The sequence below is a fragment of the Hydra vulgaris genome, chromosome 08, assembly GCF_038396675.1.
Source record: "Hydra vulgaris chromosome 08, alternate assembly HydraT2T_AEP".
NCBI classification, from domain to species: domain Eukaryota; kingdom Metazoa; phylum Cnidaria; class Hydrozoa; order Anthoathecata; family Hydridae; genus Hydra; species Hydra vulgaris.
The window spans coordinates 34364034-34436122 of record NC_088927.1 but is presented as its reverse complement, the minus strand read 5'-3'; the positions used below and the strand labels follow the sequence as shown (position 1 = coordinate 34436122).

General features: G+C 27.8%; 2 protein-coding genes across 5 annotated transcripts in view; both read left to right on the top strand.

The window, feature by feature from the left end:
• LOC100208432 (nudC domain-containing protein 3) overlaps positions 1-8263 on the top strand; it is a 19579-nt gene extending 11316 nt beyond the window's left edge. The window contains exons 5-6 of the mRNA XM_065803508.1: positions 3817-4106; positions 7965-8263. Of these exons, the coding sequence (XP_065659580.1) occupies positions 3817-4106; positions 7965-8078 (404 nt within the window). The 3' untranslated portion in view covers positions 8079-8263. The remainder of the gene's footprint in view (positions 1-3816; positions 4107-7964) is intronic.
• Positions 8264-27447: 19184 nt separating this feature from the next.
• LOC100199832 (ras-associating and dilute domain-containing protein) lies at positions 27448-67283 on the top strand. Of its 4 annotated transcripts, none has more exons than XM_065803504.1 (15): positions 27448-27846; positions 36554-36688; positions 46663-46840; positions 52067-54010; positions 54140-54264; positions 55154-55188; positions 55306-55549; positions 58606-59025; positions 61927-62074; positions 62227-62370; positions 65275-65375; positions 65499-65849; positions 65945-66010; positions 66106-66179; positions 66781-67283. In XM_065803504.1, the coding sequence occupies exons 2-15, from the start codon at positions 36557-36559 to the stop codon at positions 66878-66880; spliced, it is 4062 nt and encodes a 1353-aa protein (XP_065659576.1). In that variant the 5' UTR covers positions 27448-27846; positions 36554-36556; the 3' UTR covers positions 66881-67283. The 4 variants fall into 4 exon arrangements, with proteins under 4 accessions (XP_065659576.1, XP_065659578.1, XP_065659577.1 ...); XM_065803506.1 differs by having other exon boundaries at positions 27448-28424; XM_065803505.1 differs by lacking the exon at positions 27448-27846 and having other exon boundaries at positions 36542-36688.
• Positions 67284-72089: the final 4806 nt, after the last annotated feature.

Sequence of the window (72089 nt, the reverse complement as noted above, 5' to 3'; positions counted from 1 at the left end):
GAAAAAAAAAAATCATCATCTTAAATTACAAAAGCATTGTTTTACATATTTTTAAATGACTTTTAAAAAAAAAAGGAATAAAAAAAAAATTGTTGGCTAACTATTTTTAGCTAACTATTTTTATTTTGGTTAATAGCTAATTATTTAGTTAACCAACACCTAGTTCTACACAGTAGTAGTTATATTATTTAGTTAACCAACACCTAGTTCTACACAATAGTAGCTATATTATTTAGTTAACCAACACCTAGTTCTGCACAATAGTAGCTATATTATTTAGTTAACCAACACCTAGTTCAACACAATAGTAGCTATATTATTTAGTTAATCAACGTCTTGTTCTACACAATAGTAGCTATATTATTTAGTTAATCAACACCTAGTTCTACACAATAGTAGCTATATTATTTAGTTAATCAACACCTAGCACTAAACAATAGTAGCTATATTATTCCCATAAATCTCCACCTTATTAATAAGCCTTCATTAAAGAGAGGCAGATTGTGTTTCCAAGGCACTATGTTAAAAAAGACATACAGCAAATTATTTGTTTTCAAAGTTATTATTGTTAACTAGCCGAGATCGGACCTGTAAAAATACGGGTTATTTGTAAGTCTATTCCAAATCAAACTTTTCTATACTTTTATATACCCTAGCTTTCCAGATCCGTAAAATATGGGTCTTTACTAAACCTACAATTTCAATAAATATCTATTCCACACCGATTATTTCTAAACCTATTCCTTAATTACTTCAATATTTTTTAGTAAAATAATTTATTTTGAAAAAAAAACTTTAAGACCAAAAAACTTAACACGCGCACCTTTCCGCATACGTAGAGCTTATAAGAGACTTATAATTAGGTTTGTTTTTCTGCTAAAGGCATTTCGTTGATAGCTCAGTGGTTAAGTGTGCTGTCATCAGTGTTGTTTTGAGGGGTTTAAGACTTCCTCTTAGTGTAATAAATTTTGAAATTTTTTTAATCTTGCTTATATATTTGTACTAAAAAAATATATATATAACAAAAAAGATTTCTAAAATTTAAAATAAAACTTTTAAGTTTTCTCATTTTATAGATATATTATTTTCTCATTTTATAGATATGCAATTATTCCATATAATGCCTGCAAACTTAACATATGCTAAAGATGTTTAACAAATAAACATGTTAACAGTATTATTACTACTGTAGTAACAAATAAACATGTTAGCAGTAGGGTCAAATCATTATATTTCAACCAATCGCCTGTGGGGCACCATCTCACTAAGGTGAGGGGGGAGGGGGTTTGGGGTAGCATCAATCAAAGGGATAAGGGGACAACCAACTTTTAGTAATATAGTTAACCTTTGTTAATTCACTTTTAAAACCATTACATTGTATATTTTCTGGAAAATCTGGCACACATTTTTGATAGTCACTATCAAAATTTGATTCTTATGGTAAAAGCATAACAAAATGCAATAAAGATCTAATGGCCTTAACTTTATATTCATTAGAAAATGAATCATGTATGTTTCATGCTAGAAAATGAATGCTTGTATCTTTGTAAGTTGATTGCCCACCTTCCCCCTTTGATTGATGCTACCCCAAACACCCTCCCCCCTCACCTTAGTGAGAGTGGGGGGGGGGAAGGGTTCTTACCATATACAGACCACTGATTACCTATAATAAAATAGAATTTAAAGAAATAATGGTTTTATTTTGAAATTAATTTAGATATTTAGATATTAAGTATCTAAATATCTAAATTAATTTAGAGACCTTTATTTGAACCATAACGAAGGTCTCTAAAAAGTTACTGCCCCCTTTATTTGTGCCCCTATCTACTATAAACTCCAGATCAAAAAGAGGACAACCAACCATACCTTTCATTTTATTAAGAAATGACTTATAATTAGTTGTACCCTTAACATAGGCCAGTTGGCAGATTAGAAGGGCACTGGTTTCTAGTAACACATTCAACCGTTGATAATAGAAAAATAGGGTTACTTAAAAATGCTGGCATTTTTAATGTGGATTCGACAAGTTTATAATGTTTGCATTTTCAGATAGTTGGGTCTAATGGTCTTATATGCTGTTAATCTTCCATCAAAACAAAGTGTTAGAAAAATTTACAAGCATCTCAAAATGGCTGAAAAATGGACTTTTTAGGCGAGTGGACATTTTGCTTTTAGATATATTTAAGTTCTAAACTGCAACAAGCTGCCTAAATTTTGCCCATTTATTGCAGACAGTAGTAGCTAATCAGAAAACTTATCTGTAAAAACTTGTGGATGAATAGAATAATGCTACAGTTAGTTTCAATTTGGCATATTTTAGCATTTTTAGGATTTTTTCCAAAGTTTAGGAGGTCATAATTTTTTTCTAAATTAACACAAGTTAATAAAAACCACTTTTTTAAAGAGAGAACTATCCAGAAAATAGTTCTAGAAAAAATGAGACACTTGTTGAAAACGAGAATAAAGTTATACAGCTCTAAAGTAGTCTGTTTTGACCATTTGTAAATCGAGGGGGGCCACTGTGTCATGTTTCTAAGGCTATAATTTCTGAACCGTTGTACTTGGAAGTCTGAAATTTCAAATTTAACCTATCTACATAATGCACATAACAATATGTAAAAATTAGGAAAATCAGAGATGGTGCCCCACAGGCGATTGGTTGAAACATAATGGTTTGACCCAGTAGTATTACTACTGTAGTAACAAATAAACATGTTAACAGTAGTATTACTACTGTAGTAACAAATAAACATGTTAACAGTAGTATTACTACTGTAGTAACGGATAAACATGTTAACAGTAGTATTACTACTGTAGTAACAAATAAACATGTTAACAGTAGTATTACTATTGTAGTAACAAATAAACATGTTAACAGTAGTATTACTACTGTAGTAACGTATAAACATGTTAGCAGTAGAAACTTTATTAAAATTATTTACTACTATAAGTGAACAAAAGGTTAAAATAAAACTTTAATACAGACAAAATTAAATTAAATATATAAAAATAATATTCTAAAGATGTAAAAACATATTATTTATAATATGCTTTTAATCTAAAGTAATAAAAAATTGAGACAATGTCAGTTTTAAAAAATTGAGACGAGAGAAATTGAGAGAAATTGATGTCAATTTTAAAAACATAAATACTCACATACCTTTCAAAAGATTTTAGAAAGACTTTAAACAAAGAAATGTAGAGAAACAATCTTTTTCGACTACTTTCAGCGAAATTTTTCATATTTCTTATTATTTTTTCTTATTGAAAATAAAGAGAAATTTTAAATATACACACATTTATGTATATAAATTTGTCAACAAATAACAGTCTTATTTTACTTAGTTTTTCATGTTAATTGCATAATTAAAATTGCAACTTAAACTTAAATTAAATTGTTAACTTACTTAAATCAGTATCAGTTTGACTGTCTAAAAATGTTTATTGTTATTAACTATTCTAATAACAAAAAATAACAATAAAGTGAATTAAAGTTACTAAATAGCACTTCAGCTCTTTCCAATGGCTCTAAAAAATAAAATAAAATTTGCTTAGCTAGCTAGTTAGTTGTTAAGAATCTAAACAAAGTAAATAACGAAGAACAAAAAAAAATGTATTTATTAAAATTACATATACACAAACGAAATATATTTATTTTATTATATTTTTAAGTTTCCGAATATTTTTTATGACTTCACTTTTTACCTGGCTTTACCATAAACATGTTTTTTAATATTTAAATTGCAATGCTAAAAATTTGAAAGGAAAGGGTTGGACATTCTTTATTTGCTTAGGTTTCTTAAATTTTTTCAATAGAGAGTGGGTTTAATAATCCAATACTTATTGATGGTGAATTGACCAATCGCATTAAGGTTGAAGATTCAATGTGGAGTCTTGAGCCTGGTAAGCACATACTTATAAATCTTGAGAAATGTCAGCATAAATGGTGGACATCAGTAATTGTGGGTGCTAAAGAAATTGATAAACAAAGCATTGATACCACGCAAAATGTACATGATTTTGATGAACAAACCCAGTCTGATATTCGCAAAGTGATGTATGATCAGCAACAAAAATTAATGGGGAAACCAACAAGCGAGGAACAGGTTGTCATATATATATATATATATATATATATATATATATATATATATATATACATATATATATATATATATATACATATATATATATATATATATATATATATATATATAAACACACACACACACACACACACACACACACACACACACACACACACAAACATACATACAGCCCTCGGAATTAAGGTCGGCATTCAGCAATTCTGACCTAAAAGTGTGTGAGCTCAGCAAATTTGTGTCAACCTTGTTTCTATGTTATTATGGTGAAACCTTTGTGTGAAAAATTTTGTGCCAACCATAAATAGTTTAAATCAGTATTTTATTGCTGTACACATATGTATGTGTGTGTGTGTGTATATATGTGTATATATATATATATATATATATATATATATATATATATATATATATATATATATATATATATATATATATATATATATATATATATATATATATATATATATATATTCCACGGCGGAAAATAAAAATGTAGTCGAATTTTATTCTCTTTTTCGTCAACTTTTAGCAAATGAATATTGATGAAGACAGATGAAAGTTTATTTAAAATATACCTTTAATACTAAAATAATAAATTTAAATCCTTTTTATGCCTCCGAAAGTTACGGTTTTTCTCATTGTTGCATGATGAAAAAGATATTGTAAAATGTTATTTTAACCATGAATTTATTTGCATAATCGGAATTAATTTAGCGTGAAAATGAAGCTAACATGTTCAAATTGTTGTTGGTCAAATTTAATACTTTATAAAATATATATATTTTAAGGAAATAACGAAAGAACTATTGCAATTTTCATGTAATATAAGTTAAGAAAAACATGATAAAGTTTTGTTTTTTCTAAAATTTAGTTAAAAAACTTAATTTTTTTAATAATATATGCAAAAGAATATTAAATGTTATGTTTTTACACTTAAAGTTTTGAATAACGGTGCTTAGTTAAAGCACATTTTTATTTTAAATTTGTGTAACGTAAGTTAAAACTGTGTAGTTTTAACTTACGTTACATTTACTAAAGATCTTGCGCTTTTTCGTTAAGTTTTTGTTTGCAAAATGAATTACGTCATTAAGTAATTCGCGTTGGTATGACAATATTCTGAAATTTTTTTATATTAGGAGAATTGTAACAAATATGCATAAACGTAAGGAGTGTAAGTAAAAACTTCGACAAACCAAAGATTTTCTTATTTAAATGACTCAAATAAGTATTAATAAAGTTGTAATACTAAAATAATTTTTTAAAGTTGCTCCTGGTCTTGTGGAAAACTGTTTTCGATTTGATAACTTTCATAAATGTTATGAAAAATTACTCAGGAAGAGTGCCACCAGTGTTTTAAAATTTCTTTTGTTAATTATTTTTAATAAGTTCAACTCGCTTGTTATGTAGCTAACTCTGAATTATAGATATAAAATATCCACAATAAATATTGCTTGGTAACGTAAGTTAAATACATAGTATTAAAAAAACAAGTTTATTTTCCTTAGCGGGTCATCTCTGATAAAATTTTATATATTTTTTAAATTGGCATAGAATTCTTAACATCTTGTAAAAGTTTCTAATACAAACTGCTTTACTGATTCGTAAAAATCTGATCTAAAAGTTAAAGCAATTTTATTACCTTGTTTACCGTGTAACGTAAGCCTTTTCAGTAATAAGTTATAAGTTCGCCCATTTTTGGCCACACTCAAAATTTTTTAGCCTATTTTATTCTTTAGACTAACAGCTTTCATACAAAATAGCTTAATTTAAAGTTTAAATAGGCATATATTTGAATAAGTTGTTGCGCGTGTAACGTAAGTTAAGAATGGAATGCCTCATATATATATATATATATATATATATATATATATATATATATATATATATATATATATATATATATATATATATATATATATATATATATATATATATATATACATTTATATATATATATATATATATATATATATATGTATATATATATATATATATATATATATATATATATATATATATATATATATATATATATATATATATATATATATATATATATATATATATATATATATATATAGGCAATTACATTTTTAACTTACTGTAACTTTCAGAAGCATAAAAATGACCTAAATTAATTAATTTTAATATTAATGGTATATTTTAAATTAAGTTTTATGTGTCTACATCAATATTCAAAGTTGACGAAAAAGAGAATGAAATTTGACTACTTTTTCATTTTCCGCTGTGGAATTGCCCATATATATATATATATATATATATATATATATATATATATATATATATATATATATATATATATATATATATATATATATATATATATATTTATATTTATACTCTAAGCGATGTTCAAATTTTACAAAAAATTTATCTGCAATATGTATGCAAGCTTAAAAGATGTGTAATCATGAGTGATTTTAAGATATAATTTTGAATTTTTAAAGAAACTACTTTTTCACCTTGCTACACCCATCCAAAATTTTCGCAAATTTGAAACTTTTTACAAGATGTAAATTTTCTGGAGATCTAAGATACATGAAGACATGTATAAGACTTGTTTATTCGCTATGTCTTGATTAAACTTGAAAAAAATTGGTACCCTAGCTTTACTGGATCACCTTGCTACATCTTGATTTTTGAAACAGTGATAATAGCGAGTGGGAGGGGGCGGTTTTTATTTTTTATTTTTTTGTGAAAATTTAGGAAATTTTTTTTTTCTAATTTTTTTAAATGAAATATAAAATATAAAAATTTATTTAAATTCTGTTTTTGTCTGGCGTCCTCGTCCTTTCATAAAACTGACAATGATTATTGTAAAACTTCAGCTCAATCAATTAATGTAAAACCTCTTCTTTACTGGCATTTCGGAATATATAAAACAAATTTGTTTAACTTTATCAAAACAGGTAGGGATGGGAATAGACATTTCCCCCTCCTTAACCCCTTACACTTTTTCCTTCTACTTTTTTACTGTTCTTTAAAAGCAAAGCAAGTAACATAGTTTAAGGTTTTTTCATTGTTGAATGCCTTGTTTTAAGACTTTAGATACTCAACCGCATCCCTTTATCTAATTCAATAGGACAAGACAGTTATAAATTGTCCTTAATTTCCTCAAAGTTTCTACATTTGTAAACAATACTTACCATTTCACCATTTTATAGTTGCTTTGATCGTATACATGTCTGCATGTATCTAAGATCTCCAGAAAATTTACATCTTGTAAAAAGTTTCAAGTTTGCGAAAATTTTGGATGGGTGTAGCAAGGTGAAAATTCTTTTTTGAAAATTCATATCTTGAAATCACTCATGATTACACATCTTTTAAGCTTGCATACATATTGCAAATAAATTTTTTGTAAAATTTGAACACCCTTTATATGTATGTATGTATGTATATATATATATATATATATATATATATATATATATATATATATATATATATATATATATATATATATATATTATTATTATTATTATTATTATTATTTTTGAAATTTTTATAAAATTTCACTTCTTTTGAGACCCAACATGATATGCCTTTAAAAGAATTTTTTTAATAAAATATTAGGGACCCGTCTGATGTTTAAGGGTCTTGAGTGACCCCGAAAATATTTTTTTATTAACAAAATTTTTAAATTTCGTATTAATTTATTATATAGAACACCATTAGAGAGTACCATCAGACATTTTCAAAAAAATGTTGTTTTATGAGTCTCCCTAACATACATGCATACATACATACATACATACATACATACATACATACATACATACATACATACATACATACATACATACATATATATATATATATATAAGAATTTCTGTTTAGAAAACTCACGATTTGCTGAAAAAAGCTTGGGATGCAGAAGGTTCTCCTTTTAAAGGAACACCATTTGATCCATCTGTTGTAAATATAAATGGCTCTTCAAGTTTTCATAATTAACTTCTTTCAAAATTTCGTCGTGCTATGCAATCGTTAATCAGTTCTATTGTTTTTTTTTTAACTTGAATTTTCACGTTTTACAATTTTACCAGAAAATAAATTGTAGAATTTCTTTATTGTAAGTCAAAATATCCTGTAAGAATTTGTATTTTCAAGGTTCGAGATTTCTCAAATCTCTCGAGATATCAAGTTGTTTGTAATTTCTCGAGATATCAGATTGTTTATAAATTTCTCGAGATATCAGATTATTAATAAATTATATTAGACATTAGGTAGACAGGTAACTCTGAAAATTTTTAAATCTCATCAAAATCTTATCAAAAGTTATTTTTCATAGTAGGTTGGTGGACCTTTTGTTCTAATTTTGGTGCTTAGACTTAGCAAACCAGGATTCAATGCCTAAATGTGAGAGCAGTGAGTCGACAAAGTGTTCTACTTTATTATCTTATACTAAATTTAAATTCACTGATGAGTTTTAAGTTTAATCCCAAGTTTCTTTTAATGTTTAAAAGCCATGACAAAACTTATTAGTTTGTAACTTTAATAAAAACTTTTAGTTAATAAGCTATCAGTAATTAGCTCAATTAAAACTAATTTTATAAATCTCTGATAGCATATGATAATGACAATTTAGTTTTAGAATTTGATTCGCCGTTACTGTTTACAATCTCCTCCCACCTCTCGACCAATTTGTTGATGCCGTTCCGCCAAAAATTGCCCAATCTGGTATCGAAGAAGTTGTTGAGCCAGTTTTTGAGGTTCTCTTCGCCGTCGAAGTTAGCACCCCTCATTTGATTTGACAAAAAGCGGAAAAGGTGAAAATCTGTTGGTACAAGGTCCGGAGAGTACGGTAGATCTTGAGGAACGTCCCATTCGAGCTCTTGGAATGCGGTTTTGACGACTTGTGCAACATGGGGTCTGACATTGTCGTGGAGCAAGATGACTTAGCCTTGTCGGTCAGGTCTTTTTAGTCGCATAGCCTCATTTATACGGCATAGTTGGGCGATCTAGAGCTCCTTGTTGACCGTTGCGTTCCTTTCGAGCATTTCCCAATGTATCATGCTTTTCCAATCCCACCAAACACAGATCATGGTCTTTTTTGGGTGGAGATCTTGCTTGACTCTCGGCGTGTCTCCGGGGCTACCCACTCCTTTCTTTGTTTCATATTGACGTACAGTTACCATTTCTTATCTCCCGTGACGATTCGGTACAAAAAGCGCTGTTTATGGCCGCGTATTGCTTGTTGGCGCGCAAGGTGTTGAGCAGCAATTTAAAGATAATTTTTTTGTTGACTTCGTTAAGCTTGTGAGGCACCCAGGCTCCGAGTTTTTCGGCAAATCCCATTGAGTGAAGATGATAACACCGTCTTATGATCGCAGTTCATTTTTTCGGCAAATTCACAACTTGTTTGGCGACCATCTTCCTGCAAAAGTGCCTTAAGATGTTCCTCATCGAATTCTCTGGGTCGTCTGCTGCGAGTAGAGTTTCTCAAACGGGATCCCGGGGACAAAAGTGGCAGAGGGATTTCCTCGGATATCACTCTTATACCCTGGAACATAATTTTTTTTCAACTTTACGTATGATAACTGTTTGAACTAATTCGACCAAAAATAAGAAAAATATTATAGCATTTAGTTGTGTTCTATGTGTTCATATCTTATATTAAAACCTAGCACAACAAGAAATGTTATTGAAACTATCTTAAACTATCTAATTCAAAGAATGCATTGCAATTTGTAATGCGATGTTTTCTTTTCTCTCGTTATTATAAAAAATGAGGGGAAAAAAACCGATTTCCTGCGACAAAAACAGTAAGTCTAATTTTTAAACTTCTAAATTATTGAAAAGTTAAACTTTTTCTGTATTGAATTATTGAAATATGTAAAAATTTGGACGGCTAAGTGGTACTGAACATCAGCTGTGTTATGCCCACGGACTTCATCTGGCAGTATGTGATATTCTTTACAAAAAGTCAGACTCTTTAGCAAAATATATTGAATTTGAATCGCAATTTACGATTAGTTTAATGATGTATTTGACTGAAATGATGAGTCATACAGCTCAACAGGCGTTACGTTTATTGATGGTTTACAAAATTGCGTAAATATAACCTTAACAATTCAGATGGTTCGAAAAGTGGTACGAATGTTTCGCAAATCACCTCTTAAAATGACGTTTTACAAATCTACGTAAAATCTATGTTTCATAAAGTACTGTAGCTGATATTAGATGTCAAAACAAGGTGGAATAGACTTGTTGCAATGCTAGAAAGATTCCTTAAACTAAAAACATGTATACTAAAAGCAATAACAATTTCTCGGCAACCGATAAAAGTTGGAATAGAAAGACTTGGTAGAAGTAATGCTACTCTACTTGACGCAGAAGGTGTAATGATATTCATCTTAGACGATTTGGCGGAGAAAAAAAAATTTGATAGCTAATAAACTGCTTCAATCTGTGCAGCAGAGAATTGAAGAACGCAGAAATGCCAATTTAATTGGACTACTAAAATTTTTAAAACAACGCAATTAGTTATAATCAGGAATCATATATCAACTCCAAACTACTCTTACCGTCAAACTTGCATTAAAAGCAGCAAAAAAAATTTATACCTGGTTGTACATAGAGAATGCTAGGACTAGTTCATCAAATAATGAAATAGTTGAAGTAAGTCGTGATAAAAAAAGCATGGTTTCTGACCCGTCAATACCTCAACCTGTTGCACCAAGTTTATTAGGCAAAAATATTTTGACACTTGAACAAAAATCGGATGCGACTGTTTGTAATGTCAAACAAGTAGAAAAAGCAGCTCTAGAAGACATAAGCAATTTAAAAAATCTCACAAAAGAAATCAAACTTTTTAGTTTAGAAAGAATATACTCCACATTAATGACCATCAAGCCGACATCAATTGAATCAGAAACAGCTTTTTCTAACGCGGGTCTATTTATGGGAAAAATTCGTTTTGATTAAGTGACAAATCAAACCGCTTGTTATTATATTAAAAATTATGCTAAGAAATCCCGGGATAAATAAGTTACACATCGGGAATCCCGGGATGCTATATTCACGAGAAATGAGAAACCCAAGCTGCGAGGTATGAATTCGAGGTCAAAGTCACCGTTTTTGAACTTTGCAAACCATTTCTATGCTGCACGCTCACCTATGACACCTTCTCCATACACGTTGCATATGTCACGAGTGGCTTCAGCTGCTTTCTGACCGCGATGAAAAGCGAAGAAAAGTAGGTGTCAAAAATGCTGGTTTTTGACACCTGGGCATTCCATTTTTAAGGGTAGAAAATAGGAAAAAATAAAATTATTAGAAAAAGCAAATAACACAGTTCTGTAAAATAGAAAAGGCACTGTCTAATGAATACAAACACTTTGCTCAACAACAAACAAATCCTTTAAAAAATCCTCTTTGAAAAAAACCGAACGAACTAATTCCTTAACCCAATAGTTAAAGTTTTGTCACAAACTAGTTACAACAATGATACAAATTTATTTAAAATTATTAAAAAACCTTAAACTAGAATAAACTTTGTATATGAAAAAAAAATATTTTTATTTTTCAATTTTAAATGGTATAGGACCATCTTCAAATGTAAATAAATTTATAATATCAGTCACGCAACTTAAATCTAAGTTGCGTGACTGATATTATGAGATGTTTGAAGTCAAGCAATTTTGGATTTGACTGTTCTTCTTGTAAAGAACAGATCGAAAAAAATTGGTGGTAACGAGAGTTTTTTTTATTATTATTATTTTATTTATTTTATTCATGTTTTTATTAACTATGCTATGTACTATCTATAATTGAGATCTTGACTCAATTATAGATAGTACATAGCACCCTATGCAATGAGCAATGGCAATCCAGCTCGCTAATTAACACAAAGTTGTATCAAAGACTCCTTTTGTGGCCTTGACAACACACCCCAAAAAGATAAAAACAAAAAAGAGAGAGAGATCACTCAGCTTTCCCTATGGGCATTTGTTTTTTAAAGTTACGTTCTAAATGTCTTTGAAACGTTTTTTAAACGTCTTTTAAACACTCATTGCGTAAGAATGTTTAGAAGACGTTTGAAAGACATTTAAAATACATTTAGAACGTAACTTTTAAAAACAAATGCCCGCTGGGTTGAGTCTGTTTTCACAAACGGGATGGTACTTTTGCTGTGAAAATTGAATGTGTTATGGCACGGAATAACAAAAGAAAAGAGTTTTTTTAACGTTAAAAAATCTTTACACAACCAAAACAAAATCAAAATCTTAAAATTTTTTAAACGCTTATAAACAACGATATATAAGTTTAAGACTTTATATTCCATTCAATTTTTCGTCCCTTTTTAAATCTATAATGTAAAGTTTTAGGAAAATTGTTTGTTTATTTCTACTTGGGAACCCTTAACTTCGAAGCTTCGTTTGAAATAATGTGCCAATAAGAAGTTTTTTTATTTATTTATATAAAGATTACTACATTCTTTATACAGTTAAAAAAAGGTTGAGTCCGACAAATTGATAAAAAAAACACACGGTGCTTGCTTAAACATAAAAAAGATGTATGAGAGTAAATTCGTAGAAAATTGTGTTTTTGTCTGATGTCAATTTAGTTTTTGTTGCGCACCGTATTTGTTATTTATGTAAACACCAGAGACACCGATTTATTGTTTATGTCCCAGAGACACCGAAACATGCTACAGCCTCATTAAAGCTTTCTTTGTCGAATTTATTTTTGACTTGATCTTTTTTCTTCATTTCCATTATCTTCATTAAACTCAATATCATACATCTTTTTTAATTTTTCTATTATTATTTAAAACAAAATTGATTGGTTTATTTTTAAGCAATAAATAGTCGATGAGCAAGGGGTTAAAAAAAACTTAACTATTCGCGCAGTGAGGTTTTTCCGCTGCGACAATGTTATCTCTGATTCATCTGCGCATGTGGAGCAACAAGAAATATCGCCTGCTGCAATATTTTTGTGTTCTTTGTGGACACTTTCACTTTCAACAATTTATTTAAAAACTAAAGATTATAACTAACGATGACTTCTCTTATATGAAAAAATGTCAATAGTCATTTTTTATAAGCAATTAAGATCTTTTATTAAATAAGTGGATCTATTGTTGGAAACTTATAGAAATTAAAATACTACAATTTTAAAGAGGTTTAAAACACTGAAAGTTCAAGATAACCAAATTTTTGTATAAATGTATCAAATCTGAATATGAGAAACAAACTTATTAAAGAGAAATGTATTTATTTATGCATTTGTATGAAAAGTGCGGAAGGAAGTTTGACGAGTCACGTAATGCGTTACGTTATAGTTTACGTTTGCACAATAAATTGATTACTGCTGTTTTCCTTTTCGAAAATTTAAAATAAAATCAGTGGGAGATTTGAAAGTTTTGCTGATGCTAGGAAAATTTTTAAAAATGACATTGTGTAGTTAAGATAATGAAATAAATAAAAAACGGAAAGTCTAAGCTTTGATAAGAAAATCCAATCCACTCTTAAATTTTATGGGTTATTCATTTTGCGGTGGTTAAGATATTGAGTATCTGTTTACGCGACTGAGCCCTATAGGAAAGAAAATAAACATTTTTTTTTTTGGGGGGGGGGGGGGAAGAGGTTTGCGGTCTTGTGACGACTCATACAGAACTTGTTTTTTTTTTTTTTTTTTAATTTATTTTTAGGTGCCCCAAGAAGTCCTAACGGTCTTGTCACAGAGCACCGCGGAAGTGCATTTAACCGAGAAGTTCACGCCTCCTTCCTTACAGTGACGCTAAAATTTGTCCAGAGCTCATATCGAACCTGGATCTCCTGCTTATAAAGCAAGCGCTCTAACCACTGCGCCATGGCCGCACGAAACTTGTAACTAAAGAGTTACAATGTTGTGACGAGGGTGGAACTTGTGGACGGCCCCAAATCTTTTAATTATTATTTAAGATGTTTTATTAAGTTAATTAACAATTTTATTATTACAGCTTTTGAAGCTATCGAATAATATCATATTAAGTTTATGTTGGTTATGTCGTTTAGGCATGTGCATGCCTAAATAACATGACCAACATAAACATAATATAATATTATTTTATAATGATTGTGTCGTTTACGTTGTTTATATTTATGTTAACGTTAATGATGCTACTTATGTTTATGTTCCTTATGTTTACTTTATTTATGCTTATGGCTTTTATACTTACGTTGTTTATGCTGTGTTTTTTTTAAATGTTTTTTATTTACTTATATTTATATTGTTTATGTTCTAATATTTATGTTCGTTAACAAACATAAGCATTAACAAGATAAACAATGCAAACATCTTAAACTAATATATTATAAAGAAATACATCATAACATAAAATAATACATCATAACGCGTTACTCAGGTGGTTTAAGGCCAGTCCAAACTTTTATAGTAGCTCGGCTGACGTTCTACATATTTCATTTAAAACAAACTGTTTTTCAAAAATTGTTGGTTGAACTTAGTAATACCTAGCAAAAGTTGTCCCAAATAAAAAATTTTTTGTTGACGACAATATGAGGGTTGACGTAAATTGGCTTTTAACTAAAAGAAGAATGTTTTAAAGAGTAGCAGTTAAAACCATCATAACTTTTCTAGTAATCTACAACCGAATAAGTATCAATATTGTATTCTATTATTGCTTTATAAAATGATTTAGATGGTCAGCTAGAAAATGCCGCAATTTTTCATTACTTTCAACGATTAATACCTAAGTGTCGAGTTTTCGGTAAAAGTTTACGAACTTGTTTTTTAAGGCTTTTTGAATGCCGACATAAAAATTACTATTTTTGTCGAATGGAATATTACTCCACTCGACTAGAACAGTGATGTATATATCGAGTGTAATAATATTTATAATAAACAAAATGAAACGTGATGTTGTACTTTTATTGGCACAGACATACAGACATATGTATTGAACTTGGAGGAAGACAATGATTTGTTTACAACAAGTATTCAAGTATTTGGAGAAAAGAAATGATTTAAATTTAAGTAAATACTTTAAAAGAGAAATAACTCAACAGATGATATGAAAAATAGGATTTTTAAAGTCTTTATCGAATTTTACAATCCTATTTTCTATATCTTTTGTTGATTTATTTATGAAAAAAAAGTATTCATATTTTTGACTTAACTAATTCATCCAATTCTTTTGCAATTAAAAGATTTGATTAAACATTTTAAGAAACCTTTTTTAGTAAAATATATATTGTTCAAAGAATTCATTGCTTTGAGTGTAAAGACTGTATAGTTGTAAATCAACAACAAGTAGGACTCAATTATTAGGTGAATTAACAGGTAGTTCTGATAAGTTTATATGATTAAAAGCCGCTGAACAGTTTAAAGATACTGGGAATTGTAAAAGTTTATATAAACACTTATAAAAATGAATTGGAAAGACAATCATAATTAGTTTATGATTTAAAAAGGTAAAAATTACTTTTCACCTTAACAAGATGAATTGCGCAACGCCTTTGGAATTATAGAATTTTCTATCCAGTCAGTATACTCCATTAAAAAAAACCCTTGGAATAATTGGACCATTGCACAGTGGGCCAGGTGGTGGAAAAAAGTATTAAATAAATATTATCAAAATTGTTATATATTATTTTATAGCTTAGACATCCGGCTTTTATAAAATTTCTGTATAACTGTTTAGTATAAATGTTTTTGTATAACTATCATGCCGTTTGCATTTTAAGCTGTTAATAAAAGGTTCTTTTTTTAATTTTTTTTTTTTAATTTAATAATAATTTTCGTGTTACTAATAAGCATAAAATTGTTATTAATTTTTAAAACTTCATTTTTTTATTGCATAATTCAATAAAACTTAGTATTATCTATCAAATGAGCTATTGCAAACTTATTTTGCACGTAAGCTATATCAAATATTTATAATGATAGCGTACTTTTTTTAGTGAAAATTTCACTTAAATAATGAAATATTTTTGCGGTCCAGGGTGCTCGATAAATTCTCCTATGGGGAAGGGGGCCAACATTCTGGCTTTTTTTGTGTGTTCTCAGACTCCAATCATTGCACCTTTTTAGCAAAGCATCTTTTTTATCACATTAAAATGAACATATAAATATTTGGAGCTTGTTTCATGTCTGGTTGTCCAAATGTTTCATGAATAATATATTTTTTGTATTTGTAGGCTGAAAATAAAATATTTTGATATCTATGCATAAGCCTAATAATCTACAAGTATTTCACTCTGGTATTGTGGACAAACTTATTGATGCTATAAACTTGGATTGCAACAAGCAACAATTAGGAACTATAGTAACGCATTTGGAGATAAGCGGCGCAAGTCATATAGCATTATATAGCAGATATATCTGTCTCAGACTTTTCAGCTAAAATAAAACTGCAAGCTTTGGTGAACCATACAGCAAATAGAATATGCAAGACTTAGCATGATGTCCTTAGCACTGAAGGCAATCCAGATAGACTTTCTCTGAGATACAAAATAGACTTTGATGGTGCCATAGGACAGTCCATATATAAACAAATATCGTAAGGAACAGTAACAAGAAATTTAAACAATGAGCAGACACTTCTTATTACTTGCCTAGCGCCATTGGACTTGTGTGGCTTTTCAAATGGAAAACGGTACCCAGCTTGGCGAAATCCACGACCATCATCAACAATGTACTGTAGACCTTTGCGTTTTAAATTTGAAAAAGAAATGGCAGCAGTTTCAAAGTCAGAAGAGGATCTCATTAGGCTTGAGATTTCAAATTTGCAAGATACTGAAGTTGATAAAGATAATTAAAAAATCAAAATACATCATATAATACAAATTACTATGATTAATGGAAAAGTGCACACTGCTCTTTCAGATGTTACAAATTCTAGTTGATGCTGTACTATATGTGGGGCAAGTCCCAAAGCAATGAATGATATTGAAAAAATGGTTTTGAAAAAGGATATGACAGGCAGTTATTTATTTGGTTTATCATCCTTACATGCTTGGATGCATTTTTTACAAGTTTATTACATATTGGATATAAAATGACTTTGAAAAAGTGGCAGGCAAGAACAGTAGCAGATAAATCTAAAGTAAAGGCTCTAAAACAACAAATTCAAAATAGATTTAAAGATGAAATTGGCTTGATAGTTGATGTTCCGAAGTCTGGTGGTAGTGGAACATCAAATGATGGAAAAACTGCTCGAAGAGCATTTCAAAATATTTGCAGAAATTTTAAATACTGATGTTGAACTGATTCTAAATTTGCATATTATATTGGTAACAATTTCATGTGGTTTAGATATTGACAATGATAAATTTGAGGCTTTCTGTTTAAAAACAGCTCGACTTTATGTTCATCATTATCCTTGGTACTATATGCCACAATCTATCCACAAAATTTTAATCTATAGTTCTGAAATTATTAAAACTTTAGCATTATCCATTGGTATGTATTCTGAAGAAGCTCAAAAAGCAGGCAATAAAGACTCTCAAAACTATCGTGAACATTTTGCAAGAAAATCATCTCGTGTGAAAACTAACCAAGATTTGTTAAAGCGACTACTGTGTAATCCATTTATTGCATCTCTGAGAAAGACAGCAGGAAGTCACACCAAAGCGAAAAACTTACCAGCTGGAGTTATTGACTTAATGAGGTCATCCACAGATGATATTAGTTTATAAATGTGTCTATTGTATCTTTATAATTTTGGAAATGTGTGTACCTATATGAAAGTGTGACTGTAAATTAAAACAAATAATTATGCTCAATCATATCAGAATCATTAAACTAATTTGCATACCAAGTTTAGAAACATTTGGCATAAAATAACCCTTCGTAACTAAGCATAAATATGTGTTGCTATGCAACTGTGGTTGCCATGGCAACCACAGAAAATTATGCTCATTCAAATTATAATCATCCAATTACTTTATATACCAAACTTTGAGGGCTATGGATAAAAGGAAAAAATCATATCAGAATCATTAAACTAATTTGCATATCAAGTTTAGAAACATTTGGCAAAAAATAACCCTTTGTAACTAAGCATAAATATGTGTTGCTATGCAACTGTGAAAAAAACAGAAAATTATGCTCATTCAAATTATAATCATCCAATTACTTTATATACCAAACTTTGAGGGCTATGGATAAAAGGAAAAAAAAGTTATGACGTTTTTCCAAAAATATAGGATTCTGGCCCACTGTGCATTGTTTCGATTTTGCACCAAAGTTAGTGTGTTGCTTCGGTATATTATTTGAGTAATAATTTCAATTAAAAAAATGCTATTAGATTATAATGATAAATCAAAGTTATTGTAACAAATTGTTTCATTATTATTAAAACTATCTTATTTATTTGTTAATAACAATGATCCAGCCAATCAATAGTTTTTGTAATAATATGTTGCTTAGTTATTGTCTAGATTGAAGTTGGATCTTTTTTGATCTTATATTGCTAATTAAAATTTTATTATACAATATAGTTTTTCATATTAGAATTTAGTTTGCTATTATTTATTTGTTAGTTTTTACTCCTCATTCGAGAAGAAGAAAAAAATCACTTTTTTTTTCGATAGATTACATTCCGATAGATAGCAATGTTTAATATAAACATTAAAGCATTAGCAAAATAGAAATTAAGATACTAAACCAGTAATGAATCAAAAATTGAATCAACAAAATCTAATGCACACCATAACAATTCCAGACTTTAAATAGACACTTCAGAGGATGATGACTCTTTATTCGTTTATACCTTTATTCTACAAAACAATATTGTATTAAGGTTATTTAAAACATTAATATAACACTGATTAGTATAACCAAACAACATATTATCAATCACTCAATTATTACAGATTAAGTAATAAATTAAGAAATGAATTCTGAGAGAAATGAAAGCCTTAAATGTATACGAACTAAATTTTTTTAATATTTTATGTATCGTGTTTAAATGTAAAAATCATTTATCTCCTGATGTCTTTATAAACCTTTATAATGTAAAACCCATAAACAAATACAATCTTCGCAATGGAAAAAATCTACAAGAACCTTTCTCCCAAACTAAATTTGAACAACTTATTATTTCTTATCACGTTCCTTATTAATGGAATTAAATAGTTTAGCCAAATTTTGATTTGTCTTTGAAATAGACTTTAACTTCTTTCAAGCGAAAATTAAAAGTTATTTTTTCAGCAGAAAACATTTTTTCTTGTTTTTAGTTCTTTTGTTTCATATATTTTATCCAGTATATTTATATTTTAAAGGCACAGTTGTATATAGTTTATTTTGATTTATTTTTATTGGTTAATTTGATTTTATTGTTATTATTATTATATTTGATATTGTAAAGGGCTTCATGATAAGATCGCATAATCTTTTGGAAGTCCTGCCGATTATATTTGTAATAAAGCTGTTCTGTAGTTGTACTTTTTTTATATATTGAAGGCAAATAAATTTACAAAAAAAAAAAATATGTTATGAATTTATCATATTACAAGCTGACCCTAACCCTAACATGAATTCACAATGTTCATAATGTTAAGAACTCAAGATAGCACGGAGAACTTTTTTTGTCGGATTTTATCGTCGGAAGTCAATAAGTCACGTTATATTTTAAATCAGCGTTTTGAAATTCTCCCACGAGATTTGAACGATAAAAAAGACAAATCACCTGCACATACACGAAAGAAGCCCGAAGTTTACGGAGACTGGCCATAAACCATCTGAGTACGATGGTTATGTTGCTTACGTGTATACTAGTAAATTCAGGGGTTTCTAGCAATCTTTTACATATATAAATTTTATTTAATTTGAGATACATAATAATATAATAATGTAATAAATAATATAATAAATGTTTAAAAAGTAATTTATTATTTAGATTAACTATATTAATTTAATTTAAGGATTATATATAAAAATATAACTATATTCATTCCAAATCATACAAATATATAACTTGTTATATATTTGCATTATTTACTTTTTTTTTTTTTTTTAACGTGGTAATCTAAACTGATATAAAAAGATGATGACGTCTAAACAAATTGACTAATTACTTAAAGCTTAAATAATTTATTTTTATTATTGTAACTAACCACTAAGGAGTAATAAACTACAGCGTTACGGAATCAGTGAATCAGCGAGATGGGTGTTTATATTATATATTGTTAATGTTGCTTATGCTTATATTAGTAATGCTTATGTTTTGTTTTTACGCTGTTTATGTAGTTGATACTTAAGTTGTTTATGTTGTTAATATTTTTATTTTTTTTATTTTTATGTTTTTAATGTTTATGTTGGTTATGTTTATGTTATTTTTAAGTTAATCTTTATTTATATTTGTTTTAATAACTTTAGATTACAGTTCGTTTGTTACAAGTAATGAAACTTCTATAAACCAAAGCAAACTTTAACTCTCAATTTAATTTAATTTGGTTATATTGTTTACTATAAAAGCATAATATGAGTACGAAATTAGTGAAATATTTTTTATCATATCTTCTATTTTCCTTCTAAAATTAATATGTATTTTTAAAAAAATATTTTAACATTTCAGTTATTTGAAAAGTTATCTTAAATATTTTCAAGAGTCTCATTTTGCTTTTTATTGTGGCGGGGCTGGATTAAAGAAGAGGGAGGCTTAGGGGGGCTTTAATCGTGGGCTCCGCAATTTTAGGAGCCCCGAAATTGTGGCCACAATGCAGTGGCAGATTAAGACTTTTCGGGGCCTGGGGATATTTTTCTTTGGAGGCTTTTTTTGTGTACCACAGCGTAAAAAATGACTTAAAAAAAAAAAGGTCTTCAAAACTATTTCAAAACTATTAAATGATACCAAGCCACTGCAATATTACATCTCATCCTGGCGGGCACAGAACGTTTGTTGAACATCTTAAGGACGTCGTATAGACATGTGAACTCTATAAGACGCTGTATAGACTTCTTATGGATTTCTGTGCTTGCTGGGATGCTTTAAAGAATTATAATAGAATGTTAAAAGAAAATACCTAAAATACTGGTTTTCAAAATTAATACTCTAGTATTTTTTGCCTCTCATTACCCTAATTAGCAAATAGTATATACTATGTGCTCTTAGTACAAAAAGATCTAATTGAACAAGTCAACTTGAGTCAGCCACTATTATAGAACAAATCAATACAGTTTTGGACTACACAATTGAGGTCTGGCTAGAATGAACAAAAACATCCAAACCCGGGATTTAAATTCTTAGAACAACACAGACTTCACGCCGGTGGTGAACAAATTTTTATAAAATGTACAGCATTATCATAAGGCAATCTGGATAATACAAAAATAGTACTAATAGTATTAATTAAAGTCATGCTACATTATGACTTTTACTTTTGTGCTCAAGTGCTCATTTTTCTAAAGAAAAAGATTTAATGCAGTATTTGTTTAACAATACATACACAGTTTTACATTAAGTTTCGTTAATGGAGATATAGAAATTTAAATATATTAAAACTCACAAGTAAAAATAAAATAGAAATAAAAAAAACAAAAAACGATTAAATGGGATAGACAAGATTAAAAAAATAAAAATCGATTGGTAAAACAAGGTGGTTGGATAAACCAAATACTGTAACGGCGAAATTTGGAACATTTGCTGAATCATCTTCAGCAATGTTTATCAATTTGATTTCAAGTTTGTCATGTATAAGTGAAGAAAGTTTTGATGCAAAGACGCGTCATGAAGCTAAGACATTGTTCATGCCATTCCTGAATTTCGGCACCATTTTGGCTGCATTTACCTACCTGCAAATCTTTGAAATAGAAAACCACTAGGGTGTCCCAACAAAAACAAAAAAACCTCTCAATTTTTTCCCATTATCTATGATCCAAATAGGCTAATATAACCAAAAAAACACTTTTTGTTCCAGTAAAAGTGATAGACAACTTTATGAGTAACACCATAAAGAACCTCATAATGGTCGCCAGAGAATAACTTTTATTTCTTAAACTAGAAATAAATATATTTAAGAAATTTTCATTTTTCACAAAAAATTGCACTTTTTTTTGAAAAATGAAATTTTTTGTGAAAAATGAAAATTTCTTAAATATATTTATTTCTAGTTTAAGAAATAAAAGTTATTCTCTGGCGACCATTATGAGGTTCTTTATGGTGTTACTCATTATGTTGTCTCTAACAAAGTTCTGGGCCAACAGGATAATCTTTTCTGCGCGGCCATTATCACATTCAGTTAGCTTCAAAAACCTTTTAAATATGTAAAATGTCTTACAGTCATTTCGCTTTATCCGCTATTTCAACTCTCCAACATGATTCTCATTCTACCGGCTCATTAAGCTCCTACCAGCAGTTAGCTCCTATAAGCATGAGACACAACCTATTGAAACCCCGCTTAGTAAGCTCCGTTGACCAGCTAACAACTGGTAGCTTTGTTTTCCCCTTATGAAACTGCTCAGACAAATTAAAATTTGCCATTTTTATCATCTTTTTCTTTTCCTGATTCATCACCTAGGATACATTCTTAGTCATCCTATAGGCAAGCAGGTATGAAGCATCTACAAAACACCTGAATGATGAATTATTATTAATATTAGTCATATTTTTAAAAAACTCTAAAATGTAATTCCCAAAAAGATTGATAATATAATTTAACTATTAATGGAAGGCTCCAGATTGATGAAAATGAAGTAGTGGTGCATCTCCTAATAATTAAAAGACAAATAGTTCACATAGCTTCTTGTAGTCCCCGTGTTAAATATCTCTGTGTTTAATGGCCTCTTGAGGAACTTCAGGGCCTCCCTTTTAATGTGTTTAAAAATAAATCGACCTTTTACCAATCCCTTAATCAAACCTGATGTGCTCCGTCTTATCCACCTCGTTCTTAGTGACTAGCCTTTATATAATCTTACATAAAGAGCATTACTGTGCCATTTTTTTTTCTCACCAATAAGATCCTCCAAAAAATGAGAAATGAGGAGGTACACATGTGTTACCTGCAGATAAATCAGAACAGGGAAGGTTGTAAAGATGGTAAAAACTCCATAAATAAACTTCAGTGTTGGAAGCAGTAATGTGAAGTATTTTAAAATAACCATTTTTTTATAAAATTGTATATCTGAGGTTTTCCAATGTTGAGAAGCTGGTTAAAATATTCTATCAATCAGCTGCCCATGACAGCTGGTTGATTGAATACTTTACAGGAAACAGTAGCTTTCTGGTATTAGTGTCTTTCTCTTTTTTTCTTTATTTGCGTCTATTCTGACAGGACAACCAATGTTAGCCACAAAACTGAACTTTTTAATTGACCAAAGATGACTTAAATTGGCATGTGACATGTTTTTTTATAAGAGAATTATACATTTATTAATATATAAGGCTCAGGTTATGTTTAAAAATTAAGCATATGATAACATTTTGCTGTGTGTTACTTTGAATCAGGCGTGTTTATGAGCAGAATACTGAAATTTTTTTTATAATACAAAAATATATATATATAAGTATAGATGATTTTTTTCTTGACCAGAAGGCTTACGAGAATGCACACGGTTTTGTAAGCTTAAGTATAATTATGAGCCTCTTAAAATATTTTAAATAAGCGTACCCAAGCCTGTTTCAAAAACCCAATATTCATATAAAATAAGAGTAGCCATTACACTGATAATAATATTATTCACCTTACTATTCATCAATAAATTTCTTAAAAAACAAAAAAATGAGAAAAATGTCTTAAGAAATTATATAACATTGACAACAAAACAACATTCATTTACAAAAGATTTAATTTTTTTAAATTTTACAAAAATCACTTTTTGACAACTGATTTTGTTTTTTTGGTTGTTAATAGCCTCAGTGGACTTCAGAGAAAAAACTTTAGAAATGTCCTCAAAAAAGAAAAGTAAAAACTGGTACGGCCTTTAGGTGAGCGTATTTTAGAGCTTTTGGTAAAGCTCTAAATTACGCATTTTTTTGAGCACAAATCTAATAATACCGGAATTCATGATGCATGAAAACCATTTGATGAAGTTGTTTTTTATTAGTATAAAATAAAAATACTTATGTATCAAATTCGAAGGAAGTTTATTTGTCTTTTCTACAAGAATTACGAGAAAGCACTCATTTTTGTAAGTTGAATCATATTTCCGAGCCTCTAGATACTTTTTGCCTAAACATACCTGAGCCCAATTCTAATTATTAACTTTATTAAAATCAAAACAAAATATAAAAATAAACTTCATTACATATTAATCCAACATTGATGTAACGGACATTTGTTTTTGAAAAAATCAATTTTTTCAAATTTTACATCTATCACTTCCTTGCTATGAAATTTATTTTTCTGTTGATTTTTAGCCTTAGTGGACTTCAGAGAATGGGAAAAAATTGAGAGGTATCCACATACAAAGTACATAGACTTAGTGACAATACAAAGTTAATACAATACAAAGTATAAGACTGTCAGAACTTTTTCTGTAACACAATTTAAATATAAAAAATCGTTTTCATTATTGAATTTAATCATGACCAGGTGCACTTCTAACTGAAATGTTACACCCCTTTCCTTCCTCCTTCAAAAAAGGCGATTTTCAAGTTATCGTTGGTTTTTTTTGGAATTATAGCTGATTTGTTTTGTTTTTTGTTTTTTAGAAAGCAGTCAGCAGTTTTGTAAGATTTTACCACTCCCTCATTTTATTCTCATAATTAACCCTGATCATGACGACATTTTAAAATTCTATCAAGTGACCACTTTAAGCCGTACATATTGATGTCTATCAAGAAATTTTATTTTATTCTTGAATGTGATACAATCATTCAAAGATATACATCTTTATACTCTAAATTTATGATTATTTTTTAAGCAAAACGCTTAAAGAATAGAGATTGCTAAACTTTGAACATCACTTCAATGTATATTAAATTACCTTTTAAATCATTATAAATTGATTAGTTTGTGATTTCTGTCTTCATGTCATGTTTTTCTGGAAAATCGACCTGCCCGTCTTAGCAATATATGTATGTTGGGAGAGCCCTCTTAATTACTTGCCTGGCCGTACTATGTTGCAAAATTTGTTTAAAGTAAAGATATTCTTACAAAAACAAACCTTTTGTTGTTAATCTTAGTCTGCATGAAAACACAAAAATATTTCGATTAAATATTTTTGTGTTTTCATGCAGACTAATAACGACAGACGATAAAATTGGACTCATCTTAGGTATCCAACACATCTAAGGTGTCTAACACATCTTAGGTGTCCGACACATCTTAGGTATCCTATTTTGCGTAAACTACTTTGTCAGGTAATTTGAAACTTCATCTGTCTATAAAAGAATAAGATTTAAAATGCCAAAATGTTTCGCTTGTATTACACTTAAGAAATTAATAATTGAAGATACATTAGCCACAACTAAAGAAAATAGTGACAAAAAATTTGCTGATGTTGCTGTATGAACAGTTACAAAAAAAATTTAAAAGCTAAAAGTATGAAACAAAGTAAAACATATCCACTTCTATCATCATTGCTGAGCCGTAAGTTTTATTGTCAACACTTGTGTCACCTAAAAAGAAAAAGTTTATTTTCTTAGTAGTGCATAGCCAAATTGCATTTTTCACATCAATACGTACTCTTTCAACTTTTAAAAAACAGCTAAAAGCTTCAAAGGGTGTACATCTTTTATTTTATTTCTCAAACAGACTTAGTAGTTAATTTAAAAATTTTGAAAAACCATCGAATCATATCAAACAATACATGTTTATTTATAATCAATCCTTTATTACAATCCTTGGTACCATACTTGGTACCATACAGCCTATACAGTTTAAAAATTAAAAAAATTATTTTTTTAATTTTTAAACTGTAAAAAAAAATTTATTTTCCCCACTATAAAAGATCCTCGATTTATTAATGGAAGAAACTGTTTCTGTTATTGAAACTCTATCTAGTATTGTATGGTTGTGTAGCATTCTTTGTTTTTTTAAAATATATAAATTAATTCCTTTTTTTTATGTAAACTTTTTTCAATTTTAGATGTCCAATATATATAAACTTTTTTTGATTTTAGATGCCCTTTCAAAACTAAGATTAGTAAGAGATAAGAGGAAGATTAATCTCTGAAGTTACATAAACATTACAACTAAATTGTTAAGTGAATGAAAATTTTGTTTTTATTAAAAGAAAATTAATCTAGTATCATCTTTGTGATATTTCTACTGATGGAATGAATAATTTTAAATAAAGAATGAACCAACTAATTATACAACAATTTTTTTTTGCTATTCACGAGTACGATAATTGTTAAACTACTTTTTTTGTTACTGTTTTTTATAAGATGTTTTTGGCTATTTTATTTTTTGGCTATCCTTTGGTCATAAAATAATATTATTCAACTTAGTTTGTGTCTTTATTAATAAGAAAGATTTAAACCTCTTATTTTCAGAATTATATTGTACAAAAAAAAAAAAAATTTAGTTGAGCGTATTTCATAATTAAATGATTTTAAAAAATGACAAGCATTTTTTAAAATCAAGCCGTAATTTTTGGTTTTAGAGCATGGTGAAAATCCTTACATGATCATAGAACTACAGAATAAAAACATCTGAAGTATTTTAAAATTTCCATCATTTTCAAATCAAAAAAGTTCTTGTTTTCAAAATGTAATATTTTTTTCAAATTTTGTTTTTTGACTTTATTCACTGTTTTAGTTTTTATTAATGTTAAAATTAAATTAAACTTTTTTCTTTTGCACAAAAGAATCTAAAAGTAAGATGTTTATTATAATGATTAGGTTTAAGTAAAGATGAGATTATAGATTAAGATGAGATTATAAATTAAATCTAATGGTTAAGTAACGTTTTTTTGTTTTAAAGTTTGTCTAACAATGTTTATATTTTATTTAAAAAAATGTTTTTTTGATATATATACATATATATATATATATATATACACACATTATATATATATACATATATATATATATATATATATATATACACACATTATATATATATACATATATATATATATATATATATATATATATATATATATATATATATATATATATATATATATATATATATATATATATATATATATACATATATATAACCGAGCTTCAATTTAGAACAATTTTTGATATAACTTTGTCGGTATTTTGTCCTGGGTATTTTTTTGTAACACGCATTACGTCACACTGATCATAAGATTTGTAGAATTAAGTTATTTGTTTGCTATTTTTTTATTCTATAAAACGATAAATTATGTTATAATATATATTTTGTAATTGTTTAACCATTCTATTTATTAAACATAAAATGTAATCATTTATAAATTACGAATGTAAAGAATAAATGCATATTTGCAATTTTTATGTAGACAAAAAAACAAGCTTATTATTAACAAAAGTATTTCTGTCCAAAGATAATATTCCTGCGAACTTCCTAATATAAAAGAAGTTTATAGAATGACTCTCCTTGTTATTAAAATCCTTTTAAAAGATATCTCATTGTAACATTGAGCGTTGCTAGGATTATGCAAAAAAGAAAACTACAATAGCTTTAAATTCGATTTATAAATGATGGTATTATTTTCACACGAATTTTGTGAGCAATATATGTGGTGGAGCACTATCTAGCCACTTAATCTAAAAATCTAAATTATTTAGTCAGTTAATCAGACGCTCAGTTTATGTTTAAACATTAGTTACGTTTTATTTTATCCGCCATATTGGTCATAACTAAAAAGATATAAATTTTGATTGGTCGTTGAAAAGGTTGGTTATATTTGTTTATTGATTTTAAAGGAGTAAATAAGAAGGCTGTTAAGCGTTACAAAATGTTAAAAATGCCAAAAAGAATTACGCTTGTCTGATACCTCTTAATAAAAATTTTTACTAGTCACTATTACCACATCATAACAAGGTTGTATAATGTAGTGTAACAAGGTTACTACACTACATAAGTAAATATTCTGATCTAAAGCCTCCAATACAGACGGTAAAAAATCAATCACTACATAATTCCAAATAAAGTTATCAGCATGAAACAAGTTCTTGTTTATTTGTTTTTTAAACGAAAAGTGTTTTTTCTTAAAATGTATCCATGGAAATATCGTTTGTCATCAAAGTGGAAAACAATTTTTTAAAATACTACGTATATAAGATAAATTTTTGAAACAAAACAAAAGTATTCACACTGAAAAGCAAAGAAAAATAAATAATACGAAACTCAAAAAAAAAAAAAAAAAGAGTAAATAAATAAATAAACGGAAGAGTAAACGAAAATAAACACAATTAAAGAAGTTTATTCAGAATCTTGACTCATCAAACAGCTATTTGATCTATTTGATGGGGTATTTCTTTTTTTTCTTTCTTTTTAATTTAGTATTTATACGTGTATATATTTAAAAGACATCATAAAGTCAGAACAAAACAATAAACAATACGCAAGTGCTATAATATTTATTTCAAGTGCTTTTTTGTAGAGATATAAAAATAACAACTTTTTATCTTAATAATTCAAATTCTGTAAATAAAAGCGCATCAGACTAAAGTTATCCAAAAAAATTGGTCAATGCCTTGAGGTTTTTTTAATATGAGGAAATTAAATGCGGTCTAGTGTTTTAAAGGCATTTACTACTTGTCCTTCTGGTACGAACAATCGTTTTTCTACCCCAAAAAATGATTTGCTACTGAATTTTTAATTTGACAACGTTGTTTCACTTTTTGCTTTCGTTTTTAAAATTATTGAAAATTTTTTGTATTGTTAAGTTTGAAACAACGTTTTCATTTAGTCTGTGTTATTTATCTGCATTTTTGTTTGTAAATTAAAAGACGCTAAATTATATTTGGAATTTTTTTTTATTTTATAATAAGATTTGCCTGTATTCAGTGTGTGATTGCAAGGAAAAGTGCAAACAGGTGTTATGTGTTTTAACGTAGTTAAAAGAGATAAAAAAAAGTTAGAATTTTTTAGAACAAAAAGCAGAAATTTTAAACATTTGAAATACTATATAACAAATTATCAAAAGTTTTTATTATGGTACCAAAAAGTTTTTATTTTGGTACCAAAAACGATTAATACTTACAGGATTCTTCCGTACTCCTAATATATAAAAATAGGATTTATTCAAAATTTAAAATCTTTTAAATTATTTTACAAATAAAAATTAATCTGAGTAATAAACTTGAATTGATCAAAATTGCCCCAACACTACCCTAATACTACCCCATAAAGTTATCTCAGCCATAAGAATCTTAAAATTGGATCATACAAAACTCATTTTTGTTGAGCTTAAGGATATTTACAAAGAAATTACATATATATATATATATATATATATATATATATATATATATATATATATATACATATATATATATATATATATATATATATATATATATATATATATATATATATATATATATATATATATATATATATGTATATTATATATTTTTGGCATTTTTACAGTTAAAAGACATTAATGAATAAAATAAAATAAAAGCAGGTCGAACTGATCACCGAACAATAAAACCTTATTATTTTTTGAAATTTTCTAATTTTCTAATTTTCTTTTAATTAATGATCGAAAGTTCCAAAACATTTATTATATATATATTATATTACAATATAAATTATATCACATTTATTAAATTATATTACATTAATCTTACATTTAATAAATTTAGAATTTTATATATTTTAAACTATTTTTTACATAGCATACAGAAAAAACAAAATTTAAGTTTTACATTTTTTACAACAAAAAAGTTCTGAACCCATAACAAATTTTTTTGGCAAACATGTTTCGTTGCAGAGTGAATTTTTCGTGCAATTTGGATTTTCACATGACATCATGTCTAAATGTAATTCTTTAATGTTGGCAATGGCTTAGAAGACGTTGGTTGATTAAAATCTTTTGAGATGTTTGTTGATTGATTTTGTTTTTTGAAATAATCCACTATATTCAAAACCAGCGTGCAAACGTGTAAAACCTTTGCCGCTCTTATACACCTGTTTGAGCAATGGAAAAGGGAAGTTCCCTTTACCTAAGTTTTGGCATTTATGTTTTTATAATATTTGGTAAGAACTGCCTTCCACACTTGTTTCACACGCCAATAGAAACCTCTGTACGTGGCTAAAGAATGTGAGATTAGTGAGCTGGTAGACAAGTCAAGATTATATTGTCTTCATGACTCAGCAATACAGCTGCCGAATTGACGTAAGACGTATGTAAATCAAGATGTAAAATATGAATAGCGCTAATAACTTACCATTCTGGTATAAACAATTCTTTTAAACATTCAATAAACTTATTATGCTCAATCCAGAATCAGAAATTGAATACTTGGTGCAAGTCGGACCATCTAAAGCCCACTCAGCTCCACTAAGCTTCATCTTGCTTTGTATACCACGAATGGAGGTATAATCTATATGTTAGTATTACAGCAATGGATTTTTGCATTTTCACCAGTTTAAAACACTCTTTACACCTTTTGAATATACGACAATTGATTTGCCTTGATCACATAGAAACCCGTTTTATCGTAATCCCAAATATAACAACCAGAAGTTATACTTGAAAAATGATATTGTTTACTGACAACTACGATAGAAAAAATATTAGCTAATTGAAATGATTAACTATTATTTTTTCTGTACAAAAAGCTGCTCTGGAAGATGCTAAATTGTGAGTTTTTCTTGTGGAAATTTCTTTAAACCATCTGTTCATAAATTTATAAAACCAGTCTTTGCCAGGCCTGCCGTTTTTAAATAAGTCTGATTGATTTTTTGTCGTAAATCTTAACCCCATTCACAAATGGACTTTAACATGCACCACCATGCAGCAAGATTACGATCCAGATCCCTTGAAGTTTGCATTGTTGATGTTTTTGTGACCGAATAGAGTTGAGAATGAAATGCTATATTTGAATGCAGCTTTTTTTCTTTTGTATAATCTAACGTAGCCTCAATATTTTCTTCATTGTACTACTTTTTACCTGTTGAAATCTTGAAAGCAAATATTTATTAAATAACACATTAACAAACGCATGGGAAAGTCTAATCATTCATTTTAACTAGATACCTAATTTAAAAATTAACATAGGTACTTAATTTAAAAATTACATGGGTACTTAATAAAAGAATTTAAAAAACAATCGTTTTTACCTGAAAAAATTGATTATTAGCTTTCTTTATTTTTTTGTCTAATTTTCAACTATTAAAGGAAAAAAAAACATGTAAACAATATTAAAATTAAAATGCTACAAGATAATGAAATCCTATATATATATATATATATTAGGGATATGACTTTTTTGCAACCTACTAGGCCTGTATCGTAATTCAATGAACTTTTATGTAAAAAGAACGAATAGATGTTTCATTTTGACATATTTTGAAAAAAGGTCACCCCAAAACCAAAAAATCGAATTTTCAATAGGTACACTTTTGTACAGTAAATGAATATTAAAGGCTGAAGATGTTGTAAGAGTCATACTCCTGTTGTTATTTTATTTATTTATGCAACATGTACTGTGATATAACAAAAAACATTATGTGATATATAATTATACAAGTATTACAAAATTAACAGTATCAAAGCGTCTAGTACAACAATATACATAACTGTCTGTGTCTATAGGCCTACTGTGTTTAGTACATGGGTCACATGATGCTCACGTCTCATAAAGAGTCTAGCGCTTATTACTTAGAATAAATCGAAGTTGCAGTTTGTCTTTCTTTCTGCAGGAAGCATACAGGTCTTGCATCACCTTGATTGCACGTTCAGCTATCTGATTACTTCGTGGTATGTCGATGACGGATGGCTCTTTCTTCCAGTGATTTTTGAATGACTGCAATGCCTTTTTGTAAGGCTTCAATACATCAGATAAATTCTTGAAGTCATTGTCATTGTACTTTTGACTACTAAACCAATGTTCTGCCCACTCATATGAAATGAACCTGCAAACCTTCTCCAAATTCTTTCTCGCTTCAGGCATAAGAATGAACGCCAGAATGGCGAGAATGGCTCTTGAGTTCCATCTGGCATTGCTCATATTAGGAATGTCCTGAAAGTGAATCAGAGGGAAGTTTCTTTGTTCTTCATAGAACCTAAACACTCTTGTTAAATGGTACAAAAACTTCATATCGTCTCTCCACCCTGATTTATCAAGAATTTCTACAGTTCCATTCACAAACTTATCCTTCAGTTCATCATACTTATTCAACAGTTCAGACACAAATGGGTATTCAATGTTTGGAGATTTGGTATCACCCCCAAGTTCTTCGTCCATCACCAGACGGAGAATCCTGTCTAGTACGTGATGCTGACAACCGATAAATTGTGGTATTGTGACACCCTTTAATTTAAACATACGTTGCAACTTCACAACAACTCCATTTCTCTTCCCAGTATTGACGTTTGTTGTATCAGTAATGATCATCTTAATTGAATTCCACAAATTGTATTCATCAATAAGTTTGGCAATTTTTTCAGCAACAGTTTCAGCTTTGCCATCTTTTAAACGCAGTGCATCAAGTTTCACGTCAGTTCTTTCATTCTGAAGTACAACTACCTGATATTCCTTATCATCTATTCGTTTGCCGTCAAAGTGTAAGGACCACTGTTCCATTTTAAGTTGTTGTATCATTTCTTTTTTTAATTTACCTACCTCTTTGAATATGGACTTGTAAATTGCTGATTGACTTGGAGTTGGAATATCAATACCTTGTTGTGATAATACATTGCATATTTTAGCAGCTTTCTTTGTGGAAACTCCACTTGATGTAACCATACTTACAGCAAATTTACTTTTGTAGTGCTTTCTAGTTTTTTTCTGAGTGTCCTCATCATCGTCTTTATCACCGTCGTCGTCTTCATCATCTTCACTCTTACTTTTGCAGTTTTCAGATTCAGTACCACTGTCTGTGGTAGACAGGACTTGTGATGTGGAAGGTATTGCTGTTCCAGACTGGACTTTCCTTCTCTTGGAAGGGTGAATGGTTTCTTTACTTGCCACTTGTCCTGTTGAGTACCCCACCTGTCCTTTACTTTCTTTTTGTAGGTGGTATAGACGTTTATCTTCCGAGGATAACCACTGGCCATTCACTTTCGTGATGTCAAATAATGCATTGAGAACATCATATTTTCCACGCTTGACACATTCATCATAGACCTTCAGCACCTTCATAAGCTTTGCTCTTATCACTTGATCAGACACACGTGGAAAATTCAGTTTATTGTCCCACAATTTTGTAATTTCCTTAGAAATTTGGTCTATTCGTTCTTTTCTTCCTTTAACATATGCTCCGAGAAACTGGTATCTTCCTACGATCTGCAATTGAAGTGGTATTCTGGATTTTTCATCGAGTGAATGTTCTTCTACAGCCACGCTTCCTCTTCTTCTGTGTGACTCTTGAAATCTCACCAAATTTTTAGTCCAAGTCTTCTTGTTCTTTGTTACTGTGGTATGACTTTTCTTGTGAGACATCATATAATATTGTTACGACTTTACGGATAGCTGAGCGTAAATATCCGTTTAATAAAGTCGTTTAATTAATAAAATACTTTAACTGTATAGTAATCCAATTATAGTTCGATAATCCAGTCAATGTTGATAACAGTTCGATAATCCAGTCCGTATCCTAACGATAATGCTACAACTACTTATACTTCGTACACTTACAGCGTCTTTAGTTCGCTACAGTAGTTCCTTATTAGCTCAGTTACACGCAGAGTACTTCATAGAACTATTCACATTATCAACACTGAGCTCTGACAGCAGCTCGCTTATATAATTATTTAGAGCTTCCAGAATGTTCTACTAAGTTCTATAATCTTCTACAGTCTGTTACAGTCGTCTATATCACCGTGGTAACACAATGACGTCATCACATAACAATTCCAAGTATTTGCCGGCACACGGCCGTTTCGTTGCCATGGTAACGTGTGGCGTTATATTTATAAATTCATAACAAAATAATGAAATAAATAGAATTAAGCTGAGAATTAAGCTTAAGATTAAAACATCGGTCAAAAATGAATGTTTGAAAATGGTACATCAAATTTTTATTTTGGGGGTGACCTTTTTTTGTTGCAGAAAGCTATTTGGGCCTTTTTTCATGATTTTAGGTAAAAGTTCATCGCTTTATGATACAGGAAACATTTTATTTGAAAAAAAATTAAAAAGTCATATCCCTAATATATATATATATATATATATATATATATATATATATATATATATATATATATATATATATATATATATATATATATACATATATATCAACAGTAGTAAACCCAATATATATATATATATATAAATTAGTAAAAAACACTTATCTAACTTTTCTCTTCAACCTTAAGTTTCACCATTGCTTGATCATCAGAAAGAGTTCATCAGGAACTCTTCCTGGTGATCTAGTAATGGTGAAACTTAAAGTTGAAGAGAAAAGTTAGATAAGTGTTTTTTACTAATTTATTATTGCTCTGTACTTTAAGAACATTGAGCACTCTATTTGTAAAATACACTAACATAATTTACATATATATATATATATATATATATATATATATATATATATATATATATATATATATATATATATATATATATATATATATATATATATATATATATATATATATATATATATATATATATATATATATATATATATATATATATATATATATATATATCAACAGTAGTATATCCAATATATATATATATATATATATATATATATATATATATATATATATATATATATATATATATACATATATATATATATATATATATATATATATATATATATATATATATATATATATATATATATATATATATATATCAACAGTAGTATATCCAATATATATATATATATATATATATATATATATATATATATATATATATATATTTATATATATATACATATATATATATTCGAATATCATAAACACTTTTAAGAAATGCTTTAGTTTAAATATTTTTACTTTTCATTTTTTCGTTATTAGATAATTTAAATAGTAGATATATTTTTAGTCTGTATAGTATTTTTCTGTATTGTATTTTTAAATATTTTGATAAAAGTCATGAAGTTAACATACTACTCCAACCAACCAATTTAAACTATGTTTAAGTTGGTTGGAGTGGGGTTAAGAGTTTATTTGCATAAGCTGTTTTGTTAATCACTCGGTAATTACGCAATTATCAAGTCCGATAATTATTTTAATCGTTCATAAATGATTCAGTTATCAAGTGCTGTTTTTGTGAAAATTATAAAATGCAAGTAACATAAACGTTTAACTATTCCACTATATTTGGTTTTGAGAGATATATTTATGGTTTTTCTGGAGTGAATTTTGATAGTTCTAATACAGCACGAATATTTTAACAATTTATATAAACTAATGATATTTTTTACTTATTAAATGGCGAGAAAACGAGATTTAATGATATTTTTACATGTTAAATGGAGAAAAAACGAGAGTTGATTGTAGAAAAACAATCTGGAATATTCACTTGTGGCAAGAAAAGTATTCTATGGGTCAAATAGCAAAAAATTCAAGATTTCAATTTCAACACTTTGAAATATGATAAAAATTATCTCGAATTTTGAATTGTTTTCGAAGATCTTCCCTGCCTGCAAAGAGGCAATTGGTTAAAGCAGGGGTTGGTGGCAGAATAGCTGCAAAAAAACTATTCCTTCGGCCTCAATATAAAAAGAAAGATTGAAATCGGAAAAACTACACAAAAAATAGATCATTAATGACTGGAAACGTGTTTTTCGGACCGACGAGTCGAATCATAAGTTCCAAGAGAAAGTCCAAAGAAGTCTTTGGTTCCAAGAGAAGATCCAAAGAAAAGTTGTTAAACGAATGATAAAACAACGTGTGTTGCTAACTGTGAAACATGGTAAGGATAGTGTTATGGTTTGGGGCCGCTTTTGGTGAGAAAAACAGTGATGAGGGAATAATATGTATATATATATATACACCTATATATACATACATATGTACATAAATATTATATATATATATATATATATATATATATATATATATATATATATATATATATATATATATATATATATATATATATATATATAAAACATATTATATATATAGTATAAATATATATAATATGTTTTATATATATATCAACTTGTTTCTCCGCGCAGCGACCTTGTTCGTCAAGGTTCGTATTTCGGAGTTATAGAGTTGAGAAAGGGTTATAACCACAATTAAGTAGCCTCCTCATCTGTAGTGGCCTTCTGGGCCTTGGGGAGGTGAAATAACAAAAAAAAAAAAAAAAAAAATATATATATATATATATAACATATTTTATATATATATATATATATATATATATATATATATATATATATATATATATATATATATATATATATATATATATATATATATATATATATATGTTCTAAATTTCAATTTTTAAGAAGATGGATGACGATCTTCAACCTAGGAAAAGAGATCGCACAAAATCATGGAAAGAGTATGATGGAAATGAAGAAATTCCTATGATTCTTTCGGAAGGATTTTTGCCAATAAAATTTCATAACGGAGAACTTTCGGTAAGTTAAATTAGTTAAAAAAACAAAGTATCAGTTGACATAAGATAAAGTAATGGAAAATCCTAGATAAAGTTAATTTAATGGTAAAATTTAACTTAAGTTTAAGAAACATTGAACTTACGGTAAACTTCAAAGTTCAACTTTAGGTAAAATAATGGAGAATCTAAAATTAATTTAAATTAAAGTAAAGTAAGAATATTTAACATTTAAGATTTAACATATATAGTTATAAAAGTCAGTAAAATATAAATTTATATTATATATATTACTTAAAATATAAATTTGTATTATATATATTACTTAAAATCTTTTTCAAAGCAATAATTTATAAGACTATTGGTTTATAAGACTATTGGTTTATATTATTTTTGTTCGTTATATACTTATATCAATTTCATAAAATAAGAATTCTTTACATTTATTATTATGCAATTATTAAAATCTTTTGTAGAAGTTGCAGAAATTTTGTAAATTTTAGAATTGTTTTAGTTTTTTAACATTTTAACTTTTGCTAAATAATGTATGGCATTAACAAATAAATTTCAGTTTGAAACGTTTCCACAAACTTCAATAAATTTTGCAAATTCACCATAAAGTAACAAAACCTTAATATTGAACATTTGATATTTTTTATATGAAATTTGCGAGAATAAAAAATATGATCATAAAAAAACTACTTGACCTTGCAGTATGGTCAAATAGTTTTTTTATGATCCACATGTGTATTCTCTTTTAATTAACGGAAGTTTTCTTTTACATTTTGTTACGTGTAGTGTTGAGTATCTTTGATTAACTCCTTCACGTCCAAACTTCTTATCTCAGGATGTTTGGTATTTAAAAAAAAAGTATATTCAAAAATTAACAATTAATTATCCTTGACCAAAGTTGTTGGTCATTGATATTGAAAAAAAAAATTATTTTTTATTTTTAATATTTAAAATTAAGAATACGTTTAGCAGCAAGTATCATTTGCTTGAACTTATGATAAATTTTACTGTTATTTATGTTATAATTATTAACTAATTAAATAAAAAAGAATGTTCTCAGCTGGCACAGCTTCTTTTTCAGAATTAAAACCTGTATAGATACGTACTCGTCATGATCCAGGCGTAAACCAAAAACACGTTGTTTCATGGGGATTTTTACCCAAGTTTTATGAAGTTTTCAAATTTAAATGTTGCGTCTTTTTATCACTGGTTTCTATTACTAGTTTTGCATTCATTGAAACTTTTATACACGTTCATAATTTTTAAGCAAATGGAAATCTGTCTGTAAACCTAGCATTTGTAACAGGTGGTATAATGCAAATAGAAATCTGTCTGTAAACCTAGCATTTGTAACAGGTGGTATAATGTAAAAGGTGGTGCCAAAATTTAAATATTTTTTTATTTCCTAACCACTGAAATTTATCAAAAACGAACTTCCAAAAATCACGGTAACTTTTCGAAATCCGAAGCATCCTTTTTTGACGTAATGTTTGTATTTGTATATCTAAATAATAAAAGAACAATAAAAGTAGATTTATAAGGAATCATACATCTCAAAAATGGTTCAAACACAAAGTTCTTAACCAATAAAAGCAGCCTTTATTTTATAGGCTTAGATAAAATGATGAGTTCTTATTTATTTAAAATATTTTATTAAATGAATCATCACTCGCTATTCTGATAGTTTAATGAGTGCATACGTATTTTTTGTGACTGTTCGTTAAAAATGTAAAAATAGCATTGCTTGTCAATAATGAAGTTTAATTGGTTAATAACAATTTAGTTCAGATTTTCTGATTGTATCAGCTGATTTGTCTTGCAGTGGTAATAATGCTTTTTATACCTTGGAAGTATTAAATACGTTTCTATTTAAACTTAAAAAATTATTGTACAAATCTAACTAACAAAGAAGCAGTTTAATTTTAATTGTTTTTTAATTTGCCTTCTCAGGAAAAAAAGTTTTATAGAATTTCTATAAACTTTTAAAAAATATGGTCTATAGAAATTTTATGGAATTTCTGTAGAATTTCTTTAAAGTGTCTATTAATTTCTATAGAAATTGCTATACAACTTTTTTTTCTATAAAATAAAAGTAGAAAAAAAAGTTCTATAGCATTTTCTATAGAAATCAACAGAAATATTGTAGAAATTCTATAGAATTCTATAGAATTTCTATAGACCATATGTTTCAAAAGTTTATAGAAATTCTATAGAACTTTTTTTCCTGGGTTGGAATTAAAAATATAGTATTTCTTTTTTATTATATACCTAATATCATAAACAATATCAAGTTAAACTCAGCAAACATGCAGCCTTTTTAGGATGGTTTACCAAATGTCGGTTTTTAGTCTTATCCTAGGAATCCCATAATTTTGAAATGCAAAATTGGGACGACTTTTTTAGTTTTGAGTTTTTTTTGTAAATATTTGTATACTCAATAAACAATAAAAAAAAAACTAACATTAACGTAGATTGCACGTCGTACGATGTACAAAAATACTGTTAAAAACTTGTCCTCTTTCAGTCCTCCTTAGGGAGTGCAAACACTAATTAAAAAAAAAAAATCCACATTCACTTTGTGCACCTTGCACTTTTCACAGTCAAAACTTGGTACACGGTGACAATACAAAATCTTCCGTTCAAACAGTAAATTTTTTTAGAATATTTCAAAGAAAATACACATTCGCAGTCTCAACCCTAAGACGGGGTTTTAAAAAATATTTAAAAAGGATACTCTTTTTTGTCTTCAAAAAACAACTTTCAGAAATACGTTGAAAATGTCGTGTAGACAGTGTTAAGGTCATAAGATGATTCAGGTGTTATGGTCATAAGGTAATTTAGATGACTGGTGTAGGCATGGCTTTGGATGACGCTTGCCACACATATACAATATATACATATTATATAATGCATATATACAATATATACATATACAATATTTACATAATATATATATACATGTATAATATATACACACATATACAAAACGGCAAGAATCTTCAATATATGCAAAACCGAAAAAATAAAGATAGATTACAGTTACTACACTTTCTACAAACCAGAAAGTCCAGCACTACTTGATACTCCTAGTTGGTCGTTTTTATTGTCTGTTCCTTCAATTTCGTCAAGTATTTAAGTATTAATGACAAAAACTTGTGGTTTAAAGTTGTCTTTAAACATTCCGTGTCTACCATAGGTGTCGCCACCATACCAATAACTTTCAAACGAATAATAGATAATGCACTAATTTCACTGTTGTTCAGAATCGAGGTTGAATAGATTCCTAGCCTCTCCTCTTGTTTGCATCTTTAGACATCCCGAAGACATGTCCTTCGACACCATATTTGAAACACCAAAAGATTTTCTTCGAATATAAGGAATTTTTGTAGCACGATGCTAAGACACAGCGCCAACAACATTAACGGTATCATTTCTCATCCTGTTTAAAGCAGCCATTACTTTGAGTAGCTTGATATCAATTGGATGATACCAAACGCACTGACTCTTCTAACAATTTAGCAAGGTAAGCCAACCGTTTCAAATCAGCCAAAAATACAACAGCTTTCTCTCCGTCATATGATTTTTATTTTGTCAAAAGCTCATATGCGCTGAAAGCATCCACTTCGAACGCTGCCAGCAGCACTCTTATCTTCAACGGATAAAGCATCAAAAACCGAAGTTTTTTTAAAGAAGAATTGGAAAAAGTAGCTCCAGCATTTTGTTCTGCATTTCAGCAATCAATTTCCTTCTTTGGATCCCAGCATCTGAAGTCCCAGAATACGTTTCAAAGAATTTCGTACTTGATTCCACGCCCGCCTAGCTTGTAATTATCTCGCATAAATACAACACTTAAATTAAGAAGTTTTTGGTATTGTGGTTTATCCTCCTTCGGTTAATTGCTATATAGAGGTCACATACCAAGGTCCGCGAAGATAAGTTTAGCTTACTTTACTAAGCAGCATCATAATCTAATTCGACGGACCAAGGGTAAGTGAGCTTTAGGAAGAACGAAGTAAATAAGAGTAAAAGTTAGAAGTAGCTGAGTTAAAAGCTGAGTTAAAAGGTAACATAGAGAAAGTGGCCAGACATTATTATAACATAGAGAAAGTGGCCAGACATTATTATAACATAGAGAAAGCGGTCAGACATTATTATATAAGAAATTCAGAAGTTTTTCTTAATTCAATTAGAACCTCAATGAAAACCTTCTTAATTCAATGAGAATCTTATACAAATTCTATTAACAACTTATATTAATTTATAAACCTAAAAAATAATTATTTAAACCCGCATAAACATATTATAATTACTCTTAAACTGTATAATATATTTACAATAATATATATAAACACTTAATTACATCCCTTAATTGAATCGGTGAAAAGAAGAACAGTACTAGTCCAATATTTTCATTTCGAGATAATTAATAATTAAATTTTAAACAGTGATAGATTAGTTAACAGTTATAAATCTACTTTATGGCAAAAAATAATGAAAGAAAGATGGACTAGTATTATTTTTGTAGTACATAGAGAAATCGACATAAGTTAAATGAAATAATGAAAAAAAGTTCAAATAACAAAAAATGGACTAATACTGTTCTTCTCAACAATTCAATTGTAAAAACTTGTTTAATTGTAATTCATTTGAGATTTTAGATACCGCTTAAACTAAACATATGTTTGGTTGGAGCGGTATCTATACCGCTTCAACTAAGGGTGGAATGCAAGTAGCGAACTTGAGTCAAGTTCGACTTAAACTTTACATTGTAACCAATAGCGGCAGAGTATTTTTTGAGGGGAAAACCAATACTCTGCCGCTATTGGTTACAATGTAAATTTCAAGTCGAAATGACTCAAGTTCGCTTCTTGCATTCCACCCTAAATATCTATATATTAATTTACATTAATTAAAAATAAAAGAAGCGCTCCACATTAAATGGAAAATCCCTCACTTAATAAACAAATTTTCCATTATAACATTAACCTATCTATTTAATTAAATTTTACATATTATATTGATTGGTTATTTACTGAGTCAATTTGTAATTATTTTATTGGTTTATTCTGCATATTTTTTATCCGTTAATATTTCTCTGTAAATTTTTCTGATTTTTATTGATTAATATTTCTGATTTTTGATATTTTTTTTTTTCGTAAGTTTTTGTTTACATTTGACGTAATATATATAAATTACATATTTTTTTCAAATACAAACAAGGCTTCTAAAAGAAGATCAAATGATCTTATCGTCAGAAGCCTTTAACAAAACAGAGTACGTAAAGTATTATAAAAACGCTTTTTTACAATAAGAGAACGTAAAAAATTAACATAAAAATATTAAAATAGTACTTAGATAAATAGAAACAAATTGTCAACAAGTATAAAACAAAGATTGAACATACATTTCAAAATTATTATATATCATAAGACAAATTAAAAATATTCTAAGATATTTTCAATAGAGAGAACGAGATCTTTTAATTTAATTTTAAAAACAGAATAAGTTAGGGGTAAGCCGAAGTTAGGCAAAATAATTTTGTTCCAGAGATGAGCTGCACGATAAGTGATACAGAATTGATTGAACTTTGTTCGACAGAGTGGTTTATTTAAATAGTTATTATTCCTCATGTTAAACTTGCTTAAAGGTTTCAAAATAAAAAGGTCTTTAAAAATTAAAGGAGATAAATCATACTTCCACATATAAACAAAAGATAAATTTTTATATACATTTAGTTTATAAACATTGAGGATTTTCATTTGATTGAAAAATATTGAGGAATTTGAGAACCGATCCGCAAAATTAATTACACGGATCGCATGTTTCTGACGGCGATGGAGACATTGTAACTTGCTTTGATCAGTACTACCCCAGGCAATAATTCCATAACTTATATAACTATGAATAAAAGAATAATAAAGTTTAGTTAAATTATTTTTATCTAAAGGAGTACGCGCCTTATATAGAATTCCAATACTTTTTGAATCTTTCGAGCAGACATAGTTAATATGATGTTTCCATGTGATGTTCTCGTCAATGAAAACCCCCAGGTATTTAGTTACAGAATCTCTTTTTATTTCATTATGATCAATAAAAATTTTTGGTAAATTTTGGGGTAGAGAACGTTTTTTGGAGAGCGGGTGGAAAAAAATCCATTTTGTTTTGTTTACATTTAATGTTAATTTGTTCCTTTTTAACCATTTAGATATGTTTTGAAGTTCTTTGTTCATAACGGAGAATAGTAGGTAGATGTCACTGTTAGATAGAAATAAGTTTATGTCATCAGCAAACATAATACTTAGAAGATTTGATGCTTTATGCAAGTCGTTGATATATATTAAGAACAAAAGAGGGCCTAAGATGGAACCTTGCGGAACACCACAGGAAACATTTAAAAACTGTGTATGATTAAGATCATTACAAGAAACAAATTGTTTTCTGTTGGATAAATAACTTTGAAACCATTTACTAACTCTTTCATTTATTCCGTAATAATTAAGTTTATAAAGTAAAATATCATGATCCACAGTATCGAATGCTTTTGAAAGATCGATAAAAATTCCTAATGTAAATTGAGATTTTTCAAAAGAATTGGAAATCTCACGTACCAACTGAATAATTGCATGCTCGGTTGAGTTATTCTTCTTAAAGCTAAACTGATTGTTGTATAATAAATTATTTAAACTAAAATAATTAAATACTCTATTGAACATGATTCTTTCTAGTATTTTTGAAAATATAGATAAGATAGAGATAGGCCGGTAATTACTAATGTCAGATTTGTTACCACCTTTAAATAGTGGAATAACTTTAGCAATTTTCAATTGATCAGGAAAGACTCCTTGTTCGATTGATGATTTAAAGACTTTAAAAAGAATATATTTTAATTGTTCAAAGCAATCTAAAATTATGTTACCATTGATTTCGTCCGGTCCAACTGCTTTTTTTTTTTTTAGTGTTTTAAAGGCTTTTTCGAACTCATCAAATTGCAACTCTTAAGATAACTCATCCGAGTGAATGCAATTATCCATCGGTACTAGAAAATCTTTAAATGATGTTTCTGTGTTATGAATTAATTTAGATAGTTTAGGGTCAATTTCAACAAAGAATTTGTTAAATTCGTGAGCTATTGTTTGAGAATTAATTAAATTATTGTTATCTACTTTGATCATGTGTGGCAGGGAACCTGAGCACGGTTTTGATTTACCGATAATTTCTTTTATTATTTCCCAGGAGCGTTTACAAGTATTTTTGGCTTTATTGAGAATTTTAGAATAGTAATGTTTTTTTAAGTTTTTTCGAACTTTTTCAAAAAGATTTTTGTAGTCTTTGTATAATTTCTCATTGGCGAATGATTTGTTTTTTAGATATTTTATGTATAATTTCTGCTTAACTTTTGATGATTTTTTTAAACCTTTGGTAATCCAGGGAGAATTAAAGTTTTTTTGATTTAATGTTTTTTCATGTAAAGGAAAATTGGCATCATAAACTGAGTAAAATGTATTCAAAAAATCATCGTAAATTTTGTTTGCGTTATCACTAAAGTCGATGTTCTTCCAATGAAGTAATGATAATTGTGTTTTAAATTGCTCAACATTTTTTTGGTTAAAAGTTGCGTAATTTAACTTTTATGTTAGTTTTGGTCATAATTTTAGAGTTGAAGTTTATGATAAAAAAGATAGGGAAATGGTCAGATATGTCTGTTTTTAAAATACCTTTATTTAAGTCACTGTTAAAAATATCAGTTGTTAGAATGTTATCAATTAGAGTAGCCGATTTAGGAGTTACTCTGGTAGGGCGATTTATTAAAGGAATGGCTCCCATTTCAAAAATAGAATCATAAAAATTTTTAACTTTAATGTCCGTAAAGTAATGGAAGCAATTCATATTGAAATCCCCTAGAATAAAATTCTTTTTTTTTTCAAGAATGCCTATTTTGAAAAGGTTTTCTTCAAAATACATGCTCATGTTCTCGGCCACACCATTTGGGGGCCTATAGCAACAGCTCAGTAAAATGTTTTGTGATTGATTGTTTAGAATTTCAATAGTTAAAATTTCTTTGTCGCCGTCAGAAACACTCAAATCATTCCTAATATAATGCGCAATATTTTTCTTTACATAAATAAGAACTCCTCCACCGCGTTTATTGATAAGTCTCTCTTGAGAAATTAAATCAAAGTCTCTCTTGAGAAATTAAATCAAAAAAAAATATTTATTCTAGAGTTTTTTTAATTGTAAAATGAATCTATTGATATAATGTGAAATTACGAAATATTTAAAAATATCGTTATTTTTAAAAATACTCACATATTTACAAAAGTTATCGATTAAAAAGCCACTTAAATTTCAATCTACTTGACATCAAAGAAAATTCTAGCATTTTACGAAATATAATCACAAAGAAGCGTTGAATAAAACATCAGTATGGCCTCCTGGACCAAAAGAAAGATAAAGCGATATTGAAGGTTTACCTTTTGCAAAGAACTGCAGCATTTCAACAATGTTAATCCATGTTACTCAGTAACGGTTGCTGGTTGTCTACGAGAAATTTTTGCAAATCAACTGGAAGACATTTACCCAAACACTTAGGCTGCTCTTCGTATACTACTGACAAGTTTTACCACTGTTGCTCCAACAAAACGATGCTTTTTAAAATTAAAACAAATTAAAAACAATTAAGGCTCAACCATAATCCAAGAGAGATTGATAGGAATCTCAACATTATCAATAGAAAGTGATATTTTTCAAGAAATGGATTTTTCCAATTTTGTAGAAACATTTGCTTCAGAAAGGTCTAAAAAGTTTGCAAAAATGTAAAAATTCTAATATATAGCGAACATACTGTATTGAGTATCTAAGTGAAGCCGTGTAATTAAACCATGATTTAGTCCATGATTTAGTAAATAAATTAATTATAATAATGTTGAAACGAATGTCTTGTAAACGTATCAATTTGTATCAACTTATGTTAGTATTTTAATACTTTGTATTTGTATCTGTTTTATTTTTAATGACACCCAACTTGCGCTCCTGTTATTCTGTTAATTATAAAACTTTAACGACTTATAAAAGTATCTTATAAATTACAAACTAATTTACAGCAAGAAATAAATTTTTATTCGGTAAATGTTTATTAGCATTTTCAAAATTATTAAGTTGTCTATCGGAAAAACAATTTACAAAACAGCAGTTTATTAATAGGAGTTAACAAACTTCACGACAAACACAATATAACTTTACAAAATAATTAAAAGATTAATGAGCAACTAATTAAAGTATGTAAACATTTAATACTATATTGCATAAAGTTAAAAAATACTTTACAATTAGCTTTTCACAGTCATATAATGCCAAAATCATGCAACAGTTTTAATAAAATGCGTTCTGAAAAAGAAAAGCGTCTTGCACGCATTTTTAGAGAGGATTGCGCGAAAAAGTTGGGTTTATGCAGGCAATTTAAAAATAGCAATCACATTATAATTAAATTAAATGAGTTAAATTACAATAGTACAAACGTAAAAGGTCGTATTGAAGAAAAAAAGCATTTTTTTTTTGAACAAGATCTATACGCTTGATGAAATTCAAGAGAACATAGACCTTTATAATAAAGCCTATTTTCAAATTAAACAAAAGGTAAAAAAAAAAGTTTTAATGATAATCTTTCAGTTGAAACTTTAATCTCATGTTTAACTGAGAGCAATGAAATTTAAATAACTGTTTTTCGCTTTCATACACCCTTTTGTCACCCAAGTAAAATAAATAATGAGTTGCAAAGTTTCTTTACATTATAGTTTACCGCATTATTTGGATGAATTAAGCTTGCAAAATATGACTAAATATGACTACAAAATATGACCTTATTTGAATTTGACTTTTTTTAGTTTAAAAATAGTAACGACATGTAAATAATCCTTTTGTTGAACTGCTTTTTTTTTTTTAATCCCTATTATTTTGATCTGTATTGATTGATCTCAGAAATTTTTGTAGGAGCTTGATTACGAAGGAGCAGTTAGATTCTATTATGATGACGGGAAAAGTGAGTTAACTAAAGCTGTGCGTCTTACAAATAGAACTTCTGTCGAAGAACTCATACCCATACTAATAAGCAAGTTTAGTTTACCAAGTAATAAAAATTATTCGCTATACGAAAAAGATAACGAATCAGGTATATAAATTAACAGCTATTATTATGTATTCTTTATTATTTTAATAATGTAAACCATGTTTTATATATTATTCTACTTAAACATGAGCTAAATAACGTTTAATAAAAATTTGTTGCACGGTATTTCCTGCTTCCCTAATAATCATTATATAAGTTATATTATGTTCTGTTTTTTTCTATACTTTTATTTAGCTTTATTTTTACTAAGTAATTAAGATTTTTAGGTACTTGCAAATTAAAATTATCTAGCATAATTATCTCTTATTATAATTATAATTATAATAGCTAGTAGTAAGTATATACCTTATACTATTAGATTAATGATAAGAATAACTGTTAAAAAGGTAAATAATACTGTGTAGCGAAAATCTTACCATAAAATAAGATATAAAGAAAAGGCAAAGCTTGAAAGACAAATTAAAGCTCATTATACCATTAAGTCTTAATGGTATAGTGGTATAATTAACTTAACTTTCACTATAGCCTCCTAATTTAAGATGGTATAGTGAAAGTCAAGTGCTTTTAACAATCATTTACATGTTTCAAAGCTAGTACCTGCTATATTTATTTGGTACTAAAAGTGCTTAAACATATCAGCTCACCTTTTTAGCAGGAAAATGAACTTTGTATGTTAATTGGCTTTAATAATGTAAGATGAATTATATTTAGCTTAGAGGCAAGTAAAGAATTATACAGTTTAGGTTAAAGTTTATTTTTAAATTGACCATATTAAAACTTTTTTTTTAATATTTATTATTTTATTAATCAGCTAAATAAAAATAACTTACAAACGTAATAGTTATATTTATATGTATGATATGGTAAGTTACTAGTAATTAAAAAGTTAAAAACCTTCTAGTTGTTTTCTAGATGACAGTTTATCTTGGCATCACAGCATTGCAAACTATTGTCATAAGATAAGAATAAGATACTGCACCTTAGCTGTGATTAAGTAAAGGATTTTCCTAATTAAATTTCCACTGTTATTTTCTGTATTTGCTGATGTAATAATGTACAAACTATTGTCAGAAATGATAAAAACTAAGACTTTAAAAAACAGGAAAAAAAATTAATATTGAATTTTAATATAAAAAAAAGTTAACATTAAAGTATTAAGATCAGAGTATTACCTAACAAAACGAGCATAGTTTTTAAGAAATGTGTTGTTGATTTGAAATTGTTGTCTGATTGTCAAAGTCAAATTTAGAGCAATATAAAGGCAAAAGCATATTTTAATTTTAACCACTAGGTTAGCAAGTCTTATTAGGAAAAAGATAATATATTGAAGATTTTTATCAAAGAATAATTTTCTATTTAAAAAAGTAATAATAAGATTTCACCAAAAAGTTTTGTCAAAGTTCCAATTGATTTCATTATCAAACTGATGCAAGAACTTTTTGTATTAGCTTATTTAAACTTAAATAAGTTTATTGCAAATTTCTTTTTTGTAATGATATGTCACATTGTTTATTCCTAATACTCCAAATGTAAAATGTTCTTCTAGGATAAATTTCTTTTATATTTATTAGCAGGTTTATGCAGAAATGTTGGTATGCTAATGCTTCACTTACTTTTGTTTATCAAAATATGTTTCTGCCTACCAGCATTCAAATTGTTTTCAAAACTATTTTAATATTATTAAATTTACTGCTGATGCACATAAAAATGGCCACTTATAATGTGTGCAAATACTTTTCCTGTGTGCATTTGTCTTGCTGTTACAGCACATAGACTGTTTCAGGAGCACTCCTCAAACCACTTCTTTCCATCATACATCCAGTTGAACCATAAAAATCATAAGTTAATGGTTAGTTCATCAAGTTGAAACATTCATTAAGTTAATTCATCAAGTTGAAAGAATATATCTACATTCTTTTTAGAGACTAGGTTGTAAGCTTACAGGGACAGCTGCTGGTCAAATATTATGCAGCTACTTACCATTCACACTAAGTAAACACTTCTATAGTTTTAGCAAGTTTTTTTTTTGCCTTTTATTTAACTTAAGCTTATCAACTAAAACATCCAAATTAATTTTTTTTAAATTAAGTTGCTCAGCATGTTCAAAGTAGTCAGGGGATTTTTTTTCTTGTTTATTTCTTTTGTCTTGTCATCAGCATACTTAAAACCTACATTATTCAAAGGATTCAATGTCCTCACACCTCCACATTTAACACATAACATTTTTAAATTTAATTTTCATCTATTTTCATTTTACTTTAAAAGATTATTAACAATAAGAATATCAACTTTTAAAGATTATCAACAATGCAATACAATTTTTTACATATCGACAGCTCAATCTACAAGCAAAATAACTCTACTTTTTTGTAAAGTCGACTTTATTTCAGTAACAGGTTTTCTTACTTCTAAGGCGTCATCGTACAAATGCATCATTTTGTGTTTAGTTATGATTTTAAATATATAGATATGAAAAAATAACAATAAAAATCTATGTAAGTGTTTATATGGGCATATGAAATACTTTTATGTTGCTCCTGCACAGTTTGGTTAACTGGAGTTATCTTCTATGCGGATTAAGCTGTTGATATATTCAATTCAGTATTCACTTCACAGTACAGCAATTTCAAACACAATAGAAATATAAATACTTTTTTTATTTTTTATAATAACTATGATTTCAAAGAAAAAATTCATTTTTATAATAAATTGATTATTTAAAGCTATCAGCAATAATTAAATTGTTATTTCAGAACAGGGTTGGAAAAAAGCCAACCCAAATGGGTTTTTTTGGGTTTTATGAGTTTTTTGGGTTTTTTTAAAAACTGATCAAAATTACAAATTTTTATTATTGTATGTGTACTGTAAATTTTTTTAATTTTATATATTCACCTCCTCATTGCTCTAGTATCCACTACAGTCAAGGGAGCAATAGGGAGATGCTACTTTATAAAGGAGCTACTCATTTTTTTAAGTTATTCTCTCTCAATCCCTAACTCAGAAATACAAACATTTTTAAACTAGGGCGCTGAAACAGGGAAACAGATTGAGCACAGAAATTTCAGAGTGCACAAAATAGATTTGAATCTCAACCTCTTAATTGTGAGCCAAATGTTTAACCACTAATCTACTACCACATTAGATCTATGATGCACAAGGGGACTCCTTCAATGATAAATAATGTTAATTAATTGCATTAAATTAAAAACATGTTCATAATATTTTTGACTAAGAAAAATTACAATAAAAATTATTATGGCTACTGAGTTAATCAAAGTTGTTAAGACAATATAAATGTTTTATACTAACAAGTTCAACATGTTACTTTAAAAACTAATTTGCACAAGTTTACAAATGTAACCTACAAATTTGCAACATGATGTTGTAAATTATAACATTGTAAATTATTGTCAATTGGGATGACTATGAACACTTTATAGACATTTTTACATTGTAGAAGAAAACTGTTTTCCTGCAAGACATTTTATTGCCTCAGTTTCTCCAGTCAGTCATATAAGTAATGTTTGAACAAATAAACTTTCTGTTGAACTAACAAGTCTGGTTTGTTCACCATGCTTTTTTGGTACTTGATCTTCAACTTTTACTTTTTTATGTAGTGTTCCTTATAGAATATTATGTTTTAGCAGCCTCCTTATGGTAAATCCATGATTTTTCACTTTATTTACAGTTGTTTCTATGTCTACTTTAGTGTATCTTGTTTTATAACACCAACTATTTTCCTTTCTTTTGTAATTTTGTGGCAAATTTCCTAAAATTAGCAAAAAAAAAACTTAAATTCTTGATAAAAAAAATGTAATTTTTAAATATGCAAGTAATTAGATACAGACAAGCTACACCTTAAATTTTGATTTTATTAGAACAATATGTACCTGAACTTGATGTGTAGCAACTTTTATGGTGTTTTGTTATGTGGTTCTTAAGATAGCTTAATAATTCTCTTAACTGACTAAACTCTTGCTGTTTATTATGCAATAGAGAAATACTGAAAAAGGCAAACAGTTTGTGCAGCCAAAAATTAGTTTCTATATATTATATTTAAAGCAACTGAATCAAAATAACGCAAAATATAGCTTTATTATGTGTGTTTCTTCACCTTTTAGTAAACTTGGTTTTGATGTTCATTTTCACCTCGCTATTCATAGTCAGCCCTAGTGACAGTACATGTTGTAAACTTGCAGCTGATAAAAAAATTTTAAACCTATAGACAGATGAGTATGAGTATCATTTTTATCAACAAACTTTGTCCTTGTGATTGCTTACAAGTTTCCACAGTCTAGTAAACTGTAGCATAATTTTTTTACCTGACAATTTTCCACTTCCAGACTGTGAATAAAATGTAACAATTTTTAAATAGTGTTCTGCTGATGGTCTTGTTCTGAAATTTGCAGTTTATAACGTAAGCTTTACAAAATAAAGATCAAATACCAATATAAAATGACAGATCTAAAACACTTGTTCAGACATAGGCATTTGAGAGGAAGATCTTTTTTTAATTTAAACAAAAAATATGAAAAAAACCAGGATACACATCAATCTTAAAAAAATTTGGACCTTTACGAGCACATTAAAAAAAAAAAAATTACAAAATATTGAGATTTACTTTGCGCTCAAAGCCAGGTTACTTACCAGGGAACTATTTGGGGCTTTTTTGGGGTATTTTGGCGCTTGAGCACAAAATAAATGTCAATATTTTTGGAAATTTTTTTTTGTGATCGTATTTTTTTATATTTGCCTTAAATTTGGCTTTTTGTATTTAAAAAATTTTGTTTTTTTGAGCACCCCTATAATGGGTGTGAGAAAACCAATATGAGGCGAACTCGATCAAAAAGTATAACAAATCTTGCAAATCTATTTGAAAGTAGTACTTTGATCAGTATCTAATTGTCGTGTCTATTATTGTCTATTATCCTACAATAATCAATAATATGTTTCATTTATTTTTTTTGTTATATACAAAAGTTGTTTTTTAATAACTATGAAGTCACAAATATATATTTTTAAACATTAATACTAAGTTTATGGAAAAATGCACTAGTTGACTATTAGTTATACTATTGGCAATAAATATTACTCTCACAATAATCTCGCAATATAATCTCACAATAAATGTTGGGCAATTAATAATTTTTTAAGGGGTGGCTGCGAATACTTCTGAGGGTGAATGTAAGTTTGATCTGTAGGACATATGGACTACCAGAAATATTATCTGCTCGTCTTAACCCTAACTTAATTTATGTATTTCTTTAGATGAAACTGTGTTGTTATTGAGTGAAGAATGTCCTTTGGCTCGTGCAATTAGCAATAAAAAAATCCCTAGATTTATTCTTTGTGAAAATAATTCAAACATTTCAGTTAAACCAGAAGATAGTGTAAGTCAATATAGCTCATCAAAAGAAGAGAAAAAAAAAAAACTATTTGGCAAAGACAAAATTGAAAATAAAGTTAAAAAAACAGATGATCCACTTGTTAAAAAAAAGAAAAAAAGTAAAACAGTTCCTAGTTTTGAAATTACTCCACTTAATACTGAAAGCAGTTTTGACACAGATGAAATAACTGAATCTGCTAAGTCTGATATATCTGATACTTCAGTAGACTGGGATAAAGAGAATGTTTTGAATGAAAAAATGTTAGTAAGTGTAAACAACACAAAGAATTTAAAATCATCTTTATCAACAGCTTCGGAAGTAAATTTAAATACATCTTCAAAGAATAAAGGATCAAGCGAATTTATTGAGAGTAGTTTAAATGAAAATAAACATAAATCTTTATCATTTTCAAGCTCTTCAATTTTTTATGATCAAGATAATGATGAGAATAATAATCCAAGGAGTCTTCAAAAAGTGAAAAAGCAATCTGTAACTACAAGAACCCAACATCCAAGATCTATTAGTAAAATGTTTCACAAGAAAAAAAAAGATCTTCAATACAACAATACAGAGTTATCTACTAACAGATTGACACCAGGGATTTTAAAAGTTTTTGGAAATAATATTTCTGCAGGATTAAATTACAAAGCAGTTCGCGTGTCAACAATTTCAAGTGCTCAGGAAGTTATCCAAATGGCACTTGAGAGATATGCTTTTGAAAATGCAGACCCTAAAGACTTTGTCCTGTGTGATGTTGTTGGTACTTTCCAATCAACAAATGCAAGTTATAATACAAAACAACAAAATAGACCCAAAAAAGGGGAAGAAGATGAACAAACAATATGGAACACAGAGTATATACGTATTGTAAATGAAAATGAAAAACCTTTAGTTTTGCAATCCCTTTGGAAGCCAACAGGTAATCGTTTTAGAAGGTTTGAACTTCGTCGTAAGCAAGATGTTGAATCCTCCAGCTTTATTAACACTGCAGAAGGACTAGGGCGAAGCTCATCTGATTTAAGTTTGTTTGAAAGTTCAGAAACGTCAAGTGCCAGTAAAAGCATAGATTCGGGCGCTAAAGAATTACCACCAGTACCTTTTTCACCACATTCAAAATGTAATGGAACACATAGTGAAAATGTTGTTGCTCCTTTGTATGTTCCATATTTGTTATTGATGCAAGGCTTTAGAAATTCTTCTGACAAGCTTCTGCACAAGATTGATGATCCAACAATTATTGTTGGCCCTTTTTCAGAAGGTGGTATCAAGTATCACATTGAATTATTTTCATCAGATATTTTGGAGCCTCATGCTTATTTATATAAAAAATTAAACTCTTCTACAAATTCTGATGAAACTAGTGTAGATGATATTAGTTTCAGCATATTTGTTGATCCTGCAAAAGGTGCTGAAGTTTCGATTAATGGTGAGGTTATAACATCTGAAACTTTACTTAATCCTGGATCAATTTTGGGATTTGGTAAGTCCTATTACTTTCTTTTTAAAGATCCTACCCAGCAAGATACTGGATTGCCATGGTTAAAACTTTTAAAACCTAATAGCACTCAGCCATCGAATGCCAACTATGCTACCATCAACCATGTCACCAAGTCTATTCAAACCACAAATCAAGTTTTTACTTCAGATGAAAAAGATTCTACAGAAAATGAAAGCAGTTCTGATAGCAGCTCTGAAGAAGAAGAAATTCAGTATTTAGCTCCTCGTAAGGAAGTTGAAAAGAGTTATTTACAAATGAGTTATGATATTAAAAATGAAGATGAAGTTCTTAATATGATTTTAGATATTGCTGATTCAGATCTTGGAGGTTTGTACTCTTGTTATATACTTTTGTACTTTTTATATGCTTTCAAAAACTTTAATAATATTTATGTTCTAGAACCAATTAATAAAATGCCTATTTAATCCAAGTATTTTTGGTTTTGTTTTGTTTTAGCTTTTAAGTTAACACCAATGTATTTTTTCATGATGGTCATTGAACATTCTGCTGCCACTTTTACAGAATTGCAGACCAGAAAACTTTTACTTAAGATATCAAGCGGTTTGCAAAGAATTGCATGGGTAATTTTTTTTTAATGGTTTTTTGATATAATCTTAAATTGTTTTAAATATTTACTTTTTTTTTTTAATATTTACTTTTCTATACACTTTTCTTTTTTTTCATTTATTTTTATCATACAAATATTTGCTTTTTTATTGATATTAGTAATATAAATAATATAAAACTATTTGATAATAATTCTATATTATTTTTATTATTGATATCAATAATGATATAAAATTATATTATGATGTGGGTTTTAATAAAAATACATTATTGATATTATTGATATTGGTAATAATATAAAGTTATATAATAGTATCATTATTAATAAAAGTAGTTAATGATATTGAACTGAATGGTATTATCAATAAGACTTTTTTTTTCATTTTAGCGTTTATAATCCTAAAGTGTACAAAATATATTAGGACATTTAAAACCTAAATCTGTAAAAGTAATTTTTATAAATTTTTAGTTATATGAATTAAAAAATATATTTTAGTTCATAAAATGTGCACGACGATCTAAAGCAAGATTTAATATATCTTTTATGTAGGGTTGCCATTGCTAGTTTTTATCTAGGAGAGTGCAGTGCCAAATCTATTGAAATAATAATTTTTACTGCGCACTTCTGTTTAAAGAGACAATGCTTACTCTACTTATATGCTAGTGTTATATGGTAAATATATCCAGCCAATTCTATGGTACTTATATGCTATGGTAAATATATCCAGCCAAATAATATTTAAATAATAACAAATCAAGTTTAAATCAAATCAAGTTTAAAATTTCTTTTTGTATTTAGGAAGAGACTAAAGAAATTTCAATCAAGTTTAAAAATTTCTTTTTGTATTTAGGAAAAGACTAAAGAAATTTCAATCAAGTTTAAAAATTTCTTTTTGTATTTAGGAAAAGACTAAAGAAATTGGGAAAAAAAATATCAAGTAATAATATTTATTTTCAATGTTTACTTTTTTTTATTATTTGTGCTAATGTGTGGTAACTTACCTTATGAGTGTGTGACTTTGTTGTGAAAAATAAGATAAAATCCTTCTGAATAGGGATGAAGACCCTTTGGTTTTGCTGAAGTGTTTGCTACCTGAATTAAAACCTGTGTTGTTTTGGATGTCAAGTGCAATAGAAATGCTCAACTTCTTACAAGGAAAAATGAGCAGCTATCTTTTACCTCGTACAATGGTGACTACCAACAAAGAGGCATTGTTATCTGCCGATGATGAGTTACTTACTGTATTAGAAGAAGTTATAATGTTTACATTTCAACAAACTGTTTATCATGTAACTAAGGTATGCTTTTAATTTATTAAAATTAATTATACCAATACAAATTTTTAAGTTACATATATTTTTGAATGAATTTCTTTTGTTAATAGCAAAATAGGAATAAAGTGCAAGCCCATAAATATATATATATATGTTTATATATAGTTCTATAGTTTGTTGCATTTGGGAAGCACGGAAGGAAAAAAGTGGTTCTTACGCCAACACATACGTCACTTTTAATTACTTTTGACTTTCGTCCAGCATTTGCGTGTTGGACGAAAGTCAAAACCATTAATTTAATTACAAATTAATCGTTTTTTTAAAAAAACCATAAAAACGCAAACTTAATTGACCAGAATGTTTTTAAAAACATTCTGAATGTTTTTAAAACATTTTGAATGTTTTTAGCAATATAAACAATGTTTTTATTTTTATTTTTTTTTATAAAATGTTTTTATTTTTAATTTTTTTAATAAAATGTTTTTATTATTTTTTTTTTTACTGTAAATCATGCGCGGAGTGTTGCTACATCGACTATCTTATAGCCTGACTCGCAAGGGAGTGCTGTTACATCGACTGACAAATAGCCTGACTCGCAAGGGAGTGCTGCTATATCGACTGACAAATAGCCTGACTCGCAACGGAGTGCTGCTACATCTACTATCTTTTAGCCTGACCCGCAAGGGAGTGCTGCTACATCGACTGAGAGTTTGGTTGGAGCAGGCAGTCTATCAATTAATAAAAAAAAAAATTCCAGTCTTGCATTTTAATTTTTACTTTTTGTCAACAAAATATGGAAAAAACTTTCGGACAACATATAAGAGTTCTATATATATATATATATATATATATATATATATATATATATATATATATATATATATATATATATATATATATATATATATATATATATATATATATATATATATATATATATATATATATATATATATAAGGAAAAAGTACAAAAAAGAAGGATGATATAAATGATATAATGATGTAATAACTAATTAAAAAGTTGTATCAATTGATGCATTACAAATAATCACCCTTAATATTTAAATAACTTTTACTTGTATCAATTTTATTTATACTTTTATACAACTTTTTTCAAATGAAAAATTAGATAGAGTCCAGTGGGAAAAATAAAGATCTTAAGGAGAAAAAAGTGAATAAATGTTACACTTTGTTTTATAGAAATGTCATCTAACAATATTAAAGTATGAACTCGAAAAAGATGTTGAGTTTAGAAAAAAGCATAAACAGCAATCTCGCATTATCAAAATCAAATCATAACACACATGAAAAATAATACTTGTAGAGTTTGTGCTTTTAAATTGCAACTTGATTATCTGATTATGTTGTTATAATGAAAAGCAAAAAAATGTTAACAAAAATTATCTGATGTAAATTTTATTAAGTTTAAATGTTAAATACATGCATAACAGACTGCAGACTGTTTCACTTTGAAGTCATTAAAAGATATAAAATACCATGTTGTCTTTTTTTTTTTTTTTTTTTTGACTGCTTTTAGGGTTGCTAAGTTTTAAGGTTTAATTGCTAACTTTTTAGGACTGCTCAAATGCCTTGATTATCTTAATTTAAACTTTTTTTTGCCCCAATTTTAGCCCATTTTGAAAATATACAAGCAAGTTTTAAAACTCAAAGTAATTCACTATGCAAATATATATGCTGTTTGAGTGTCTAACTGTCTCGCATTCTCTATCTCTCCTTAAACTGGATTTCTTTTTTTTTTTTTAAAAACATTGAATTTCACAAGTTTAAAAATCAATACTATGATATGTAACAGAGAAATATTAAGTTAACTTATAGTATTTTTGTTTTTAATGTTTTGAAAAATTTTAGGTTGGAAAAGAGAGAGAAAGGGGAGTTTATATTAAATAATGTGTAGGTACACAACAGGGAGGAGGGGGGATAATTAAAAGCTTGAAGGTGTGTTCAAAGAGGGGAGGGGGGACCTAAATCAATGGTTTTACAGTATGTACATACTTTAAGGATGCCCATTTAGTTAGAATACTTTATATAAATCTGCCTACAAAATTTCAAGTTGCAATTTAAACTAATTTGAAACTAAAACTCTTATCATACTTCTGAGGTTTATGAGACACTAAGCTTTCCATTTCTGGATTCTGAGACAGTAAGCTTTCCATTTATGGTTTCTGGTAGAGTTTGTGTTAGTTGACTTTTTGTGTAAAAATTTGTGAAGAAAGAGTAGTTTTGAACTAACAAATTTTACTAGCGTTGGAAAATGTTGGAAATTTTAAAATATGTCTGATTTGTCTGAATTAAAAAGTTGAAATTTTATGACTAATGTTAAAATTAATCTTAAATTGATGTTAACATTAATCATAAATTGATGTTAACATTAATCATAAATTGATGTTAACATTAATCATAAATTGATGTTAACATTAATCATAAATTGATGTTAACATTAATCGTAAACTGATGTTAACATTTATAATAAATTGATGTTAACATTAATCATAAAATTTCAACTTTTTAACTATTTTTAACTAGTAAGATCTGTGATTTTTTTTTAGTTTGTAAAATTTTCCAGCTCTTATTTCTTAGAAAAATTAACATGAACTTTTGAGAAAAAAAAATTAATATGAACTTTTGAGGAAAAGCCTGGGTGTAGATTGAATCCAAATATAGGTTATTTCTATGTGCAAGGTGCTAAATTATTTTAAATTTTAGTCCAGTAGTTTTTTTATGTGATTAAAGTAATCTAAAAAGGCCTATTGGTCTTATCACAGAGCACCACGAAATATTGTAGAATTGCTTTAGATTATATAAATGACATGTTATAATGATAAAGTATTATAGAATATATAGACTCTTGTATATGACTCCAAAGACTCTTGTATAGGTTTTTTTGACTCCAAAGACTCTTGTATAGGTTTTTTTGACTCCAAAGACTCTTGTATAGGTTTTTTTGACTCCAAAGACTCTTGTATAGGTTTTTTACAAAGTTATAGTGAAATAGTTTATTTAAATTAAAAATAAAGTTGCATTTTTTTTTATCTTATTGAAATTTGTTTTTATTTGTTTAGGTTTTGTATGCTACTTTGCCTTCTGTGATTGACTCTAATCCCTTCCGGTCCAATGATAGTTCTGATATTGCAAATGACAAAATGGAATCAAATGTTCATCCATCTGTTGAAAAAATTACAATTATTTTTTCAAAAGTTCTTGAAGTTGCTAAAGAATTTCAAGTTCACACACAAATTACACAACAACTGTTTGCATATCTATTTTTCTTCTCAAATGCCTCGTTGTTTAATACATTAATGGAGAAAGGAACTGGTGGCAAGTTTTATCAATGGGCAAAAGGTGTGCAAATGCGTACCAATCTTGAATACTTAGAGTCTTGGGCACAGTTTAATGGGCTAATAGCGCAGTTTGACAAGTATATGATTAAAATAATAAATGCAGTTGATTTGCTTGCATGTTCAATAGTAGAACTCACTCAGGTGATGTTTTTTTATTTTTATTTGATCAATATGTAAAGTTTTATTATTAGTAATAAAAGAAGAATTTTATAAATAGTTAGAAAAAACTCTCTAATATACACCATAAGCATCTTCCTTTCTTAACTTAAAATTTTTCATGTTATCGTTATTTTTCATGCACTCTCTCTAAATTTTCTACTTCTACTTTTTTCTCCTAAAACTGCTGATACCTTTTCTACTAAAACTGCTAACTCCAAACTAAATGCTGATACCCAATCATCTGCATTATTATGCTCTATTTGCTAAAATCTTAATCTTCCTTGAAGTAATCAGAGTGTTTTACGTATCTCTTGTTTACGTATCTCTTTATAAGACGATTACTAATCTCTTTCTGAGACATTTCTTTTCTTATCATTTAGAGTCACATTATATGTTATACCATTTAATCATCATCTACTTTGTTTTTTACAGAAGCTGGACAGAATATCTTTCTTCATTTCCTGTGTTTTATTGCCATACATTATAAAACTTTGAGATATATATATATATATATATATATATATATATATATATATATATATATATATATATATATATAGCTATATATATATAGATGTATATGTATGCACTACATGCATGTTTTACAGTTAAAAAGCAATACTCCTCGCATGTTTTATCTATTTGTCTGTTGATGTAGCAACATTCTTCGTCTGTTTTAAATATTATAAAACAATAAAAAAACAAAAAAAAAACACCATTAAATAAAAAAATTTTTTGTCATAATTATTGTGGTTTTTTAAAAAATGATCAAACTTTGTACTTTTGCATTTTTTTAGTTGTTTTAACATTTAAATAACACTATAATGTTGCTTAAATTTAAAAAAAAAAACACATTGAAAGTGACTTTTTTTATCATTAAAGTCTTTTTTGACTACTAAACAAAGACATGTATGTGTATATATATATATATACATATGTATATATATATATATATATACAAATATACATATATATACATATACATACATATATACATATATATATACATGTATATATATATATATACACATATATAACTCCATATATATTTACTACATGTGTGTGTATATATATATATATATATATATATATATATATATATATATATATATATATATATATATATATATATATATATATACACACACACATATATATAACTCCATATATATATAAACTCTGTATATATTTACTACATATATATATACATATATATATATATATATATATATATATATATATATATATATATAAATATATATATATATATATATATACAGATATATATGTATATATAAATTAGTAAAAATGCTTATCTAGTTTTTTTCTTCAACAACTTGTTTAAAAAATTAATAAGTAGTTTTCTACTAATTTGCAAACATATTTACAAGCATATTACAAACATATTAACAAGCACATGCAAACATATTTACACATAAATAAAATAATAATAAAAATAATAATAAAAAGTAATTTTCTGTAATAAAAGTCCTTTATATATATATTGCACTTTTCCAAGCCTAGATATATTTTATATATCAACATCCCTGGTAGTACTCTAAACTTGTTTCTCTGTGCAGAAACACAAACCTTTATGAAGGTTGAGAAAGTTATAACAACTACTGCGATTGTAGTGGTGGCAAGGGGAGGGGTAGTTTTTTTTTTAAATTTCAATAGTATTTTGCTTAGTTTTTTCAGCACATTTTTTAAATGTTTTAAAAAGCAGTAGGAACAAAGCAATATATGGTCTGGAAAGAACAACCCCAAGTCATTATATAACCAGAGTGTTTTACAGTCTCAGGTACTTATTGAGGTAATGATTTATATTTAATGGTTGTGTAACAACCATTAATGCTTTCTTAAGAAAACATTATTTCCCCTTGCTGTTGATGGATCTAATCTTTGTATTTTTAGGCAAAAACCAGTTTTTTTCCATCAATATTTGATTTAGTAATGGTTTTTTCCATCAATATTTGATTTAGTAGTGGTTTTTTCCATCAATATAATTTTTTGGCAGCAAGACAACAAGATCTTTTTTAATACTACTTCAAACAGAAACAGGTCAATGAGATGTTCTTTCTTAGTTGTTTTTAAAAAAATGTGTTAACGACACAAAGTGCTGTAGAAACCTGTCTATGCTTCTAGTGATCTGAACACCATAGGCACAGACAAGGAGAACATGCAAAGGAGTACTGCTACATCCACTAAGGATTTGGGCACTAAGGTTGGGGCAGCAATCTTTTTTTTTTATAATTTGCTTTTTATGAGAAAAGCTTTTAATTTTTATGCAAAAAAGCCCCTAATATTTAGAGGTTGCTTTAAGAATTATAATGAATATAAATATATCTGTATCTGTATGTATCTATCTTATGTATCTATGTATCTACAAATATCTGTATCGATGTATCTACAAATATCTTAAATATGTATCTATTTTAAATATGTATCTATCTTATGTATCTTCAAATATATGTATCTATGTATCTACAAATATATGTATCTATGTATCTACATATATCTGTATGTAAATACCTTTCTATGATATATCTATTTGTCCTATGCAATTTTTACCTAAATGTTTTCCTTATAATATTACAATCAAAAGTTGTGTTTTTGTAAAACCAATCATTTTGTGTGATTTTATGAATTTAATAAACACAATTTTTTCAAAAATACAAAATTGCATCTTTAAATGTTTTTATTTCTAATTAAAGTATATGAAATATTTTAATATTCAAATATATGCTAAAATACAAAAAAAACTCAGTGACAAACATAGAGAAAATAACAAACTCAGTGACAACAATAAAGAAAATATAGAAAAAAGTTTTAAAATAAATTTTAAACATTATTTTTTTATACTTATAATTTTAAATTAAGTAGATGGATTGGACATCTCTGCGTGAAAGGTTTCCTTCACTTAATGCTGCTCAGTTGCACCAATTACTTGCTGAGTATAATTTAGGTGGTAAACCTCGACCACGACTATGGTATCCTCCACCTCATGAAATTGAACCAGCTTTGAGATCACGTAAGTAATCAAAATGCAATTTTATAAACTATGTATTTGATTTTTTAAACTCTTTTGTTGTATTAATTAGTTTTAACATATTTTTAAACTTAATAATGAAATATTATATGCTTTATTTGTATTTAAATTGTTTAGATATTTATATTTTCTAGCTGATGTTCTTGAAAGTTTTGCTACGCATCCACCACTGATGCTGCCTTCTGATGGTTTTGTGATGGATCTCAGCAAGGATCCAGACAGTGAAGATTTCTTTATTTTCTATGATCTTTTCCGAAATGGAGGCTTTAAAAATAAAGGTTCTGAATTATTTGTTTTTAGATTTATAAAGTTGCATGCTTGGTTGGAAAGTTGTTCAGAAAAACATGCAAAGTTGCATACAACTTGCATGTTTTTCTTACCAACTTGCATGTTTTTTTATAGACCTTTATTGTTTGTTTGTTGTTATTTTTTTGCATTTTTTTTTTTGCCCATTTTTTTGCAATTTTTTTTTCAATTTAAAGTGTTTTTTTTCATTATTTAAGATTTGTGATTTATATTTAATTTTTTGAGTTTTTTTTTTTTTTTATATTTTTAAAAGTTTTTTTTGATTTTATATTTATAACCATAACTATTTGTTAATGTGAAAAAAGATTAACACATCGCTCAATAAGTCCGTAGGATGACATATAGATGGCAACACAAATACCGAATCCGTATTGTTTTTAGAAAGTACCAACCTTCAAACGATATCTGTCAAAGTTTCATGACAATCGGACCATTATTTACCAAGTTAGTGTGTGAACGATTGAATCAACTTTTGTGAATTGAAAAAAATGGAAAAATCAGAATTTCGTGTGCTCATTAAGCATTGCTTTTTGATGGGAAAAAACACAGTGCAGACCAAACAATGGCTTGATAAGTGTTATTCGGACTCCTCTCCATCGAGGCAAATGGTTGAAAAGTGGTTTGCTGACTTTAAACGTGGTCGTACAAACACCGATGATGCTGAACGCTCCGGTCGCCCAAATTCGGCAGTTACTGAGGAAAACATCAAAAAAATCCATAAAATCGTCTTATCCGACCGCAAATTGAAATTGAAGGAGATTGCCGAGGCCATAAAGATATCAGAAGGCAGTGTGTTTACAATATTACACGAACATTTGGGTATGAGAAAGCTTTGTTCGAAATGGGTGCCGCGTTTGCTAACACCGGACCAAAAACAACAACGAATCGATGATTCTGAAGCATGTCTGGCACTATTTCACCGAGATAAAAAGGATTTTTTGCGTCGCTACGTCACAATAGATGAAACATGGATCCACCATTTCACTCCTGAGTCAAATCGACAGTCGGCTGAGTGGACACCAGCGGGTGAAAGCCGCCCAAAGCGCCCAAAGGCTCAAACTTCTGCTGGCAAGGTTATGGCCTCCATATTTTGGGATAGCCATGGTATATTGTTCATTGATTATCTTGAGAAAGGTAAAACGATCAACAGCGAATATTACATGGCATTATTGGAACGATTGAAGGCTGTAATTGACGAAAAGCGACCGCACATGAAGAAGAAAGAAATTCTCTTTCATCAAGACAATGCACCGTGTCACAAGTCAATGAAAACAATGGTAAAAATGAATGAATTACACTTCGAATTGTTGCCCCATCCACCATACTCGCCTGATTTGGCCCCCAGCGATTATTGGCTGTTCTCAGATCTCAAAAGGATGCTCCAGGGAAAGAGATTTGGATCGAATGAGGAGGTCATCGCCGAAACTGAAGCATATTTTGAAGGAAAAGATAAATCGTTCTACAAACATGGTATCGAAAAGTTAGAGAAGCGCTGGAATGACTGTATCGCCTTAAAAGGAGACTATGTTGATGAATAAAATCAAATTATGTCAAAATGTTGTTGTTTTATTAGCTATCTTACGGACTTATTGAGCGATGTGTTAAAAAGTATTAAAAGTATTAGAATTATTACTATAAAATAAAATTTATAGTAATTATTTTATTATAAGAGTTATGGTATTGTTAGTAATACTTTTAAAATTTTTTGCATAGAAGAAAGCATTAGGTTATTCTAGATGAATATCAAAACATTGTGCACAACATTTCTGCATCCACATCTTAAATATTTGAAGCATGACATTGATAAATTTGAAAAGGTTAAATGTGTAGAAAACCAAGCAAATACCTTCAAATAAAAAAACTCCATATAATTAATAGTTTAAAATAATGAAAAAAATTAACAACATTGCAAGAACAAATTGATTTAACTTTATGTTTTGAAAACTACGTTTTTGCTACTACGCAGCAAAGAAAACAGTAGAACTTTAATGTTGTTTTTTGTCAGAAAAAAGGAATTAAGTTGTTACAAAACATTTAACATGACTGTTCATTATTAGCATAATTTTGACAAGATAATGCTAGCAACTTTACATCATAATGAAAGACATGATTTACCATGAGATTGCTTTTTTAATATTTAAGCAGATGGTTAGCTGACATTACCAAAGCCATTTGGAAGTTGTTAAGTGCTGATCTTTATAGCAGTGGGTTTATCATGCATTGTGTGCTCTGCACACAATGCATGATAGATTTTGAAAAAAATTATGCTGAAGGTGCTGAGCAAGTTTAATTTACATGTTTGGTTTTCTAAGTTTATCAGGTATCAGGGGTATATGCAAAAATTTTCCTAGGAGAATATCACATTGATGCACTCTCCAAAGAACTTGCGTATATTAAATAAAAGAGAATAAATGATATTCAAGAACTTATTTATAATGAAAAACAACGCTCTCCACTTTGTTAAAACATAATAAAGTTGTAGATCAAAAGGGGGAAAAAAAAAAAGATAGTTCAGTTATAAAACTTGAGGCTTACTTCCTTTATGCAAAATGCTATCAATAATGAAAACATGATCAGTATAAAATTTAAAATGAAATAGTGAACAATGCTGATATAAGTTGTTAAGAGTAAATAATTTAAAACAAAAAGTTATAGATTAAGTTAGATAAACTAATTTATTGTTTTTAAAAAAAAGTAGTTGAAAAATGTTGTGAAAATATTTTGTTAGGCTTTTGAAATTTTTTAATTTTTCTAATAAAATTTTTAATTTTTTTCTTTTTTGTTATCTCCTTCCTTTAACATTTTTTTCTAAAGTTGTTGCTTGGCCCTAATTTTTTTAATAAGTCAAGATCAAGACTGTAAATTGTTTTTGTTAGAAAATGAATCATTCCGAAAAGGGCCTGTAAATTCGAAGAAAGAACGCACAAAAAGTCATATCAATGGTATAGAAGTAAAGGAGGCTCTTAAAAATCAACCGGTTATATATTAATTTACAAATTGTTTTTTAAAATATTATTAGAACATTTTGTTCATAAAAAATAACTTATGTTTAAAGCATAAAAATTCGTCGCAATTTTCCTAGTGTTTGTGTTATATTTAGGTGGAAACTTCTGCAGATAACAGACGTCGCAGCATTACTGTAAATGAAAAAATGACTGAAAATGACAGCAAAATATCCGGTGAATTTCAGTTAAATAAAAACACTGTAAAATATTCTTCAGACATTAATAGCGTAAGAAACAAAGCTTCTAATCCAACTTCATCCAGTCAAGTTTTAGGGAATTATTATAACGCTGATGGTTTTCATAATGTGGAAAATACTGATGAGTTAGTCAATAAAGCTAGAAATTTATTAGAATCTGAAAAAAAAGTTGCCAACAATAAAAATGAATATTCTGTAGAATTAGTGCGAGGTGCCAAAGGTTTAGGCTTAGGTCTCATTGATGCAATGGTGAGTAATTTTGTAGAAATATTTTTATTATATCATTATTAAATATCATTGACTATTATAATTATTTTTATTAGTAATTTTTTTTTTTCACTCAGTTCACAGCACTGCAAACAAACGCTATATATATTCGTACTATTGTACCTGATACACCAGCTTCTAGGGCAAGTTTCTTTTTATTATAGTTTTTTTTTTACATCTTGCTATTGTTTTATCAATTTTTGCTTTTTTAATGCTACTTATATTTTTACTAAAAAAGGACCCCCGTTTAAGTATTGGTGATCGTCTGCTAGGTGTGAATGGAATATCTCTTGTTGGATGCGACTATAATCAGTATTTTTATTATTTTTAAATCATCCTTTGTATTAAGGGCATACAAGGGAAATCAGCTATGTCTGAAAACCTCATTTTGAGGTAAACCTCATTTTGACTTAAAAGTTTGAAAATAATTGTTGAATTTGCGACTTAGTTGAAATGAAAACTGTACATGCTCACTTATAAAGATGTGTAGCATACCAAATGGGAGAAAATATGAAATACTACAGAGTGTTACAAATAACGCAGTACTGTCAAAAATGAACTTAGTTGGTTTTCCTAGTATGCCCACAGTATGTTTGTCATTATTAATGTTTACATAATTATAAATTTTTTTTACGTTATTGATCTATTAAGTTTACATTGTTACTATTGTTTACGTTGCTACTATTATTTATGCTCTTACTATTGTTTACGTTGTTACTATTGTTTACATTATTACTATTGTTACGTTGCAACTATTGCTTATGTTGTTACATTGTTTATGTTGTTACTATTGCTTATGTTGTTACTATTGTTTACGTTGTTACTATTGTCTACGTTGTTACTATTTTTTACGTTGTTACTATTGTCTACGCTGTTACTATTTTTTACGTTGTTACTATTGTCTACGTTATAGGGCAATGGATATTATAAAAAAAGCTGGAGATCGATTATCTTTTTTAATATCGAAGTCGGACAAAGAAACTGTAAATAAAATATTAAGTTCCGCTACGTAATACATTTTTTTACACTAAAGTATTTATTCTAATATCGCCTAAAATCTTTATACATTACTTTTTATTTTTATTTAACTTTTTTTTCTTTTTTTTTGATTTCATACATTCTTTCTTGATTTAGAATTTATAAATTTTCAGTTAATTTCTTGCGATTCTTTCTTGCATTCCTGGCAAATTTTTTATTACAATTATTTATTCTTATTTTTAATAGCAATTATAATTTATTGAATATATTTTTCGAAAACTATTTTTCTTTAACTTTCAGTATAATTATTTTTCTTCAGTAAAAAAAAAGATGAAATTTTATATTTCTTTTTAAAATCTTAAACGATTGATACATTTGTTTACGTTGTTACAACATTACGATTGTAATCGTAGAATAATATTTTTATTGTACATTGTACATTTGTCTTTTTTTTAACGGCGGTGCGCTCTATTATTTATTTGAAAATTAATTTTCTAAATAAAAATTATAAATAATTTTCATACGTGTTTGTTATCGCCTAACGACTAAAGAAAGTAGGTGTCACCACAATTACTACTTACTTTGGAGTTAGCTGAATCCCCCCTTCCCCAATGAAAAAAAATATTCAGTAGATCTTAAGTGAACTTATATTGGCACCTTAATCAGTTCATATGAATTTTGCTTATTGGTTAATCAGTGAACTATAATTGACCAGCTAACAGCTAACCAATATTGTTGTAACAAATAGGAATGTAATGTTGCCTGGCCCTGACCGTTTTCTAAAGTATCGACTTTAGAAAATGGCTAGTTGTTGGCTAGTCACTGTTTGACCACTTAAAGTCAATTGTTTTTTTTTTTTTCAATTTTATTATTATTTAGGTAATACGTCGGTTTTTCTTGACGAATGAATAATAGCCATAGAAAAACGTTTTTTTTTTCCTTGTTACCACAGCAACAGTCATGAAAAAATCTCTTGTTCAAATTAATTCTTTATATGTGGTTGTAATTCTTGTTCAAAAAGATTTTAAAATGTAAAATATATATTTTTTTATCAATTCTGTTGACAGTGTGAGTTTGCGATTTAGCAGCCAGGTCGAGCTTTTTTTGCTTCACATTGAACAATTAAAGAACTTTTAATAACTTATTGTAGCCATAGTTTGTTATCAGACGTACAATATTTAACATAAAACGAAGCTGCAGCTAACTACTTTGTCCAACGCCACATGAAATTTCAAAAAGTACTGACCTCAAAAAAAACAATTTTTAATTGTAAAAAGAAGCGTTTAATGGTAAAACAATTTGGATTGAAAGATAAGTTGTTCTTTTAAACCAGGTCTTTTGAGAGTTATCTTGCCATCAGTTCCGCGGCTATTGGTCATAGCCCCCCCCCCCCCACGTACATCAATAAAAGTCATAGAAAAAACCTGTCAGAGAGCATCAAAATCTTAAAAATTTTTCCGCTGCGTATTACAAAAAAAAAATTTTTTTAAATAGCTCCTTAAACTTTAAAAATAGCCCTAAATTTGCTGGGGTCCCCCAGGGGTGTGCGGTAGCCTTGCCACGACTCTGCTTGCCATAACTGAGTTTTAATTTTGATGATTTACAACTATTGCAAATAAAAGAATTAAAAACACAATCTCGAAGCAAATCAACCTAATTTTAAATATTTCATTTATACTCAAATAAAAACTCAGATTTTTTTCCATTCATTACCGGTAAGTGTATGATACGTTACGTAGCGTGATAGTGGAAAGAAAGAATAACTTTATAATTGACTTAAGCGGCAAATTTGAAAACAAAAACATCTTTAAGATAAAAAAAAAAATCTAAAATTAGTTTTTATATTTTTTATACAGAACCCCAGTTTAAAAAGAGGGTTCAGACCCCCTGGGTTTCTGAAACCTTGAAAAAGTGGGGGAAAAAACTTTCTTGAACCCGGGGCTTTAATATTATAGTGCGATAAATAAATTGACATAGGTCAATTTATTTATCTTAACAAACTTATTAAAAGTATATATTAAACATACAGTATTGGACAAAACATTTGCAACCAACATCGAACAATGCTAAAAAGTGTTCCTAATTTTACATGTCTTAAAAACGAAACGAACTATACTAGCACAGCAAACAGTTTAGGAGTCTGGAGTCATAGCATGCCATGACATGAGCAATCAGCTGACAGGTGACAGCACACAGGCAGAATTTCGTTGACAAGTGCCATTTTGCAGCGGACAAAACAAGTGCAACTTTTTTGGTTTGTTTCATTTTCTTAAATCTGGTCAACGTCACGGAAGTTTTTTAATAATTAAAGGAAGTATCTAGAAACATGCAGAAGCTTCCAGAAGAAGCATCTGGAAGCATCCAAAAACATTCAGAAGCATCCAGAAGCATCGAAAAGAAGCATCTAGAATCTTCCAGAACAGGTTCACACAGGTTCATTTTACTATATAAGAGACATGTAAATCGACATGTAATACAGTCAGTATATGGAAATCAATCAGTCAGTATTATCAAGACAGTTTATCGAAGTGAGTTTCACCAAAATTTTTTATCGAAGAACATCAATACAAGAAGTTAAATACATCAATACAGTGTTTCATTACATCAATACAGTCCACATCCAACCAAGACGTTGTGTTCCACAGAGCATTATTGTATCATCACAAGGTAAATGTAACACGATAAGCCTTGAGAAGCGTGATTATCTATTTTTATTATTTTTATGACTTCAAGTGCAAAAATGGCTCCCGACAGTCTTGGATTGGAACTAAGAAAAAAAATTATTGGCGATTACGTAAGTGGAATGTCACAAAAAAGTATTTGTGATAAATATCGACTATGTTTCAAATATCGTTCTACGGGGAAGTTGACAGCAGATAACAAAGGTGGAAGACCGCGTTCCACCACTTCCAGAGAGGATTCTATGATCGTCAGATCCGTCAAGAAGGATCCCTGGATATTATCAGTCAAGATACAAAAACAATTAGAGCTGCCTGTATCGGACCGAACAATCAGACGACGTACTGTTGAAGCCGGATTGTTTTTTCGACGCCCTGCAAAGAATTTTATAGCTACTAAAATTTTTTTTGTTATTCTTCTTAATTTTTAAGAATTCATTTTGGTGCTTATTAAAATTGGTAATATATATATAAAAAAACCGTTTTTTAAACTATATACCTTTTGCATTTGTGTAGCTAAATTGATACAATTATGTGGTATAAAACAAAACTAAAATGAAAACTGCTAACCTTAACCTCATTTTTCTTTAAAATGCTATAAAATCTGATTTTGTGCGCGACCCTACAGAAGCTAGCACAGACCTCAAAACCGCTATACAACCTTAAACATATATACACCCCACACAATATTCTGCTTCTAAAAAAAATTTGACCACCCCTAATAAACAGCATTACACTGTATTTTAAAAATTTTAGAAAATACGGTACAATACCTCGGTTTGTATTTAAGTTACATTTTTCTGTATTATTTCTTTGTTTAAATAAAACCTTTTCGCACTTAGCTTTTTAAAAATATGAAGCGAGAAGCAAAATAAGGATTAAGGTTTGAAACTTAATTATTTAAATTTGAAATAGTCCGATATATAAATACGTTATAAATAATCTCTTTATAAAAAAATCATCAACAATATTTCATGAACGTGTTTTGCTCAAAAAAAAAAAAAATTAAAATATTCATGAAATAAAGTTATAAATAATAAAATTAAAAAAAAAATCAGCTATTTACTTTAAATTTGTTTTTAGTTTAAGCTATTTGAAAAATTTTAAAAGCAATAGAAAGAAACGTATTCAAAAAAAAACAACTAAGAAATAAAATATGATACTAATTATCTTTTTTATCATCGTTCTTTTGTTGGTCACGTGAGATGGTTTTCGCGTGCTCCAGCTCTAATAAAAACCAAACTAAGGAGGCAAAAACGCAAGTGGTCAAAATAAACATTATTATGACGTGAATATTTAGATTTGTGATAATCATCAGCAAAATAAGTACAAAAACTAGCAAACTAAACACTGAGAAGGTAAAAATCACTACAGATTTATTAACACCAGGTTGAAATATCGAATCAATTATTTCTTGCAGCATGATATTAAGGTAACAAGGCTATATATATTTATTATTGTGATACCTGAAAAGTAAACCGTTTTGAAATCAATAAACGTATATGATAACAATTTTTGGCCTAAACCTATAGTAATTTATGGATAGAATTTATGACTTAAACAAGTAAATTATACAACAACAATTAAACAAATGAAAATTCGCGTCCCTCAATAATTAAAAATGATTGTTAAATAGTATATAAAAAACTTTTTTTATATACATTTATTTAGGTTTTAAAAAATATATTTTTTTATATACTTCTATTTAGGTTTAAAAAAATATATTTTTAATATAAAAAAAAAACAAATTTTTTTATATATAAAAAATACATTTTTTTTAAAGCCATAATTTATTTTAATCCCTAGATTTAACAAACGTATTTTACGCAAGTTGTAAATCCACAGTATAAAATAACATGATATCATTTTTGCCAATAATATCTATGCGACTTTTAAATTTAAACCTTTGAATATTATATATATATATATATATATATATATATATATATATATATATATATATATATATATATATATATATATATATATATATATATAATATTCAAGACAGATATATATATATATATATATATATATATATATATATATATATATATATATATATATATATATATATATATATATATATATATATATATATATATATATATATATAGTGCCCCTTAAAATCTTTTTTTTTAAAGTAAGCTCCCACCCACTAAAAGTGTTTTATACAAAAAAAAAAAAAACTAGATTTAAAATTCTTTTGAAGAAAAAGTATTTTAAGAGATCCCTTAAGACCATTGAACATTTAACGGGTTAAATGTAAGTTATTCTGGAACTTAAATGAAGCAAAAATGTATAAGAATTTCAAAAGAATAATCATTTTATTAAAAAAAGTTTATTTTATTGCTTAAAAAATGATAAAAGTGCATTTTTTACAACTTTACTTAATAAAATTAAAAAAAAAAAATTAAAATAAGAATTTTTTCAAAAAATTATTACTATATTTTATATATTTACATAAGTTCACTTCATTTGAGTTCCAGGTTGACCTATTTTTGCTAATATTTTTTTTATAGAACACTTTTAGTAGTTGGGAGCATACTTTAAAAACAAAAATTGT

What these genes read in the sequence shown, in the direction of transcription:
- LOC100199832 (XM_065803504.1), top strand. Translation starts at nt 36,557, where the DNA reads ATGGATGACGATCTTCAACCTAGGAAAAGAGATCGCACAAAATCATGG. An exon ending in ATTGGGAAAAAAAATATCAA is followed by an intron (nt 55,189 to 55,305) that starts GTAATAATATTT and finishes CCTTCTGAATAG; the next exon opens with GGATGAAGACCCTTTGGTTT. An exon ending in CAATAGTAGAACTCACTCAG is followed by an intron (nt 59,026 to 61,926) that starts GTGATGTTTTTT and finishes TAAATTAAGTAG; the next exon opens with ATGGATTGGACATCTCTGCG.